Source organism: Arachis ipaensis, chromosome B4 (genome assembly GCF_059453495.1).
Source record: "Arachis ipaensis isolate K30076 ecotype BB chromosome B4, ASM5945349v1, whole genome shotgun sequence".
NCBI lineage: Eukaryota > Viridiplantae > Streptophyta > Magnoliopsida > Fabales > Fabaceae > Arachis > Arachis ipaensis.
The window spans coordinates 66,462,196-66,534,284 of NC_142439.1; the positions used below are offsets into that span (position 1 = coordinate 66,462,196).

The window sequence follows — 72,089 nt, forward strand, 5'->3', positions numbered from 1 at the left end:
AAGGCATCTAATGGTAATAAGAGAGGATTAATAATAAGCAAATATAAGATCAAAGAAGCATGTTTTCAATCAAAACACATAATTAGGAAGGAAATATAAAACCATGCAAATAGTATGAATAAGTGGGTAAAGAGTTAATAAAAACCACTCAATTGAGTACAAGATAAACCATAAAATAGTGGTTTATCATCGATCCCACGAGGATTGTGGTTTGAACCAAGCTATGGTTATCATGCAAGCTATGGTTGAAAAAGGAATTTTGTAGAAGAAGTTATGTGTGTTGGAAGTTTAGGGTTTGAAAATATAATTCTACAACTTTTTAACTTAGTAAAATTTTTGGTAAAACGTACTCCAACGCGCGTGCATGGCCAACGCGCACGCGTCACCCACGATTTTTACTCCCTCACGCGTGCGCCTGGCCGACGCATACGTGCCGATGTATTGATACAAGTGCCCAGTAGTAATTCCATAGAGTTGCGCTGGTATTGTGCTGGTTTTGTGCGAGGAGCACAAAACGCACTCACGCGTACGCGTGACTGACGCGCACGCATCGCCTTACTTTTTTGCTTCTCATCCGTGTGCATGAACGACACTCACGCGTCACTTCCTTTTTGCCCTCCACGCGTGCGCATGAGTGACGTGCACGCGTGACCCCGTTTTCAGCAAAAAGAGATTTTTGAGTCTTTAAAGCCAAATTTCATACTTCTAAGCCTCCACTTTCATCCTTTAAACACTAAATTATGATAGTATGCCTAGTAATGAATAGAAGCTAGGATATGTGATAACTTGTGGATGAAGTAAAGTGAGAACCAATGATGAATGATGAGTGATGATGATTGTATGAGTTGCTAAAGATGAAGGTGAAAGTGCTGTGTACAGTATGAGCCGGATGGCTGTGATAAGAATTGAATTATGGTTGAGTATGTATATATTTATGATTAATGACTAAATGGGGTAAAGGAATAATGATGGAGCATGTTGAATGTGACGTGTGACCCCGGGTAGTAGGCAGTGGCGTTGTCCACTTGCTTCGAGTATGAGATGGAAAAGAGGATTATGATAGATGAGTTTAATTATGGAGTTGAAATGAATGTATGTTTGAGATGCCTGGGTAGTAGCAAGGGTTATGATTCGTCCTACTTGCTCCAGGTCAGAGATTGTGATGCTTGAGTAGTAGCGGTAGTAGTGAATGAGATGACTTGAGCTCCTTGGGAGACGCAGTAAAGTGATTCCACTTGCTCCAAGTAGATAGTGAGATGAGTTGAGCTCCCTGGGTAGACACATTGAAGTGATTTCATATGCTCCAGGTGAGGATATAAGGTAATGATATAGAATTGTTGAGACAGAATGGCTGGGGATGGTTTCGTTTATAATTATGATTATGAATTGTTGGAGAGTTAGAAGGTTGGGAAGCATGAGAAAGAGGAATTAGGTTTAGTATTTCCCTTATGACAGTTGCCTATTTATGGATTTGCGATAACATAGGATGAATATTGGTGAAAGGAAGTTTAGGATACTTAGTGAGTTTTTATTACAATGCATTGTATTTATTTGGCACTTTTATCGTACTAGAAACCCATGGGTCGGGGATTCTCATTCCGTATATATCTCTTGTTTTTCAGATACAGGTCCAGGTGCTCAGAAATGAGCTATGGTTCATCTGAGAGATGGCAAAGATCTTTATATTCTCTACTTTATATTTTGCTTAGAATCTCTCCACCTTTATTTTGAAAAGCTTATAATATGTATTGAACTCTTTTGAACTTGCCTATAGAGCTCTTATGTTTCTTTTGAGAGAGATTAGGAGATATTGTTGTCAACTACTGTTCACACCCTGGGTCGAGCTATCCGACCCGGGATGTTCAATAACAAAGCGACCGACCTCTTCAGGTCAGGCTATCCGACCTCTTCTCAAAGAGCACGGCCAAACTGCCAGGAAAGCCCAAATAAAGGGCCCAAATAAGAGGAGTACAACCCAAATCCAAAGGCGACCCAAGCCTATAGAGATTAGGGCGGTTCCCTTGAAGATAAGCTGACCTCACCCAAAGATAAGATAAGATAAGATAACTAACTTATCTTATCTAAAAAGGTCACTCTACACCATTATAAATACACTGGAGCACCCAGGATAACTCATACTCTGATTCTACTAAAAACCTGTTTAATACCCATGCTAACTTAAGCATCGTAGTCTCTTGCAGGTAGCCCCACCCTCCGGTGACAAAGGATCAGCAGTGCAGCCAGTCCAACAAGTTGGACACGACAGCTCCGGCCGCCACTCACCTACCGGACACGTCAGCCCCGACCAACACAGAAGATCTCATCCGAGATTGACCTATAGTTTCAGGCAACCCTCAGAACATTGGCGCCGTTGCCGGGGAACTTGGAAGTCATCCCATCACCATGGCGGACGACCATGACAACGACCACGATTCAGATCTAGAGGATAGAACACCGTACAAAAATGCGGGCAATACACTGAAAGATACCCCGAAATCTAACGGGGACAAAAACTCATCAAATCCGGGAGTGATAGAAGTGCTTCAAGATCGTTTAAAGCAACTTGAAAAAGAAACCCAGCATCAACAAGAAGTTGGGAAGCATCTACAAAGAGAGGTAAGGCGACGCCGAAAATTAGAAGATAAACTTCTAAAGCTCGAAGCCGATTTCAAAACCAAAGCTACTCGGTCCACCCCTAAGGACAACTTTCGCAAGGATCAAAATCCATTCACTAGGGAAATCATGAAGACCAAAATCCCTAAGGAATTCAAACTTCCGGATATGACTTTGTACGATGGTACTACAGATCCCAACCATCACCTCAGCAATTTCAGAAGTAGAATGTACCTCACCGACGCCTCAGATGTAGTTCGCTGCAAAGCTTTTCCAACAACTCTCACAAAGACAGCAATCAGATGGTTCGACAACTTACCTCTGAAGTCCATCTCAAGCTTTGATGACTTAGCCAAAAAGTTCCTGGCCAGATTCTCCATCCAAAAAGATAAGGCTAAGCACGCCCCCAGCCTATTAGGAATCAAGCAAGGAGATCGGGAAAGTCTTCGCAACTATATGAAAAGATTCAACAAAACATGCCTAGACATACAAAGCCTACCAACAGAGACCGCCATCATGGGCCTCATCAATGGTCTACGAGAGGGACTTTTTAGCCAATCTATATCAAAGAAGTACCCCACATCTCTGGACGAAGTGCAAGAACGAGCGGAGAAATACATCAACATGGAAGAAAATTCTCGACTAGGAGAAACCTCAAAATCCGGATTCACCTACCGAGACAAAGATAAAGAGTCCAAAAAGAAGGAAGATTGGCAAGGGAAAAAAATTAAAAAATATCATAATTACACCCCTCTTCAGGTGTCCCTGGTGGATATTCACAAAGAAGTCTGCCACACAGAAAAAATACCCCCAGCCCGACCACTCAAAGGCAAAAGAGGAGGAGGAAACCGGAACGAATATTGTGAATATCATTGATTCCGAGGGCATTCCACCAACGAATGCTTTGACTTAAAAAATGTCATAGAAAAATTAGTGAGAGAAGGAAAACTAGATCGGTATCTGGCCACCCGGGACGATGAGCAAAGAAAAAGGAGAGAGACGAGGAGGTTGGATGAACCGAGCGGTCACCTCGTACACCAGAAAGACATGTTCATATGATACACAGAGGGTTTGCAGGAGGAGGAATCTCCAAATCATCTCGCAAAAGATTTCTCAAAGAAGTATATCATGTCGAAGGAAAGGAGGAAGCACCCGACATCCCTGCAATTACGTTTACCAAAGAAGATGCATCCGGTATCATCTCAGGACACGATGATCCCATGGTCATCACCATTATACTGGCAAATGCAAATCTCCACTGCACACTGATAGACCAAGGGAGCTCTGCCAATATGTTATTCAAAACTGCCTTTGACAAGCTCAGCTTGGAAGATAAAGAACTTAGAGCATATCCAAACAGCCTGTTCGGACTGGGAGACACTCCAGTGCAACCATTAGGATACGTCCCACTACACACAACCTTCGGAAAAGAAAACCAATCCAGAACACTCAAGATAGACTACATCGTGGTCGACGTGAGTTCAGCCTACAATGCCCTAATAGGTCGGACAACACTAAATCAACTCGGTGCAATAGTCTCAACTCCACATCTATGCATGAAATTCCCAACTGCAGAAGGGATAGCTACGATAAAAGCAGATCAGAAGATGGCACGCCGCTGTTATAACAAAAGTCTAAACCTCAGAGGCAGAGGAGAAGAATTCCACACAATCGAACTTGGTGGAGTTCAGATGCGAGAAGAACTCCGTCCACAACCTGAAGGTGAAGTAGAGAAAGTCCAAATCGGAGACATCCCGAACAAAACAACCAATATTGGCACGATTCCAAAAGGAGACATAAAAGAATCACTCGTACAGTTCTTACGAGAAAACGCTGACCTCTTTGCGTGGAAGGCTGCAGACATGCCAGGCATAGACCCCGAGTTAATGTGTCATAAGCTAGCAGTCTACCCTGGATCTCGGCCAGTACAACAGAGGCATAGAAAGCTCAGACCTGAACGATCCCAAGCTGTGGAAGAGCAGGTACAAACTCTACTGGAGGCAGGATTCATAAGAGAAGTCAAGTACCCACTATGGTTAGCTAACGTCGTCTTGGTGAAAAAATCAAACGGGAAGTGGCGAATGTGTACCGACTATACTGATCTCAACAAAGCCTGCCCAAAAGACCCTTATCCACTCCCAAGTATTGACGCCCTGGTAGATGCCTCCTCCGGATATAAATACCTCTCGTTTATGGATGCATATTCCGGATACAATCAAATCCCAATGTATCCACCCGATCAAGAAAAAACCTTGTTCTTAACACCAAAAGCAAACTACTGCTACATTGTGATGCCTTTTGGTCTCAAAAATGCGAGAGCTACTTATCAAAGGCTAATGAATAAAGTCTTTTCGGACCATATCGGAAAAGTCATGGAAGTCTATGTGGACGACATGTTGATAAAGACACAAAGTGAAGAGACATTATTGTCCGACCTGGTCCAAGTGTTCGACACTATAAGGAAGCATGGCATCCGACTCAATCTTGCAAAATGCACCTTTGCAGTTGAAGCTGGCAAGTTCTTAGGTTTTATGCTCACACAAAGAGGAATTGAGGCAAATCCGGATAAATGCCAGGCCATACTCAACATGAAGAGCCCAACTTGTGTCAAAGAGGTACAACAACTCAACGGGAGATTGGCAGCCTTGTCCAGATTCCTAGCGGGATCAGCAATAAGATTTCTTTCCTTCTATGCTACTCTAAGGAAAGGAAAGAGGTTTGAATGGACAACAGAGTGTGAACAAGCCTTCCAAGATTTCAAAAGATTCCTAGGACAGCCACCTATCCTATCTCGGCCATGAGAAGGAGAACCACTCCTATTGTACCTCGCGGTAGAAAGTCGGGTAGTAGCCTCAGCACTAGTTCGAGAAGACGAGAGAAGGCAACAACCCGTGTACTTCATCAGTAAAGCATTACAAGGATCCAAGCTGAACTACCAAAAAATAGAAAAATTTGCCTATACTCTCATACTAACATCTCGACGACTTCGCCCGTACTTCCAAGCTCACACCATTAAGATTCGGACCAACCAGCCCATAAAAGAGATACTGCAGAAAATAGACCTAGCAGGCAGAATCTTGCAATGGGCAGTCGAGTTGTCCAAATTCGACCATCAATACGAAGCTCGGACGGCCATCAAATTACAATACTTGGCCGACTTCATAGCAGAATTTACAGAAACCCCGGAAACCCCACAGAATGGAATCTCTATGTGGACGGTTCCTCGAATAAGACTGGAAGCGGCGCAGGTGTGATAATTGAAAGCAACCAAGGAACCCAAATCGAACTTTCTCTCAAATTCGGGTTCCCTGCCTCAAATAACCAGGCGGAATATGAGGCACTACTAGCTGGTTTAAAGCTGGCTAAAGAAGTCGGAGCTCAAAGACTCATTATCTTCAGCGACTCACGGGTGATTACTTCACAAATAACGGGGAGCTACCAAGCTAAGGACCCCACTATGAAAAAATACCTGGGTAAAACCAGGGAACAGCTCAGACAACTCCGGGAATATGAGATCCACCACATACCCCATGAACAGAATGCCCGAGCTGACGCACTCTCAAAACTAGCCAGCACCAAACCAGGAGGCAACAATAGAAGCCTCATCCAGGAAATACTACAGAACCCATCAATCTCGGAAGAAGAAAAAGTCCTAGCCATAACAGGTCTAGATCAAGGATGGATGACTCCCATAATCAACTACCTCAAAACAGAAACACTCCCCACAGATGAGAAGGAGGCAAAAAGGTTAAAACTGGAGGCACAATACTACACTATCATAAACAATACTCTATACAAAAGAGGAATTTCAATACCATTGTTAAAATGCGTACCGACTTCCAACACGAAGGAAGTTCTAGAAGAAGTACACAGTGGCATCTGTGGCAATTATCTCGGAGCACAAGCACTCACCAAAAAAGTACTTCGGGTAGGATTTTATTGGCCAACTCTACAAAAGGAGGCCACAGAGTTTGTAAAGACATGTCCACCATGTCAAAAACATGCCAACTTCCACATCGCCCCGCCAGAGGAGCTCATCAGCGTAACCTCACCTTGGCCATTTGCAAAATGGGGACTCGACCTTCTCGGACCCCTTCCTCAGGGATTGGGACAAGTTAAATTCCTCATAGTAGGAGTAGACTATTTCACAAAGTGGATCGAGGCAGAATCCCTAGCTAACACCACTGCTCAAAGAAGTCGAAAGTTCCAATATAGGAATATTGTCACAAGGTTCGGGGTTCCATACTCCATTACCACAGACAATGGCACCCAATTCACAGATACAGGCTTCAGAAAGCTAGTGGCCGACTTGAACATAAAACACTAATTTACTTCCGTAGAACATCCCCAAGCCAACGGACAAGCCGAGGCTGCCAACAAAGTCATATTGGCCGGGTTAAAACGGAGATTACAGGACGCAAAGGGAGCTTGGGCTGAAGAACTCCCACAAGTCCTATGGGCATATCGAACAATGCCACATTCCACCACAAAGGAATCACCCTTCCGATTAGCGTACGGAATGGAGGCAATGATCCCAGTAGAGATTGAAGAAGGGTCGCCTAGAGTAGTCCATTACAATGAAGAAGCCAACTCCCAACTTCAAAGGGAAGAGCTCAATCTACTTCCTGAAATCCAAGAAAGAGCTCGGATCAGGGAAGAAGCACTAAAACGTCGGATGGCTTCTAGATATAATCAAAAGGTAGTGCCACGAGGCTTCGCTGAGAATGATCTCATCTTAATCCGAAATGATATTGGAACAACTCGACCTGGAGAAGGAAAGCTGGCAGAAAACTGGAAAGGACCCTACCGAGTCATAGAAGTACTTGGGAAGGGCTACTACAGACTATCCAAACTCGATGGGCGAGAGCTTCCTAGGTCGTGGCACGCCTGCAACCTAAGAAGGTACTATAGCTAGAGACGGTAAAAGATCTCAGCAAAAGATGCACTCTTTTTCCTGAAAAGGTTTTTTAATGAGGCACCAAGTTGAGATCCAGAAATTATCCGACTCAAAAGGATAAAAACTCTGTATATACATATTTTCATTTTCTTTTAAATAAAATATATTAGACGTTCTACAAGTTTTCAAGACGCATTAATCTGAAACATTCATCGTCCGATTATAAAGCAACAGATTGGCAAAAAGTGAAAAACAAATTCACTGTACGTGATGCCAAGGCATCATAGGCTAGTTTCACTAGCATTTTTCTGTTAGTTTTAGTTGTTTTATGCATTTTCTTGAGCTTAAAGTAACCAAAAATGGTTAAATGAAGAACAAAGTAATGAACCATCCAAACAATATGATTTCGATGCAAATTCCATGAGTTTTAGTTATATTATTTAAATGCTATGAATGAAAGATTTCTCATGAAATTTTGCAAGACTTTGATGCAATTGTTTGGATGATTTCAGGGAAGAAGAGGCTAAGCAAGGAAGCAACAAAATCAATAAAGGAAGCTTGAATATCACATGTGGAGTTTAAGTTCCAGTTTAAGCCTAAACTGGAGCTTAAACGCCAAAATCATGAAGGATAAGAAATGCTGGGATTGAAGTTTAACCTCCAGTTTGACCTCAAACTGGAGGTTAAACGCCAGAATGAAAAGCCTCACTTAAGGAGCATTCCACGTTTAACCTCCAGTTTGACCTCAAACTGGAGGTTAAACGCCAGAATGAGTATGCCACCCAGGGAGGAGTTCCACGTTTAACCTCCAGTTTGACCTCAAACTGGAGGTTAAACGCCAGAACCAGGAAGAGTACCAGGGGCCATTCCACGTTTAAGCTCCAGTTTGACTCAAACTGGAGCTTAAACGTGTTCGATAGTTTTTTCACTCCAGGGTTGCTCTCTCCATCTCCACGTTTAACCTCCAGTTTGACCCCAAACTGGAGGTTAAACGTGTTCGACACCTCCAGGGCCACCATTCCAAGCTTCCACGTTTAACCTCCAGTTTGACCTCAAACTGGAGGTTAAACGTGTTCGACCTCCAGTATGCCTCTACCCTTTTCCACGTTTAACCTCCAGTTTGACCTCAAACTGGAGGTTAAACGTGTTCGACCTCCAGGGCTGCCCTTCCTATCTCCACGTTTAAGCTTCAGTTTAACCTTAAACTGAAGCTTAAACGTGTTCGACTACATGACTCTCCAGGGCTACCTTCTTCCATTTCCACGTTTAAGCTTCAGTTTAACCTTAACTGAAGCTTAAACGTGCTTCTACAAATGGCATCACTGGAAGTGTCTGGCGTTTAAGTTGCAGTTTAAGCTTAAACTACAACTTAAACGCCACTCTTGAAAAAAGGTTTCTGGGCCAAAAATATTGTGATTTAAGTTAGTCTTTGAGCACAATTATTAACTTAAACTTACTTTGGTATGAAACCCAATTGAATATCATGGTTTATGGGATTGGGCCTGAGGGATTGATGAGTTTGAAATCTCATTTATTGAGTCATGTGCCATTATTTGATTATCACTAAGTTGGCTCAATAAATGTTACAGGATTTGGATCAACAACCTCATCAAGATTATGGATCATAAACCCAAGACAAAAGGAAAGCAAGGAGAGGCCTCAAAGCCCAAGAAGCACAACTGAAGCTCAATATAGAAAGTGTATAAATAGGATAGAAGTTAAGTTAGAAGGGGGACTTTTACTTTCACTTTTAGCTAGTTTCTTTTTCTTTGTAATTGAATTGAGAGCTATGATTCACTAAACCCCCTTTCATTGGGTTAGGGAGCTCTATTGTAATTCAATGAATCAATAATAGTTTATCTTCTTCTTCAATCTTTTCTCTTGAATTTTGTTAGAAAGCTTCTCGATCTAATTCCATTGAGTAGTTGTCTTGGGAAAGAGACTACTCATACTTGGAATCCTTCGGAGCCTTGGGAAAGGAATGGAGGATTCATGCTAGAGAAGCTTTCTCACAGTGGATTGGATTGGGGTTTGGATGGATATTGTGACATGTAATCCTACCAAATTGTGGTTCATGAAATTGTGTGGTATAATCAGTGATCAAGCATCATCTCTTCTTATGAACATTTAAACCAAGGGATTGGGAATTTGTTTGTTTTTAGAGAGCATTGGTGAGCCAAGGAATTGGGATCCAATCATATAAGATTGCCAAGCAAAATTCAATGAATGCATTGGTTGAGGAAGAGATTTACATGTTTTGATTCGGAGATTTCAATATCTCCTAAACCCAATGAATTCCCCATTTCTGATTTCCACTTTCTCTTTACATTCTGCAATTCAATTCTTGCAATCATCCCCATTCCCTTTTAATTTCAGCAATCTTTAATTCATGCAATTTAAGATTCAGCCATTTAATTTTCTTGTCATTTACTTTTCCCGCCAATTTTACATTCCGCAATTCTCATCTCAAATCTTGATTCCGCTCAACTAGAACACACTTCTAATCCGAATTGCTCACTCAACCAATCCTTGTGGGATTCGACCTCACTCTATTGTGAGTTTTTACTTGACGACGATAACCGGTGCACTTGCCGGAAGGAATTTTGCCGATCGTGCAATTTCCTAAATCGTAGCATAACACGTTTATGCGCATCAAGTTTATGGCGCCGTTGCCGGGGATTGGTTTTCGATTGACAATTCTCAAATTGGAAGCTAACTAGATTGAGCAATTTTCTCTTGCTTTGTTAATTCTGTTCTAAATACTTGTTGAATTTTAATTTCTGCACTTGGTTACATGCTTTCCTTCTTTATGCCTTTAAATTCATGCAACTAACTCACTGACTCACTAACTGTTTGAATTAATTCCTCAATTGAGCTGACCATACTCTTCCATTAACCAAGAGTATTTTACCTGTTTGTGTTTGAGCTGTGTTCTTGTATGACAGGTAGGAGAGGAGAGACATCAACTCCTCCATATACCGAACCGGAAAGGACCCTTCATAGACTTAGAAGGGAAGCAAGAGGGAAGAGAGTAGTGGGAGAAGAGGAATCTGAAGGAGAATCTGAGGACAATTTTGAGGAAGCTCTAGATCTCAACATGGATAGAGAAGTTCACAACCATGAGAGAGCTGATGGAAACAATGCCATTCCTGAGAGGAGGGTTCTTAGTTCATACATAAACCCAACCTCTGGGAATTGTGGTAGTAGCATCCAGAAACCACCCATTCAGGCCAACAATTTTGAGCTCAAGCCACAGCTAATATCATTGGTGGAAAATCATTGTTCCTTTGGAGGAAGTGCTAATGAAGACCCAAACCAACATCTCACAAAATTCCTGAGAATTTGTGACACTGTGAAGTCTAATGGAGTCCAGGAAGATGCCTATAAACTGCTCTTGTTCCCATTTTCACTTAGGGACAAGGCAGCTAAGTGGCTGGAATCATTCCCAAGGGGGAGTCTAACCACATGGGATGAGGTGGAAGGCAAGTTTCTGGCACGTTTCTACCCTCCACAAAAGGTCAATAGGCTTCGATCTGAGGTCCAGACTTTTAGACAACAAGATGGTGAAACTCTCTACGAGGCATGGGAGAGATTCAAGGACTTGACAAGGAAATGCCCAACAAACATGTTCCATGATTGGGTGCAATTGCACATCTTCTATGATGGGCTCTCTTATGAATCAAGGAAGGCTGTAGACCATTCATCAGGAGGTTCATTGAACAAGAAAAAGACCGTGGAAGAAGCCATTGAAGTGATCGAGACAGTGGCTGAGAATGAGTACTACTATGCATCAGAAAGGCACAACACTAAGGGAGTCATGGAGCTGAACCATGTTGATACAATTCTAGCCCAAAACAAGGTGTTTGCCAAGCAACTAGCAGAGCTTACCAGGCAATTAGAAACAAAGCAAGTGGCTGCAATACACACACAAGATCAAGAGGAAGTAGGCATTGAAGGAGGTGATTGGGATGAGGTTAACTATGTGGGAAACCAACAAAGGCAATCATATGATCCACACTCCAACACTTACAACCCAGGCTGGAGAAACCACCCAAACTTTGGGTGGGGAAACCAACAAACCCAACCACAAAACCACAAACCTTACAACCACAACCAACAAAACAATTCCACATACCAAAACTCCAACCAAAGATCATACCAAGCCACACAAAACACTTACCCCCAATCATCATATCATGGCCAAAATAATCAACATACCCAACCTAATCCGAACCAACAATTTCAAGATCAATTAAACCGGATGGAAGGAATGATGGCAACCATGAGCCAAGACATAATTGAATTGAAGAGCTTCAGGGATGATGTGAGAACTACCTTAAGAAACCATGGTGAAAAACTCAAAAGGTTGGAATCTCAAGTAGGAGAGCTATCTCAACAGGCACCCAAATCAACTGCAGTGTTCCCTAGTGACACAGAAAAGAATCCTAAGGGGGAACAAAAGAGAGTAAGATGGGAAGAGTGCAAGGCCATCACCATATTGAAGGAAGTCTCAGAAGAAGAAGGAATCAGGTCCTCACAGCAGGAACCAGAAATCTTGAAAGAAGATGTGGAAGAAGTTAAGCAGGAAAGTGGAACTGAGCAAGCCAAGGATCTGCAAAAAGGCATGATGGAAGTATACCAACCAAAAGCACCATTTCCTGAGAGGTTAGGAGGAGGTGAAAAAAGGAAAACCTATTCAAGGTTTCTAGAGACATTTAATTCTCTGCATGTCAATATTCCCTTTCTTGAGATTCTTCATCAAATGCCCACACACATCAAGTATTTAAAGGAATTGTTAAGCAAGAAAAGAGTTTTGAAGGGAGGACAAACGGTAACAATGAACAAAGAATGCAGTGCTCTCATCAAGAAGGACACACTCTCTAAGAAAACGGACCCAGGAAGTTTTCATATCCCTTGCATCATAGGGGAAACAAAAATTGACAGAGGATTCTGTGATCTAGGAGCTAGCATAAATGTGATGCCTCTAACTCTTATGAAGAGGCTACAACTGAACGAGGTGAGATCCACTGATGTAATCATACAACTGGCTGACAAAACTCAGAAGCAAGCTGAAGGGGTAGTTGAAAATGTGCTGGTGAAAGTAGGAGATTATTATTTCCCCACAGACTTTGTCATTGTGGACATGGAGGAAAGCTATTTACACCCTATCATTCTGGGCAGACCATTTCTAGCCACTACTAGAGCGCTCATAGATGTAGAACAAGGAGAACTAATTCTGAGAATACATGATGAACAGCTCATTTTCAAAGTCTTCAAACCTGCATCTGAGCCTGAACCAGAATCTGAAAAGCCTAAAGATGAGAGTAGCCATCCGTGTTTGGAGGAAAGTAATCCAGCAGCTGAGACTCTAAAACAGTCATTGGAAGGCAAACAAGAGTTGCAAGAGTTAGAGCCACAAGAATCAGTGGAAACAGATCAGAAGGATCCTCCTGACATAAAGGTCAATGAAGAAATCCTCAAGAGAAAGGGAAGAGTGATAGGGAGATTGCCAAGAGGATGGAGAAACAAGAAAATTCCCACTGAAGGTTTTTCTCCGGGAGATAAAGTGATCTCAAGTCATTATCTGCCAATCCCACCTGGCCTCAAGACCATTCCTTCCCAGCTCCCTCAAGTGTTCACAATCAAGAAAGTTCTTTCTATGGAACATTTAGAGGTCATGAATGAATCAAGAGGGGACGTTTTCATAGTGAGAGGAGAGGACGTCAAGCACTACAATCCACCCTAACAAGGGACAACCGTCAAGCTAGTGACGTTAAAGAAGCGCTTCATGGGAGGCAACCCATTTTTTTTTTTAGTATCCTTAATCTTTAGTGCTTTGCTTTACATCTAATAAAGCATGGTTTCTTATGCATGAACTTGAATCCTCAGGACAACTATTGATTAAGTGCACTAAACCGTGCATGTAAATTACAATTGGTCTCTAAGTTTGGTGTGCCTGATGGCACTCCCAAATCTTACTCAAATTGAATTCCATCTTTCATTCAAGGTGCACAACCAAACATTAAGTTTGGTGTTCTTTTTGAACACAGTTTATGAAAAGCAAGAAGTTCCTCTGGATTTCAAAATTCATGACAAGTATACCATTCACATGTTTTAATGCTTTAGTTTCAATTACTTAGGGTAGTCACTTTGTTTAGAATCAAAGAGCCAAGGTGACTATGATTTATTAGAAATATGCACACTCATTAAGGACAACCAATATGGATTTCATGTCATCAGGAGACTTAACCAAAAACTAAGTTTGGTGTCCAAATAATAAGTGTGCATACATGTAGAAGTCACGGCTATAAGCTCATAAAGACAAGCATTGATTTACATGTGCAAATACTATTCATAATTCACATGGACCGAAAAATGATAGCAAATTTGTTTGTTTGTGCAGGTACAAAAGAAAAGACAAAAATGGAGGAAAAAGACAAAGGAAGCACAAGTGGTCAAAAAGAGGCAGGAAGCAAGAAGAAGCAGGATCCCAAGAATTAAGAAGAACCAAGCAATAAATAAGAGGTGGTCTCGTTCCTTAATAATCAAATGATAATTGGTGAATTGTCTTTATGAACGTGTTTTCATCATAAGTCATTTAAGTGTTAGGTGGAGTCTTTTTTTTTTATGAGTCGTTTTTTTAGTATGTGTGTTTGTTAAGTGCTTTGAATAAAGTGAATGCCTAGATGTTTGGATATAACTTCACCTTCTTAAACAAGTGCGTGCCATGCTTGTTCTGTTTCCAAAAATAAAAGAAAAGTTTGAACAAAAGTAACTTGGCTAAATTAGTGACAAATCAAGTAGAATTAAGTGGTGGTATGCATGCTTGATTATTTAGTCAGATCACTAATATTAGAGTGTAGAATTATCATTTTTATGTAGAAAGTAAAAATTGTCTATGGATCTTGATAAAAAAAAAAAAAAAAATGTCTTTGGCCATGAAAAAGAAAGAAAAAGGAAAAGAAAAAGCCACGGAAAAAGGCAACCAAAAAGCAAAAAATTGAGAAAATAAGCTAGGCACCAATGGTTTGAACTTCTGAGACAAATGCCTGTGGTGTTTATGTATTAAGGATATGCTTGGATGACTAGGTTCTGAGGAGTGTTTCAACACTTGGTAACTTGGGTTAACTAACCCGGGATTATCAACCAAAAGTCCATTATCAAGAGCAACCTCAATACAAAACATTTAGTCACACAAAGAGGTGCTGGGCACCAATGTCTCAAGAAGGAATGTGAACTAAAATGCCTAAAGTGGATATGTGTAGTGCACTGATAAGAAAAAGAAAAGGCCAAAGGCTTGTGCAACACATGACACTAAGCAAACAAGGAGCAAAAGAAGCTCTAAGAAAAAGAAAAGAAAAACAAAAGAAAAGTGCCAAAGACATAAGAATAACAGGAGGCCATAGCAATTTTTGGTGGATGCAATGAAAAAGTGATAATCCTACCTGATAAGTATGAAAAAGTGATGCTGCAACTTTCTGCATAGAACCCTTCTGATGAACTTCAAATGCTTGCTAATATAGCCAATGTAATTACTTTCTGTTCATACTTTCTTCTCAAATAACTCAGGACTTGCTTAGGGACAAGCAAGTATTAAGTTTGGTGTTGTGATGCCAAGGCATCATAGGCTAGTTTCACTAGCATTTTTCTGTTAGTTTTAGTTGTTTTATGCATTTTCTTGAGCTTAAAGTAACCAAAAATGGTTAAATGAAGAACAAAGTAATGAACCATCCAAACAATATGATTTCGATGCAAATTCCATGAGTTTTAGTTATATTATTTAAATGCTATGAATGAAAGATTTCTCATGAAATTTTGCAAGACTTTGATGCAATTGTTTGGATGATTTCAGGGAAGAAGAGGCTAAGCAAGGAAGCAACAAAATCAATAAAGGAAGCTTGAATATCACATGTGGAGTTTAAGTTCCAGTTTAAGCCTAAACTGGAGCTTAAACGCCAAAATCATGAAGGATAAGAAATGCTGGGATTGAAGTTTAACCTCCAGTTTGACCTCAAACTGGAGGTTAAACGCCAGAATGAAAAGCCTCACTTAAGGAGCATTCCACGTTTAACCTCCAGTTTGACCTCAAACTGGAGGTTAAACGCCAGAATGAGTATGCCACCCAGGGAGGAGTTCCACGTTTAACCTCCAGTTTGACCTCAAACTGGAGGTTAAACGCCAGAACCAGGAAGAGTACCAGGGGCCATTCCACGTTTAAGCTCCAGTTTGACTCAAACTGGAGCTTAAACGTGTTCGATAGTTTTTTCACTCCAGGGTTGCTCTCTCCATCTCCACGTTTAACCTCCAGTTTGACCCCAAACTGGAGGTTAAACGTGTTCGACACCTCCAGGGCCACCATTCCAAGCTTCCACGTTTAACCTCCAGTTTGACCTCAAACTGGAGGTTAAACGTGTTCGACCTCCAGTATGCCTCTACCCTTTTCCACGTTTAACCTCCAGTTTGACCTCAAACTGGAGGTTAAACGTGTTCGACCTCCAGGGCTGCCCTTCCTATCTCCACGTTTAAGCTTCAGTTTAACCTTAAACTGAAGCTTAAACGTGTTCGACTACATGACTCTCCAGGGCTACCTTCTTCCATTTCCACGTTTAAGCTTCAGTTTAACCTTAACTGAAGCTTAAACGTGCTTCTACAAATGGCATCACTGGAAGTGTCTGGCGTTTAAGTTGCAGTTTAAGCTTAAACTACAACTTAAACGCCACTCTTGAAAAAAGGTTTCTGGGCCAAAAATATTGTGATTTAAGTTAGTCTTTGAGCACAATTATTAACTTAAACTTACTTTGGTATGAAACCCAATTGAATATCATGGTTTATGGGATTGGGCCTGAGGGATTGATGAGTTTGAAATCTCATTTATTGAGTCATGTGCCATTATTTGATTATCACTAAGTTGGCTCAATAAATGTTACAGGATTTGGATCAACAACCTCATCAAGATTATGGATCATAAACCCAAGACAAAAGGAAAGCAAGGAGAGGCCTCAAAGCCCAAGAAGCATAACTGAAGCTCAATATAGAAAGTGTATAAATAGGATAGAAGTTAAGTTAGAAGGGGGACTTTTACTTTCACTTTTAGCTAGTTTCTTTTTCTTTGTAATTGAATTGAGAGCTATGATTCACTAAACCCCCTTTCATTGGGTTAGGGAGCTCTATTGTAATTCAATGAATCAATAATAGTTTATCTTCTTCTTCAATCTTTTCTCTTGAATTTTGTTAGAAAGCTTCTCGATCTAATTCCATTGAGTAGTTGTCTTGGGAAAGAGACTACTCATACTTGGAATCCTTCGGAGCCTTGGGAAAGGAATGGAGGATTCATGCTAGAGAAGCTTTCTCACAGTGGATTGGATTGGGGTTTGGATGGATATTGTGACATGTAATCCTACCAAATTGTGGTTCATGAAATTGTGTGGTATAATCAGTGATCAAGCATCATCTCTTCTTATGAACATTTAAACCAAGGGATTGGGAATTTGTTTGTTTTTAGAGAGCATTGGTGAGCCAAGGAATTGGGATCCAATCATATAAGATTGCCAAGCAAAATTCAATGAATGCATTGGTTGAGGAAGAGATTTACATGTTTTGATTCGGAGATTTCAATATCTCCTAAACCCAATGAATTCCCCATTTCTGATTTCCACTTTCTCTTTACATTCTGCAATTCAATTCTTGCAATCATCCCCATTCCCTTTTAATTTCAGCAATCTTTAATTCATGCAATTTAAGATTCAGCCATTTAATTTTCTTGTCATTTACTTTTCCCGCCAATTTTACATTCCGCAATTCTCATCTCAAATCTTGATTCCGCTCAACTAGAACACACTTCTAATCCGAATTGCTCACTCAACCAATCCTTGTGGGATTCGACCTCACTCTATTGTGAGTTTTTACTTGACGACGATAACCGGTGCACTTGCCGGAAGGAATTTTGCCGATCGTGCAATTTCCTAAATCGTAGCATAACACGTTTATGCGCATCAGTACGTTCACGATAAAGACCAACAGAGATGAAAACCAAATTCATCTAAAGGTCGAGTAAACGAGAATTTAACCCACCTTCTACAAATCGGCAAAGATGAAAATAGAATAATGCAAGAAGTTATCGAAAGTGATCCAGAGAAATGACCTGACGAGGTCCTAATGGATTGCTAAATAATAACTTAAAGACTGGCCGACGTTAAGAAGTCGGACCAAGTCAACCAAAGTTATAAGTAAACCCTAGAAAGAGGTCTGGCCAACCCTATAAAAGAGGATTACATAAACTTAGAAGGGCTCGACATAACAAAGTCGGCCCAAAAAATAAAAGTTATAAAAGTAATCCCTGAAAGAGACCTGAACAAGGTCCAAGAAAGAGGATTACAAAAATAACTTAGAAGGGCCCAACATAACAAAGTCGGCCCAAAACATAAAAGTTATAAAAGTAATCCCTGAAAGAGACCTGAACAAGGTCCAAGAAAGAGGATTACAAAAATAACTTAGAAGGGCCCGACATAACGAAGTCGGCCCAAAACATAAAAGTTATAAAAGTAATCCCTGAAAGAGACCTGAACAAGGTCCAAGAAAGAGGATTACAAAAATAACTTAGAAGGGCCCGACATAACAAAGTCGGCCCAAAATATAAAAGTTATAAAAGTAATCCCTGAAAGAGACCTAAACAAGGTCCAAGAAAGAGGACTACAAAAATAACTTAGAAGGGCCCGACATAACGAAGTCGGCCCAAAACATAAAAGTTATAAAAGTAATCCCTGAAAGAGACCTGAACAAGGTCCAAGAAAGAGGATTACAAAAATAACTTAGAAGGGCCCGACATAACGAAGTCGGCCCAAAACATAAAAGTTATAAATGTAATCCCTGAAAGAGATCTGAACAAGGTCCAAGAAAGAGGATTACAAAAATAACTTAGAAGAGCCCGACATGACGAAGTCGGCCCGAAACACAAAAGTTATAAATGTAATCCCTGAAAGAGATCTGAACAAGGTCCAAGAAAGAGGATTACAAAAATAACTTAGGAGGATCCAACACGAGGGAGTCAGCCCAAAACGTAAGGTAATCCCTGAAAGAGACCTAAGCAAGGTCCAAAAAAGAGGATTACTAAAAAACATCTTGGACAAAACCGACATGACCAGATCGGCGTCTCGAAAGCTTTAGTGTTATACCAAGTAATTTCAAACGAGGTCCAAACAACACAAATTATTGGAAATAACATCAGGCAAAGGCTCAAGCCAGTCCGAAGAGATCAGACAACGAAAATTCCAATACTCCCAAAGACCTAGAAATGTACCTAGACTAATACAGAAGGACATGTTGCGAAAAAACACAAGTTATGATAATAACAAGCCCAAAAGGTTACCAAAACTAACCCCAAGGGCTTGGAAATTACTTTGTTTTTCAAAATAAGGTTGCTAAACAAGCAACTAGGAGTGCAGCAAAAGTCAGAAACATCATTTACAAAATAAAGAGTTTAAAAAGCCCACAAGTCGGGCTACCTACACAAGCAATTAGAAAATTCACCAAGAATCCTAAGGCTCCTTAGCAGCATCAACACGGGGTGAAGGAGGATGAGTCCGAAGAGGTACGACATCCACAGTCCCATCATCCCGATTCAAGATTCGATAATCAGGTTCTTACTCGGGATGACTGGCCTCAACCGAAGGAATTGAAGAAGTCGGCACCTTAGAGACTTTGGCAGCAGGCATGAAGGGAGGTTCAACATCATCGTCATCAGGGTCGTCAGGAACAATCTTGCATCCCTTACAACATTGTCCAGACTAAAGAGAGTAAGGTCAGACTCAGGTGCAATAACTCAAACTTGCCCACAAGGTGACCTTGGAGCTTGGCATAATCAACCCGGGCCGACTCCAATTCCTCCCTAAGACGCATCACTTCCCTATAAGACGTGACGTAGCTATCCTTGTGCCTTAATGCTGTGTCTTCAGCCAACTTCACGGAAGCCGCCAATGCCATAGAACTAGCCTTTCACCCTCTAATTCTTTCTCCACCTTCGCCAACTTTACCTCCAGCTCCTCCTTCAAACCTTTTATTCTATCAAACTCCGACAAGCCTCCAGCATGAAAGATTTTGTAGCATGAACCGGGATACCCTGAGCAGTTCAAAAAAGAGCCGCACCCATATGAGCCATCTTCACACTACTTCTAGTTATGAACTCCAGGTGATGAAGAATGGACACATCATCCATTGGAAGACCTCCATAGGGGGCAATCTGCTGGTTGACAAACTCGACGGCATCAAAATCAGGGACATCAAGGTTAAAAGGCTCAGATGTTTTTTGCTTTTTCGGAGGAGGAGCGCCAGCGCCAGCAGCTGAAGTTTGTGGAGGGCCAGCCAGACAAACCCGGGGAGTAGGGATCACCCTCCTCGGTCTAGGTGAACTCGACACAGATGGCTTCAGCTGAACCTGAGAATATCCCTCTCCTACTGTTCCGAGGGTCACTTGAAACTAGAGGTCGATCTCGGATGAGATCTTCTGTACTGGTCGGGGATGACGTGTCCGGCTGGCTGGTGATGGTCGGAGCTGTTGTGTCCGACTTGTTGGACTTGCTGCACTACTGATCCTTGGCCACTGGAGGGTGGGGGGGTACCTGCAAGAGACTCCGATGCTTAAGTTAGCATGGGTATTAAGCAGGTTTTTATGTAGAATCAGAATATGAGTTATACCTGGGTGTTCCAGTGTATTTATAGTGGTTGTAGAGTGACCTTTCTAGATAAGATAAGTTAGTTATCTTATCTTATCTTTATCTTTGAGTTGAGGTCAACTTATCTTCAAGGGAACCGCCTTTATCTCTATAGGCTTGGATGGCCTTTGGATTTGGGTCGTGTTCCTCTGTTTAGGCCTTCTTGGGCCTTCCTATCGATTTGACCGAGCTCTTTTTTAGAAGAGGTCGGATAGTCTGACCTGAAGAGGTCAGTCGCTTTGTCGCCGATCATCCCGGGTCGGATAGCTCGACCTAGGGTATGAACAGTGCCCCTGCTTGAGCTCGGTCTTTCTTGATGAGGTCGAATCCTTAGCTTTGGTCCTTTTTAGTGAAGCCGAACTCAAGCATTTTGTCGATTCCTTTCTTTGTAGAGTCTTTTTGAATGTGGAACGTTTCTTCTTTCGCTTCTTCTGAAAGCGCGCGCTTTTGCATTTAATATTTTGACTTTGGGAATATGCGAGGCTTTAAATACCTTCCTTAATTGGTTTTAATTGCCCATTTCCCTTAGTTTTTATTTTGAATCGAAAAACGGTTTCTCTCCTTCATAACTTCTTCCTTCACTCTCTCACTTTCTGTTTTCATCCGCATCGTTCTGCCTTTCCTTACGTGATAGCGTCATTTGGTGATTCTCTGGGTTGATTCCATTTTCCCGTCTTCAGTTTTTTGCAGCTTCTCTTTTGTTCCAGGTTGGTTTTCTCCTTCCCTTTCTTCTACGTCATTTTCTTGTCTGATTTAAAGAAAGTCTGATTTGGAGAAAGTTTGGATTTTTCTGTTTTATTGTGCCTGATTGTTGTGTATTCTAGGATTTTTTCGTCTTTTTGTATGATTTCTTTGACTTTCTCTGCTGCTTGATGCCTTTAGAGTTTTGCATGTTGCCGTCGCTTCCGCTTGTGCTTTTGATGATTGTATTTGAAATGATGATTTTTGTTTCTGAAAAAGGTTGTATCTTTCACGATTTTCCTGCTTTCGGCTTTTTTTTGCTATGCCCTTTTGTTTGGTGAAACTGTAGAAAGATAGTGGCTTTTTGTATTTTTGCTTCCTTTGCGTTTATTTGAGACCTTCGTAAGCTGTAGGAATTTCCTGAAACCTTGCCTTGTTTCTGTCTCCAAAGGATGCCCCAAGACTTTGGTTTTGAGTCTTGGGATTTTCCTTTCCTATGTGTTTGCTTGTGTCATTTTTGTCGAGTTATTTTGCCCCTCCTCCGAGATGTTTTTTAGTAATACAATCTTCTTTTCTTATTTGTAGGATTAGTCTGCGTCATGTCTTCTAGCAATAACATTGTAGAGGTGTCTTCCAAAGTTCTTGAGGGGATGTCTGATTGGCTGGACTCCCTCGTCCTAATGTGTGTCTCTGTCGTGGATGCTGAATTTTGTGTAGAACTGAGGAAGCGTCATAGGATTTGTAGTAGCAGTGCCCGGGAGAGGGATTATGAACTCGTTGCTCCTGATTCTGATGAGAGGGCTTGCTTTTCTACTTTCGTTGAGGGGGAGCGTCCCTTCTTCTATGCTTATGAATACTTCTTCAGCCAGTTAGACGTTACTTTTCCTTTTACTACTTTTGAAACCAACCTGTTGTGGTCATGTAACATTGCTCCATCCAGCTTCATCCGAATTTCTGGGGTTTTATCAAAATATTTCAACTGCTTTGCCAAGAGTTAGGCATAACACCTTCTGAAACTCTTTTCCTTTATCTTTTCGTCTCGGCCAAGCCAAGAGGTTCCTCCAAAAAGAAAGCTTCCTGGGTTTCTTTCAGATTGGCCCAGGGGCATAAAGTTTTTGCCATGTACGATGAGTCTTTTAAAGATTTTAAGAACTATTTCTTCCGCGTCCGTGCTGTTGAAGGGGTCCGCCCCTTTTTTCTTAATGAAAATGATGAGCCTGCTTTTCCTCTAGAGTGGCAAAAGAATGTGAGAGTGCCACGTTATACATGGGAGATGCTTAATGAGGTTGAGTGGGCTTTTGTGGTTGTTCTTGAAGATTTGTGGGGGAAACCATCCCATCTGGATACAAAAAGATTCTTGAATGATCCGTCTTTGGTTCGAACTGCTTTGGGTACTGTCTGATTTGTTTTTATACTTGCTTTCTGAGCTTTTCTTTTCCTGTGTTGTAACTTGTCGTTATGGTTGATTCTGTTCTTTCAGAGATGTCAAAAAATAATGATTCCATGAAGGCCTACAAGAAGGCAAAGAAGGCTGCTGCTGCTTAAAACATCTCGGCTAAGGCGGCCGGGGAGGGATCTTCCCAAGTGCAAGTGAAGCCGCCCGTGCCGAGTTCTTCTGGGCCGAGGAAAGTGATCCCGACTCCTCGGGTTCGTCTAACCGAGCCTCCACAGTCTTCAGCTGCTACTTCTGGTGCTCCTCCCAATAAGAAACAAAAAACAACTGAGGTCTTCAACCTTGACGCCCCTGATTTTAATGCAATCGAATTTGTAGATCAGCAGATCGGTCCCTACGGTACCCTCCCCATGGATGATGTGTCAATCCTTCGCCATCTGGATTTTATGACCCAAAATAGTGTTAAAATGGCATACACGTGGGCTGCCTTGTACCGAACTGCTCAGAATCTTCCTCTCCATGCCACTAAGAAATTTATGGAGGAGGCTAAACAGGAGTTCGACCGGATGAAGGGCTTGAAGGAAGAGCTTGAGGTAAAGGTAACCAAGTTGGAGAAAGATCTGGAGAATGAGAAGGCGAGTTCCCTCTCTCTGGCGGCTTCGGTGAGGCTGGCCAAGGATACGGCTATGAGACATAAGGACAGTTATGTGACATCTTATCGGGAAGTGGTGCGCCTGAGGGAGGATTTGGAGAATGCCCGAGCTGATTACTCTGAGCTCCAAGGTCATCTCGTTGGCAGTGTGACTGCTGCTTATGAGAACCTGAAGGAGCAGGTTCAGATTATTGCTCCCGAGGCTGACCTCACTCTCTTCAGCCTGGAAAATGTCGTCAGGGATGGTAAGGTTGTCCCTGATGATGAGGATGATGATGATGTTGAACCTCTCCCTGTTCCTTCTGCCAAGGTGTCAACTCCTACTGTTCCTCCTGCTGAGGTCGGCCCTCCTGTTTCTGATCCTGACTGCCAGATCTTAAACCGGGATGATGGTACTGTGGATGCTGTTCCTCTCCAGGCTCGCCCTCCTTCTCCTGATGCTATTAAAAAGTCTTCTGATCTGTAGTTTTTTAGATATCTGTGTAGTTGGCCCGGCTTGTGGGCTTTTAACTTTTTATTTCGTGGTTCGTATCTTTTGATGACACTTTTTTTGGTTACTTTTAGCAACCCATTAAAACAAAACACAACGAGTAGCTTCTAAGCTTTTTTGGGTCTGACCCTGAAGCTTGGTATTTTATGTCATGCTTGCTTGCACCTGTCTTAACTTCTTTATCCGCTTTGAGAATGTTGAGGCCTTGTTGCTCAGCCTTTTTGAGCTGTTTTTAAGTAGCAATCCATGACCGGCTTCTCTTATGTTGTCTTTTTCCAAGTTTATTTGTAGTTGACCGATGCTATCATGTCGATCTTTTCTTTGTTTGAGAGGTCTTTTCGACCTTCTTCCGACTTGTCTGTGGTGTGTTGGTGCACGAATCGTGAATCACACTTTTCACAACTCGTACCACTAACCAGCAAGTGCACTGGGTCGTCCAAGTAATACCTCACGTGAGTAAGGGTCGAATCCCATGGAGATTGTTGGTTTGAAGCAATCTATAGTTATCTTGTAAATCTTAGTCAGGAAGTCAATTATGTTTATCAGTTGAATTGCGAATAACCAAGAGAGCATAAATTAAAGGTTACTTGTTATGCAGTAATGGAGAATATGTTGGAGTTTTGGAGATGCTTTGTCTTCTGAATCTCTGCTTTCCTCTGTCTTCTGATTCACGCACGCACGTCCTCCTATGACAAGCTGTATGTAGGGGATCACCGTCGTCAATGGCTACATCCCATCCTCTTAGTGAAGAATATGCTCACATGCTCTGTCACAGCAGGGCTAATCATCTGTCGGTTCCCGATCATACTGGAATAGGATTCTTCATCCTTTTGCGTCTGTCATTAACGCCCAGCACTCGCGAGTTTGAAGCTCGTCACAGTCATTCGATCATTGAATCCTACTCAGAATACCACAGACAAGGTTTAGACTTTCCGGATTCTCATGAATGCCGCCATCAATTCTAGCTTATACCACAAAGATTCTAATTAAGAGATCTCAGAGATACTCATTCAATCGGATATAGAACGGAGGTGGTTGTCAGGCACACGTTCATGGGTTGAGGAAGGTGATGAATGTCACGGATCATCACCTTCATCACAGTTAAGCGCGAATGAACATCTTAGATAGGAACAAGCGTGTTTGAATGGAAAACAGAAATACTTGCATTAATTCATCGAGACACAGCAGAGCTCCTCACCCCCAACAATGGAGTTTAGAGACTCATGCCGTCAAAGAGTACAAAGTTCAGATCTAAAATGTCATGATATACAAAATAAGTCTCTAAAAGTTGTTTAAATACTAAACTAGTAGCCTAGGTTTACAGAAATTGAGTAAACCATAACAGATGGTATAGAGATCCACTTATGGGGCCCACTTGGTGTGTGCTGGGGCTGAGACTTAAGCAATTCACGTGCATAAGGCCATTTTGGGCGTTCAACGCCAGGTTTGGATCCATTTCTGGCGTTGAACTCCAACTTTTAATCCTTTTCTGGCGCTGGACGCCAGAATTGGGCAGAGAACTAGCGTTGAACGCTAGTTTACATCATCTATCCTTGAGCAAAGTATGGACTATTATATATTGCTGGAAAGCCCTGGATGTCTACTTTCCAACGCAATTGGAAGCACGCCATTTCGAGTTCTGTAGCTCCAGAAAATCCACTTTGAGTGCAGGGAGGTCAGAATCCAAAAGCATCAGCAGTCCTTTTTCAGCCTAAATCAGATTTTTGCTCAGCTCCCTCAATTTCAGCCAGAAAAATACCTGAAATTACAGAAAAACACACAACTCATAGTAAAGTCCAGAAATATGAATTTTTCTAAAACTAATGAAAATAAACTAAAAACTAACTAAAACATACTAAAAGCTATATGAAATTAACCCCAAAAAGCGTATAAAATATCCGCTCATCACAACACCAAACTTAAACTGTTGCTTGTCCTCAAGCAACTAGACAAATAAAATAGAAGACTAATGGGTTGAGAAGCAATAATGTCTCAGAGTTTTTGAGTGAAGCTCAGATTCTAATTAGATGAGCGGGACTAGTAGCTTTTTGCTTCTGAATAGTTTTGGCATCTCACTTTATCTATTGAAGCTCAGAGTGATTGGCATCTATAAGAACTTAGAATTCAGATAGTGTTATTGATTCTCCTATTTTAGTATGATGATTCTTGAACACAGCTATTTCATGAGTCTTGGCCGGATTCTCCTATTTTAGTATGATTCTCCTATTTTCCAGTATTACCACCGGATACATAAATGCCACAGACACATAATTGGGTGAACCCTTTGGATTGTGACTCAGCTTTTCTAAAGTCCCCAATTAGAGGTTTCCAGAGTTCTTAAGCACACTCTTCTTTCTGCTTTGGACCTTGACTTTAACCGCTCAGTCTCAAGTTTTCACTTGACACCTTCACGCCACAAGCACATGGTTAGGGACAGCTTGATTTAGCCGCTTAGGCCAGGATTTTATTCCCTTAGGCCCTCCTATCCACTGATGCTCAAAGCCTTGGGATCCTTTTTATTACCCTTGCCTTTTGATTTTAAGGGCTATTGGCTTTTTCTGCTTTTCTCTCTTTTTTTTTTGCTGCTTTTTCTTGCTTCAAGAATCATTTTTATGATTTTTCAGATTATCAATAACATTTCTCATGTTCACCATTCTTTCAAGAGCCAACATATTTAACAGTCTTAAATAACAAATTCAAAAGACATATGCACTGTTCAAGCATTCATTCAGAAGACAGAAAGTATTGCCACCACATATAACTAATGAGAATTTCTCTTATTAAAACTCGAAATTTTATTGCCTCTTATTCAAAAGATCTACTATTTTATTCATGTTTGCTGATGATGAGAAAAATAAACTATAGCTTAATTGGAGATAAAATCAAAATAGATACTAATTACTACTATATGACTTCTAAGGTGAACTTCTATAACGACACTATCACAGAGTTAAAGCAGAAATTGGAATTTAACAACCTTTGTTCTGGGAAATGGGTGTTCCTCTGATTCGTGGGGTGCTTGTTCTTTAAACATATAGGTCAGCATTTGACTGTGTTCCTTCTGTTCTTTTATTATTTGCTCCATAGCTTCCCGTATCTTGGTGACAGATGTCTCAAGATACTCCCAGTATTCAGATTAAGGGATTTCTGGGAGAAATTCCTGTGTTTTCTTCTTGGTGGGATCCTCCTGCGCTTGTTGTTTTTCCATTGATGCTTTGGTGATTGGTTTCTCAACTGAGATATACTCAGTTATTCCCATTCTTACTCCGGCGTCCTTGCAAAGCAGAGAAATCACGCTTGGATAAGCCAACCTGGCCTCTTTAGAATTTTTGTTAGCAATTTTGTAGAATTCAGCTGAGATCAGCTGATGAACCTCCACTTCCTTTCCCATCATGATGCAATGGATCATCACTGCTCTTTTATCTATGACTTCAGAACGGTTGCTAGTAGGCAACAGAGAATGCCCAATGAAGTCCAGCCATCCTCTGGCGACTGGTTTGAGATCCTCTCTCTTGAGTTGATTTGGGACACCCTTTGTGTTGGTGGTCCACCTGGCTCCAGGGATACATATGTCCTCTAGAATCTTATCCAGGCCCTTGTCTGTTCTCATCATTCTCCTGTTGAAGGAGTCTGGATCGTCTTTCAGCTGAGGTAGCTTTAAGATCTCTCTGATCTTATCAGGGATGGTATGAACAATCTTTCCTCTGACCATGGTCCGATATTCATAGAAAGCAGTTCCAGATAGTTTTTGCTTGTCAGTCTGCCACATATTAGCATAGAACTCCTGGACCATATTTCTTCCCACTTTCGTTTCAGGATTAGCTAGGATTTCCCAGTTCCTGATTCGAATTTGCTTCTGGATCTCCGGATATTCATCTTCTTTCAGATCAAATCTAACTTCCGGGATCACTGATCTCAGACCCATTATTTTGTTATAATGGTCTGAATGTTCTTTAGATAAGAACTTCCCTTGATTCTAATGTGGTTTTGGAACGCTCTCTTTCTTGCCTCTTGGAGTGGGTTGTTTTCCTTTGGGAGCCATGATCTTAGTGATCGCGGATAAACACACCAAACTTAGAGGTTTGCTTGTCCTCAAGCAAAAGAAAAGAAAGGAGAGGGATAGAAGGAGAGCTAGGTGTAATTGTTGATGGGAGGGGAGGGAGGCCGAACTCAAATTTATAGGGGGGGAGGGTGGGTTTTCGAAAAAGAAGAGATAAAGATATGATAAAAAGATTTATTTGGAAAAGATAAGATAGAAGATATGATAAGAGAAGATATAGTTTAAAATTGAGAGGATATGAAAAGATTTTTGAAAAAGATAGATTTATATTTTGAAAAAGATAAAGTGGAGGTTTTGAAAAAGATATTGATGAGTTGAAAAGATAGATTTGTAAAAAAAAGTTTTGAAAAGAGTTGGATTGAATTTGCAAAGAGGCCTGGTGCTTATGGATTAAAATACATTTGATATTTTTAGGGTAGGGTTTTTAGAAATTATGGAATTTAGAAATCAAGGTTCTTAACATGTTTATGCAAGAAATCATGTATTGAAGTATGAAAATCAAGATTTAGAATGAAAAAATTTGAATAAAAATGAGTTTTGTCTCCTCCCTGTCATCCTGGCGTTTGAACGCCCAAACACTGCCTGTTTTGGGCGTTCAATGCCCAAATGCTGCTCTCCTGGGCGTTCAACGCCCAGCTGCTGCCATTACTGGCGTTCAACGCCCAGTGGGTGCCCATTTCTGGCGTTGAACGCCCAGATTGCTACCATTACTGGCGTTCAACGCCCAGTGGATGCCCATTTTGGGCGTTGAATGCCCAAAATACACTTTTACTGGTGTTTTCTTGCCAGTGAGCTCTTTTTCTCTGTTTTGTGTGCCGAGTCCTTCTGTAACTCTGTGGACTTATACAAATAATTCCTCACCTTAGTGTCAGTGAACTTTATATAAACAAATAAAAATAAAAATAGGGCAAAATGCTTAGAGGATTATTGCCCCATGGCTGGGTTGCCTCCCAGCAAGCGCTTCTTTATTGTCTTTAGCTGGACCTTGCTGAGCTTTTAATCTAGCTTCAGCCTTGAGCATTCTTGCTCAATGTTGCCTCCAAGATAATGCTTGATTCTCTGTCCATTGAGAATGAACTTCTTATCAGAATCAATATCTTGAAGCTCCACATAACCATATGGTGATACACTTGTAATCACGTATGGTCCCCTCCACCGGGATTTCAGTTTTCCGGGGAATAGCCTGAGTCTAGAGTTAAACAACAGAACCTTCTGTCCTGGTTTAAAGATTCTAGATGACAGCTTTCTGTCATGCCACTTTTTTTATTTCTCTTTATAAAGCTTGGCATTTTCGAAAGCTGTGAATCTGAATTCTTCTAGCTCATTTAGCTGGAACAATCATTTTTCTCCTGCTAATTTGGCATCAAAGTTTAGGAATCTGGTTGCCCAGTAGGCCTTATGTTCCAGTTCCACGGGCAGGTGACATGCCTTACCATACACGAGTTGGTATGGAGAGGTCCCTATAGGGGTCTTGAATGCTGTTCTGTAAGCCCACAGAGCATCATCCAAGCTCCGTGCCCAATCCTTTCTACGGGTATTTACTGTCCGTTCCAGGATTCTCTTTAATTCTCTGTTAGAGACTTCAGCTTGCCCATTAGTTTGTGGATGATATGGAGTGGCCACCTTGTGGCGAATCCCATACCGAACTATGGCAGAGTAAAGCTGTTTATTGCAGAAGTGGGTGCCCCCATCACTGATTAGTACTCTAGGGACACCGAACCTGCTAAAGATATATTTCTGGAGGAACTTCAGCACCGTTTTAGTATCATTGGTGGGTGTGGCCATGGCCTCAACCCATTTTGATACATAATCAACTGCCACCAGAATATAAGTGTTCGAGTATGATGGTGGGAAAGGTCCCATGAAGTCAATTCCCCATACGTCAAACAACTCAATCTCCAAGATTCCTTGTTAAGGCATGGCGTAACCATGAGGCAGATTGCCAGCTCTTTGGCAACTGTCACAGTTACGTACAAACTCTCAGGAATCTTTATAGAGTGTGGGCCAATAGAAGCCACATTGGAGGACCTTGGTGGCTGTTCGCTCACCTCCGAAATGGCCTCCATATTGTGATCCATGGCAATGCCATAGGATCCTCTGTGCTTCTTCTCTAGGCACACACCTACGGATTATTCCGTCTGCACATCTCTTAAAGAGATAGGGTTCATCCCACAAGTAGTACTTTGCATCAGTAATTAATTTCTTCTTTTGTATCCTGTTGTACTCCTTGGGTATGAACCTTGCAGCTTTATAGTTTGCAATATCGGCAAACCATGGTGTTTCCTGAATGGCAAATAAATGCTCATCCGGAAAAGTCTCAGAGATCTCAAGAGAGGGGAGGGGCGTCCCTTCTACTGGCTCTATAGGGGACAGATGATCAGCTACTTGGTTCTCTGTCCCTTTTCTGTCTCTTATTTCTATATCAAACTCTTGCAGAAGCAACACCCATCTGATGAGCCTGGGTTTTGAATCCTGCTTTGTGAGTAGATATTTAAGAGCAGCATGATCAGTATACACAATCACTTTTGATCCTACTAAGTATGATCTGAACTTGTCAATGGCGTAAACCACTGCAAGTAATTCTTTTTCTGTGGTTGTGTAGTTTTTCTGGGCATCATTTAAAACGCGACTAGCATAATAAATGACATGCAGAAGCTTGTCATGCCTCTGTCCCAATACTGCACCAATGGCGTGATCACTGGCATCACACATTAGCTCAAATGGTAACGTCCAGTCTGGTGCAGAAATGACTGGTGCTGTGACCAGCTTAGCTTTCAGCGTTTCAAACGCCTGCAGGCACTCTGTGTCAAACACAAATGGCGTGTCAGCAGCTAGCAGATTGCTTAGAGGTTTTGCGATTTTTGAAAAATCCTTTATAAACCTCCTATAGAATCCTGCATGCCCCAAAAAGCTTTTGATTGCCTTAACATTGGCAGGTGGTGGTAATTTTTCAATTACCTCTATCTTTGCTTGATCTACCTCTATTCCCTTGTTTGAGATTTTATGCCCAAGGACAATCCCCTCAGTCACCATGAAGTGACATTTTTCCCAGTTTAAAACTAGGTTGGTCTCTTGGCATCTTTTCAGAACAAGTTTCAGGTGATCAAGACAGGAGCTGAATGAGTCTCCATATACTGAGAAGTCATCCATGAAGACTTCCAGAAATTTTTCCACCATATCAGAGAAAATAGAGAGCATGCATCTCTGGAAGGTTGTAGGCGCATTACATAGCCCAAATGGCATCCTTCTATAAGGAAACACTCCAGATGGACATGCGAATGCTGTTTTCTCTTGATCCTGGGGATCTACTGCAATCTGGTTATAGCCTGAGTAGCCATCCAAAAAGCAGTAATAATCATGACCTGCTAGTCTTTCTAGCATCTGGTCTATGAATGGTAAAGGAAAATGATCCTTTCTGGTGGCTGTATTGAGCCTTCTGTAGTCAATACACATGCGCCACCCTGTAACTGTTCTTGTAGGAACCAGTTCATTTTTTTCATTATGAATCACTGTCATGCCTCCCTTGTTTGGGACGACTTGGACAGGGCTCACTCAGGGGCTATCAGAAATAGGATAAATAATCCCAGCCTCTAGTAATTTGGTGACCTCTTTCTGCACCACTTCTTTCATGGCTGGATTTAGCCGCCTCTGTGGTTGAACCACTGGTTTGGCATCATCCTCCAATAAGATTTTGTGCATGCATCTAGCTGGGCTTATGCCCTTAAGGTCACCTATGGACCACCCAAGAGCTGTCTTGTGTGTCCTTAGCACTTGAATAAGTGCCTCCTCTTCCTGTGAATTTAAAGCAGAGCTTATGATCACTGGAAAAGTGTCACCTTCTCCCAGAAATGCATATTTCAAGGATGGTGGTAATGGCTTGAGCTCGGGTTTAGGAGGTTTTTCCTCTTCCAGAAGAAATTTCAGAGGCTCTTTCATGTCCTCTGAATCCTCTAAATCAGGCTGAACATCTTTAAAGATGTTTTCCAACTCTGATTCAAGACTCTCAGCCATGTTGATCTCTTCTACCAAAGAGTCAATAAGATCAACTTTCATGCAGTCTTTTGATGTGTCTGGATGCTGCATGACTTTGACAGCGTTCAACTTAAACTCATCATCATTGACTCTCAGGGTTATTTCCCCCTGTTGGACGTCAATGAGGGATCGTTCAGTTGCTAGGAAGGGTCTTCCTAGAATGAGAGTAGCACTCTTGTGCTCCTCCATTTCCAACACAACAAAGTCAGTGGGAAAGGCGAATGGCCCAACTCTGACAATCATGTCTTCAATCACGCCTGATGGGTATTTAGTGGAGCCATCAGCAAGTTGGAGACATATCCTGGTTGGTTTAACTTCTTCAGTTAAGCCAAGCTTTCTGATAGTGGATGCAGGTATTAGGTTGATGCTTGCCCCAAGATCGCATAAAGCTGTCTTGGTGCATTGACCATCTAATATGCATGGTATCAGAAAACTCCCAGGATCTTTGAGCTTCTCAGGAAAGTTTTTCAGAATGACTGCACTGCATTCTTCAGTGAGGAGAACTCTTTCTGTTTCTCTCCAATCCTTTTTATGACTCAAGATCTCTTTCATGAACTTGGCATAAGAAGGTATTTGCTCAAGTGCTTCTGCAAATGGAATCTTTATTTCAAGAGTCCTGAGGTAATCTGCAAAGCGAGCAAATTGCTTATCCTGCTCCTCTTTCCGGAGTTTTTGAGGATAAGGTATCTTGGCTTTATATTCTTCAACCTTAGTTGTTGTAGGTTTATTGCCTACAGAAGTGGTTGAAGAAGCCTTTTTAGAGGGGTTGTCATCAGCACATGTGTGTGTCTGATCCCTCACTAGCAATTGAGTGCCAGAGTTAGAAGCTGGAGTGACGTGAGATGCCAACTCATTGTCTGTTTTTGGCGTCTGAACGCCAGAACTGTGCCCATTTTGGGCGTTCAGCGCCAGGTCTTCCCCATTTTGGGTGTTCAACGCCAGATTCTTGCCTATTTCTGGCATTGAACGCCAGTCCTGCCTTGTTTCTGGCGTTGAATGCCAGTCCTGAGCATGGTCTGGGTGTTCAGCGCCAGCTTTCCACCAAATTTCTGGTGTTTTAATTCCAGAATTACTTTCCCCTGGGCTCTTACTGTCCTCAAGTGAATTTTGGGTGGTTTGCTCATTTCTTAGCTTTTTGCTACCTTGAGGTGGGGTATTTAATGTTTTCCCACTTCTTAGTTGAACTGCTTGGCATTCTTCTATTATTTTCCTTGACAGCTGCTGCTTTGTTTGCTTAAACTGTTCGTCCATATGTATATTAGCCATCCTTGTCTCTTGTAGTCTATCCTTGAATTCGGCCAACTGCTTTGTTAGAAAGTCCAATTGCTGATTGAATTCAGCAGCTTGTTTTACCGGACTGAGTTCAGCAGTTGCTGTTTTAACCTCTTCTTTCATGGAAGGGTCACTGCTTAGGTACAGATGCTGATTCCTGGCAACTGTATCAATGAGCTCTTGAGCCTCTTCAATTGTCTTTCTCATGTGGATACATCCACTAGCTGAGTAATCTAGAGACATCTGAGCTCCTTCAGCAAGCCCATAATAGAAGATGTCTAACTGAACCCACTCTGAAAACATTTCAGAGGGGCATTTTCGTAGCATCTCTCTATATCTCTCCCAGGCATCATAAAGAGATTCATTATCTCCTTGTTTAAAGCCTTGGATGTCCAGCCTTAGCTGTGTCATCCTTTTTGGAGGAAAGTATTGATTCAGGAATTTTTCTGTTAGCTATTTCCATGTCCTTATGCTGGCTTTAGGTTGGTTATTCAACCACCTCTTAGCTTGATCTTTTACAGCAAATGGAAACAGTAATAATCTGTAGACATCCTGATCTACCTCCTTATCATGTACTGTGTCAGCAATCTGTAGAAACTGTGCCAGAAACTCTGTAGGTTCTTCCTGTGGAAGACCGGAATACTGGCAACTTTGCTGCACCATGATAATGAGCTGAGGATTCAACTCAAAGCTACTGACTCCAATGGAGGGTATGCAGATACTACTCTCATATGAAGCAGTAGAGGGGTTAGAATATGACCCCAGAGTCCTCCTGGACTGTTCATTTCCGCTTAGGTCCATGATGGAGAAAGGGAGATGATGTAAAATAGAAAACATATTTTTTTTTATTTATTTATTTCGGAAACAAAATAAATCAAAATAAAATAAATAAAAATGAGTGAAAGATTTTCGAAAAAGTGAGGAGAGAGAAAGTGGTTAGGAGATTTTGAAAAGGATATGATGAATTTTGAAAAAGGTTTTAAATTTTTAAATAAAAATCTGAATTTTAGAAATAGATTTCGAAAAAGATGCTTTAAAATAGAGAGAAAAGATATTTTTGAATTTTAAGAAGAGAGAGAAAAACAATAAGATAGCACAAGATTTAAAATTTTTAGATCTAATGCTCCTTGTTTTCGAAAATTTTTGGAGGAAAAACACCAAGGAACACCAAACTTAAAAATTTTAAGATCAAGACACAAGGAAAACTCAAGAACACTTTGAAGATTCACAAGACACAAAAACACAAAGGAAGAACACCAAACTTAAAATTTTTAGAAAACCAGAATAAATTTTCGAAAATTTTAAGGAAAATCAACAAGAAAACACCAAACTTAAAGTTTGGCACAGGATTTAATAGAGAAATTATTTTTGAAAACTATTTTAAAAAGAAAATAAGGATTCTAAAATTTTAACACGACAATAATAAGAGACTCTAAACAAAAAAAAAAAGAAAATTTTCCTAATCTAAGCAACAAAATAAACCGTCAGTTGTTCAAACATGAACAATCCCTGGCAACGTCGCCAAAAACTTGGTGCACGAATCGTGAATCACACTTTTCACAACTCGTACCACTAACCAGCAAGTGCACTGGGTCGTCCAAGTAATACCTCACGTGAGTAAGGGTCGAATCCCACGGAGATTGTTTGTTTGAAGCAATCTATGGTTATCTTGTAAATCTTAGTCAGGAAGTCAATTATGTTTATCAGTTGAATTGCAAATAACCAAGAGAGCATAAATTAAAGGTTACTTGTTATGCAGTAATGGAGAATATGTTGGAGTTTTGGAGATGCTTTGTCTTCTGAATCTCTGCTTTCCTCTGTCTTCTGATTCACACACGCACGTCTTCCTATGGCAAGCTGTATGTAGGGGATCACCGTCATCAATGGCTACATCCCATCCTCTCAGTGAAGAATATGCTCACATGCTCTGTCACAGCACGGCTAATCATCTGTCGGTTCTCGATCATACTGGAATAGGATTCTTCATCCTTTTGCGTCTGTCACTAACGCCCAGCACTCGCGAGTTTGAAGCTCGTCACAGTCATTCGATCATTGAATCCTACTCGGAATACCACAGACAAGGTTTAGACTTTCCGGATTCTCATGAATGCCGCCATCAATTCTAGCTTATACCACAAAGATTCTAATTAAGAGATCTCAGAGATACTCATTCAATCGGATATAGAACGGAGGTGGTTGTCAGGCACACGTTCATGGGTTGAGGAAGGTGATGAATGTCACGGATCATCACCTTCATCACAGTTAAGCGCGAATGAACATCTTAGATAGGAACAAGCGTGTTTGAATGGAAAACAGAAATACTTGCATTAATTCATCGAGACACAGCAGAGCTCCTCACCCCCAACAATGGAGTTTAGAGACTCATGCCGTCAAAGAGTACAAAGTTCAGATCTAAAATGTCATGATATACAAAATAAGTCTCTAAAAGTTGTTTAAATACTAAACTAGTAGCCTAGGTTTACAGAAATTGAGTAAACCATAACAGATGGTATAGAGATCCACTTATGGGGCCCACTTGGTGTGTGCTGGGGCTGAGACTTAAGCAATTCACGTGCATAAGGCCATTTTGGGCGTTCAACGCCAGGTTTGGATCCATTTCTGGCATTGAACTCCAACTTTTAATCCTTTTATGGCGCTGGACGCCAGAATTGGGTAGAGAACTGCGTTGAACGCCAGGTTACGTCATCTATCCTTGAGCAAAGTATGGACTATTATATATTGCTGGAAAGCCCTGGATATCTACTTTCCAACGCAATTGGAAGCACGCCATTTCGAGTTCTGTAGCTCCAGAAAATCCACTTTGAGTGCAGGGAGGTCAGAATCCAACAGCATCAGCAGTCCTTTTTCAGCCTGAATCAGATTTTTGCTCAGCTCCCTCAATTTCAGCCAGAAAAATACCTGAAATTATAGAAAAATACACAACTCATAGTAAAGTCCAGAAATATGAATTTTTCCTAAAAGCTAATGAAAATAAACTAAAAACTAACTAAAACATACTAAAAGCTATATGAAGTTAACCCCAAAAGCGTATAAAATATCCGCTCATCATGTCTCCTGTTTGGTTGAGGTAGGACGACTTTCGGGGCTAACTCGTCCGACAACTTTTAGTGTTCTTGGTGGAACCTTTTTATTTAGTCTTGAACAATTTCGATAGCCTTGTCGTGTGGCTTTTTGGGTAAAGCTATGTCCCTTTTAGCGCTTGTTTCTTTTTGGTCCGACTTTTCTTGCCGGTCCTTCTTTAGCTTTCTTTGGTCCGACTTCTCTTGTCGGTCCAAGTTGTAGTTTTTGTTGGTCTGACTTCTCTTGTTGGTCCAAACTGTAGTTTTCGTTGGTCTGACTTCTCTTGTCGGTCCAAGCTGTAGTTTTCGTTGGTCCGACTTCTCTTGCCGGTCCTTCTTTAGCTTTCTTTGGTCCGACTTCTCTTGTCGGTCCAAGTTGTAGTTTTTGTTTTAAGTTATTTCTAGTAATCCTCTTTTTTGGACCTTTGCCAGGTCTCTTTCAGGGATTACTTTTATAACTTTCTTTTGTAGGAGATCGACTTTGTTAGGTCGATCTCTTCTAAGTTATTTTGTAATCCTCTTTTTTGGACCTTTGTCAGGTCTCTTTCAGGGATTACTTTTATAACTTGTTTGTAGGTCGACTTCTTTGCGTCGTCCTCTTTCTAAGTTATTTTTGTAGTCCTCTTTTTTGGACCTTTGTCAGGTCTCTTTCAGGGACTCCTTTTATAACTTTTTCATTTTGGGCTGACTTTATCATGTCGGGCCCTTCTAAGTTAAAGTAATCCTCTTTAATAGGGTTGGCTAGACCTCTTTCCAGGGTTTACTTATAACTTGGGTTGACTTGGTCCGACTTCTTAACGTCGGCCAGTCTTTAAGTTATTATTTTAGCAATCCGTAAGACCTCGTCAGGTTCTTTTTTGGATCACTTTCGATAACTTTTTACATTATTCTGTGTTCATCTTTGCCGATTTGTAGAAAGTGGTTGTCATCTCTAGATCGTCTTTTGGGTGAATCGCGTTTTCACCTTTATCGGACGGTTTATCTTTATCGTGATCGTGCAGTGAAATTATTTTTCACTTTCCGCCGATCTGTTGCTTTATAATCGGACGATGAATGCTTCAAATTAATGCGTCTTGAGATCTTGTAGAATATCTAAAAAATATATTTTATTCAAAGGAAAGTGCAAATATATACATGTGGGAATTTTTCATCCCTTTAAGTCGGATAGTATCTGAGTCTCAACTTGGTGCCTCGTTAAAAAACCTTTTCAGGAAAAAGAGTGCATCCAATAATGAGATCTTTTACCTTTTCTAACTGTAGTACCTTCTTAGGTTGCAGGCGTGCCATGATCTGGGAAGCTCTCGTCCATCGAGTTCGGACAGTCTGTAGTAGCCCTTCCCAAGTACTTCTACAACTTGGTAGGGTCCTTTCCAGTTTGCTGCCAGCTTTCCTTCTCCTGGTCGAGTTGTTCCGATATTATTTCAGATTAGGATGAGATCATTCTCTGTGAAATTTCTCGGCACTACCCTTTGATTATATCTGGAAGCCATTCGATGCTTTAGTGCTTCTTCCCTGATCCGAGCTCTTTCTTGGATTTCAGGTAGTAGGTCAAGCTCTTCCCTCTGAAGTTGGGAGTTTGCTCCCTCATTGTAATGAACCACTCTAGGCAATCCTTCCTCGATCTCTACTGGGATCATTGCTTCTATTCCATATGCTAATCGGAAGGGGGATTCCTTTGTGGTGGAATATGGCATCGTTCGATATGCCCATAGGACCTGTGGAAGCTCCTCTGCCCAAGCTCCCTTTGCATCTTGTAATCTCCGTTTTAACCCGGCCAATATGACTTTGTTGGCGGCTTCTGCCTGTCTATTGGCTTGAGGGTGTTCAACGGAGGTGAACTGGTGCTTTATATTCAAGTCGGCTACTAGTCTCCTGAAGCCTGCGTCTGTGAATTGAGTGCCATTGTCTGTGGTGATGGAGTATGGAACCCCAAACCTCGTGACAATATTCCTGTATAGGAATTTCCGGCTTCTTTGAGCGGTGGCATTGGCTAGGGGCTCTGCCTCAATCCATTTTGTAAAATAGTCTACTCCGACTATGAAGAATTTTACTTGTCCTGATCCCTGGGGAAAGGGTCCGAGAAGATCAAGTCCCCATTTTGCAAATGGCCAAGGCGAGGTTACACTGATGAGCTCTTCTGGCGGGGTGATGTGGAAGTTGGCATGTTTCTGATATGGTGGACATGTCTTTACAAATTCTATAGCCTCTTTCTGTAGGGTTGGCCAGTAGAATCCCGCCCGCAGTACCTTTTTGGTGAGAGTTTGTGCCCTGAGATGATTGCCACAAATACCACTGTGTACTTCTTCTAAAACTTTCCTTGTGTTGGAGGTCGGCACACATTTTAGTAGTGGTATTAAGATCACTCTTTTATATAGGGTGTTGTTTATGATGGTGTAGTACTGAGCCTCCCGTTTTAACCTCTTCGCCTCTTTTTCGTCCGTGGGGAGTGTTCCTGCTTTGAGGTAGTTGATTATGGGGGTCATCCATCCTTGGTCCTGGCTTGTTATGGCTAGGACTTTTCCTTCTTCCGAGATTGACAGGTTCTGTAACATTTCCTGGATGAGGCTTCTATTGTTGCCCCCTGGTTTGGTGCTGGCTAGTTTCGAGAGTGCGTCAGCTCGGGCATTTTGCTCGCGGGGTATGTGGCAGATCTTATATTCCTCGAGTTGTCCGAGCTGTTCCTTGGTTTTATCCAAATACTTTTTCATTGTGGGATCTTTAGCTTGATAGCTCCCCGTTATCTGTGAGGTGACTACTTGTGAATCACTATAGATGTTGAGTTTTTGAGCTCCAACCTCTTTAGCCAGCTTCAAACCAGCTAATAACGCTTCATATTCCGCCTGGTTGTTTGAAGCTGGGAACCCGAACTTGAGGGAGAGCTCAACTTGGGTTCCTTGGTTGCTTTCTATTATTACACCTGCGCCGCTTCCAGTCTTATTTGAAGAACCGTCCACATAGAGATTCCATTCTGTGGGAATTTCGAGGGCATCTGTGAATTCTGCGATGAAGTCGGCCAGATACTGTGATTTGATGGCCGTTCGAGCTTCATATTGGAGGTCAAACTCGGATAGCTCGACTGCCCATTGTAAAATTCTGCCTGCCAGATCTGTTTTCTGTAATATTCCTTTTATGGGCTGGTTGGTTCGAACCCTAATGGTGTGAGCCTAGAAGTACGGGCGAAGTCGTCGAGACGTTAGAATGAGGGTGTAGGCAAATTTTTCTATTTTCTGGTAGTTCAACTCGGATCCCTGTAGCGCTTTACTAATGAAGTAGACGGGTTGTTGCCCACTTTCGTCTTCTCTGACTAGTGCTGAGGCTATTTCCTGGCTTCCTACTACGAGATATAATATGAGCGGTTCTCCTTCTCGTGGTCGAGATAAGATAGGCGGCCGTCCTAAGAATTCCTTGAAGTCTTGGAAGGCTTGTTCACATTTCGTCGTCCATTCGAACTACTTTCCCTTCTTTAAAGTAGCATAGAAGGGGAGAGATCTTATCGCTGCTCCTGCTAAGAATCTGGATAAGGTGGCCAACCTCCCGTTGAGTTGCTGTACTTCTTTGACACAGGTGTGGCTCTTCATGTTGAGTATGTCTTGGCATTTATCCGGGTTTGCTTCAATTCCTCTTTATGTGAGCATGAAACCTAGAAATCTACCTGCTTCTACCGCAAAGGTGCATTTTGCAGGATTGAGTCGCATGTCGTGCTTCCTTATAGTGTCGAACACTTGAGCCAGGTCGGACAATAATGTATCTTCGCTCTGTGTCTTTATCAACATGTCGTCCACATAGACTTCCATGATTTTTCCAATGTGGTCTGAAAAGACTTTGTTCATCAGCCTTTGATAAGTAGCTCCCGCGTTCTTGAGACCGAAGGACATCACGATGTAGCAGTAATTTGCTTTCGGTGTTAAAAACGAGGTCTTTTCTTGATCTAGTGGATACATGGGGATTTGGTTGTATCCTGAGTATGCGTCCATAAATGAGAGGTATCTATATCCGGAGGAAGCATCTACCAGAGCGTCGATACTTGGGAGTGGGTAAGGATCTTTTGGGCAGGCTTTGTTGAGATCGGTGTAATCGGTACACATCCGCCACTTCCCATTTGATTTTTTCACCAAGACGACATTGGCTAGCCATAGTGGGTACTTGACTTCTCTTATGAATCCTGCCTCCAGTAGAGCCTGTACCTGCTCTTCCACAGCTTGGGATCGCTCTGGCCCAAGTTTTCTTCGTCTCTGCTGCACCGGCCGAGATCCTGGATAGACCGCCAACTTGTGGCACATTAGCTTGGGGTCTATGCCTGGCATGTCTGCGGCTTTCCATGCAAAGAGATCAACATTATCGCGTAAGAATTGTATCAGTAATTCTTTTGAGTCTCCTCTTAGGATCGTCCCGATATTAGTTGTTTTGTCCGAGGTGTCTCCGATCTGAACCTTCTCTATATCGCCTTCTGGCTGTGGACGGAGTTCTTCTCGTCGCTCTCCACCAAGCTCAATTGTATGAAACTCTTCTCCTCTGCCTCTGAGGTTTAGACTTTTGTTATAACAGCGGCGTGCCATCTTTTGATCTGCTTTTATCATGGCTATCCCCTCTGTAGTTGGGAATTTTATGCATAGATGTGGAGTCGAGACTATTGCACTGAGTTGATTGAGTGTTGTCCGACCTATGAGAGCATTGTAGGCTGAACTTACATTGACCACGATGTAGTCTATTTTGAGGGTCCTGGATTGGTTCCCTTTTCCGAAGGTTGTATGCAGTGATACGTATCCCAGTGGTTGAACCGGGGTATCTCCTAGTCCAAACAGACTGTTCGGATATGCTTTAAGTTCCTTTTCTTCAAAGCCGAGTTTGTCGAAGGCTGTTTTGAATAAGATGTCGGCAGAACTCCCTTAGTCTATTTATGTGCAGTGTAAATTGGCATTTGCCAATATGATAGTGATGACCATGGGATCATCGTGTCCTGAGATGATGCCGGATGCGTCTTCTTTAGTGAACGTTATTGCGGGGATGTCGGGTGCTTCCTCCTTTCCCTCGACATGATATACTTCTTTGAGATATCTCTTGCGAGATGATTTGGAGATCCCACCTCCTGCGAATCCGTCGTGTATCATGTGGACGTGTCTTTCTGGTGTCCGAGGTGATCGTTCAGTTTGTTCGGCATCTTCATCCCTTCGTCTCTTTCTTTGATCATCATCTCGGGTGGCCAGAAATCGATCTAATTTTCCTTCTCTTACCAATTTTTCTATGATATTTTTTAAGTCGAAGTATTCGTTGGTGGAGTGCCCTCGGACTCGATGGTATTCACAATATTCCTTCCGGTTTCCTCCTCCCCTTTTGCCTTTGAGTGGCCGTGCTGGGGGGATTTTCTCTGTGTGATAGATTTCTTTGTATACGTCAACCAGGGATGTCCTGAGAGGAGTGTAATTATGGTATTTTTTTATTTTCTTCCCTTGTCGATCTTCTTTCCTTTTGGATTCTTTGTCTTTATCTCGGTAGGGGGTCCTATATTTTGAGGTTTCTCCCAATCGAGCGTTTTCTTCCATGTTGATATATTTTTCTGCTCGCTCTTGGACTTCGTCTAATGAGGTAGGGTACTTCTTTGATATAGATTGGCTAAAAGGTCCCTCTCGTAGGCCGTTGATGAGTCCCATGATGGCGGCCTCTGTTGGTAAGCTTTGTATGTCCATGCATGTTTTGTTGAATCTTTCCATGTAGTTGCGGAGGCTCTCCCGATCTCCTTGCTTGATCCCTAGTAAACTGGGAGCGTGCTTGGCCTTATCTTTCTAGATGGAAAATCTGGCTAGGAACTTTTTGGCCAGGTCGTCAAAGTTTGAGATGGACTTGGGAGGTAGGTTGTCGAACCATCTGATTGCTGTCTTCGTGAGAGTTGTTGGAAAGGCTTTACAGCGAACGGCATCTGAGGCATCGGTGCGGTACATTCTGCTTCTGAAATTGCTGAGATGATGGTTGGGATCTGTGGTGCCATCATACAAAATCATATCCGGGAGTTTGAAGTCCTTTGGAATTTTGGTCTTCATGATTTCCCTGGTGAATGGATCTTGTTCTTTGCGTGAATTTTCCTCAGGAACGGTCCGAGGAGCTTTTGATTTGAGATCGGCTTCTAGTTGCAGTAGTTTATTTTCCAATTCTCGACACCGCCGTACCTCTCTTTGTAGATCCTTCCCGACCTCTCGTTGTTGTTGGGTTTCTTTTTCGAGTTGCTTTAAACGATCTTAAAGTGCTTCTATTACCCCAGGATTTGATGAGTTTTTGTCCCCGTTGGATTCCGGAGCATCCTTCAGTGTAGTGTCCATATTCTTGTGCGGCGTTCTGTTTTCTAGATCTGAATCGTGGTCGTTGTCATGGCCGTCCGCCATGGTATTGGGATAACTTCCAGGTTCCCCAGCAACGGTGCCAATGTTCCGAGGGTCACCTAAAACTGGAGGTCGATCTCGGATGAGATCTTCTGTACTGGTCAGAGATGACATGTCTGGCTGGCTGGTGATGGTCGGAACTGTTGTGTCCGACTTGTTGGACTTGCTGCACTGCTGATCCTTGGCCACCGGAGGGTGGGGGGTACCTTCAAGAGACTCCGATGCTTAAGTTAGCACGGGTATTAAGCAGGTTTTTATGTAGAATCAGAGTATGAGTTATACCTAGGTGCTCTAGTATATTTATAGTGGTTGTAGAGTGACCTTTCTAGATAAGATAAGTTAGTTCTCTTATCTTATCTTTATCTTTGAGTTGAGGTCAGCTTATCTTCAAGGGAACCGCCCTTATCTCTATAGGCTTGGACGGCCTTTGGATTTGGGTCGTGTTCCTCTGTTTGGGCCTTCTTGGGCCTTCCTGTCGATTTGACCGAGCTCTTTTTGAGAAGAGGTCGGATAGTTTGACCTGAAGAGGTCGGTCGCTTTGTCGCCGATCATCCCGGGTCGGATAGCTCGACCCAGGGTATGAACACCTTCCACCTTGACCGACATGTTTTTAGCGGCAGCAGCCTTCCTGGCCTTCATGGAGTCATTATTTTTAGACATCTCTGAAAAACAGAATCAACCATAGTAAGGGGTTACAATCGCAAAGAAAAGAAGGCGAAGCTAGAAAACAAGGACAAAAACAAGTCAGATAATACCCAACGCAATTTGGACCAGGGACGGGTCCCCAGAAACTTTTTGGTATCAAGGTGGGGAGGTTCCCCCCATATATCTTCAAGAACAATAACAAAAGCCCGCTCAACCTCGTCAAGCATCTCCCAAGTATAACGAGACACTGTCACATTCTTTTGCCATTCTAGAGGAAAAGCAGGCTCATCATTCTCATCAAGGAAAAAGGGGCGGGCCCCCTCAACAGCTCAAACTTTAAAGAAATAGTTCTTAAAGTCTTTAAAGGACTCATCGTACATGGCAAAAACTTTATGTCCCTGGGCAGATCTAAAAGAAACCCAAGAAGCTTTCTTTTTAGAAGAAGCCCCGGGCTTGGCCGAAACAAAAAGATAGAGGAAAAGAGTCTGAGAAGGTGTAACACCTAACTCCTAACAAAGCAGCTGAAAGATCTTAACAAAGCCCCAGGAATTTGGATGAAGCTGGGACGGGGCGACGTTACACGACCACAACAAATCAATCTCAAAAGCAGTAAAGGGAAATGTAATATCCAACTGGCTGAAGAAATATTCATATGCATAGAAGAAGGGACGCTCCCCCTCGACCGAGGTTGGAAAACAAACCCTCTTGTCAGAGTCAGGCACTACAAGCTCGTAATCCCTCTCCTTGGCACCGCTACCACAAAACCTATGATGTTTTCTAAGCTCTACAATAAATTCAGCATCCACCACAGAAACACACATTAAGGCAAGGGAGTCCAGCCAATCGGACATCCCCTCAGGAACTTTAGAAGACATCTCTATAATATTTTTGCGAGAAGACATGGCCAACTAGTCCTACAAACAAGAAAAGAAGATTGGATTACTAAAAAACATCTCAGACGAAATCAAAACAACTCGGCCAACATAATCCAACGCAGTACAAGCATCAAAAGGAAACCCTAGGACCCACACCAAGAAGATCCAGGGGCATCCTTTGGAGGCAGTTAGCAGGACAGGGACTCAGGAAACCTACAAGCCTACATCTCGATACGTCCTAACAAGAAAACAATAAACCTTTTTTTTCTTTTCTTTCAACTAAAGCGACACTTTGAGAAGAAAGCTATGAGCCACAGATCATTAAGATAAACTACCTCCCAGATTCACTATCTCAGTTTTGATCAACGAATGAAGCTACTAAACAACAAAATATCATCAAAGATGCAACCTTTTTAGAGAAATAAAGTCCCCCTCCGAACAAACAAAGTAAAACAAAGCATCGATCATCTCTTACAAAAGGGCGAAAAGGGGCAATCTTTGTAGAAGTAAACAAACACAGTTTTTCAAAGGCTCAAAAAAACAACCAGAAGCAACAGCAGAACATGTAAAGTGGAAGAAAGCCTCAACAGAAATACCAGGAATATGCATAAAGACGAAAAAGAAACTAGAAAAAATACATCACAGTAACAAGCAAACAGAATACTACCAAAAGGTTCTAGCTTTCCCAAACGCACATTCAGTCAGAATCAAAGCCTTATTAGATAAAAGGATGAAAAGAAGAACCAACCTGAACAAAGGAAGAAGTTTTGTAGAAGATCGAAGACGAAGGGACAGAATCACCTTCCGAGCAAAGAGAGACACCAAGAAATCACCAAATGACGTTGCAAAGAAGAAAGATGAAAACCACAAACTTTAGGAAACAGAAAGGGAGAAAGAAAAGGGAAGTTACAAGTAAAAACGGAGAAGAGAAACCGTTTCTGTGTGTAAGGTTCAAAATAAAAAGCCAAGGGAAATGGGGCAATTAAAACCAATTAATGAAGGTACTAAACCCTCGCACGTTCCCAAGAACAGAGCGCTAATATAAAAGAGCGCGCTTTCAGAAGAAAACGTTCCACATTCAAAAAAGGAAAATTCTACAAAGAAAGAAATCGACAAATGCTCGAGTTCGGCTTCATCAAAGAAGGATCAAAGTCTTAAAGAACTAGGACTCGACCTCAAAAAGAAAGACCGAGCTCGAGCAGGGGCACTGTTCACACCCTGGGTCGAGCTATCCGACCCGGGATGTTCAATAATAAAGCGACCGACCTCTTCAGGTCAGGCTATCCGACCTCTTCTCAAAGAGCTTGGCCAAACTGCCAGGAAAGCCCAAATAAAGGGCCCAAATAAGAGGAGCACGACCCAAATCCAAAGGCGACCCAAGCCTATAGAGATTAGAGTGGTTCCCTTGAAGATAAGCTGACCTCACCCAAAGATAAGATAAGATAACCAACTTATCTTATCTAAAAAGGTCACTCTACACCATTATAAATACACTGGAGCACCCAGGTATAACTCATACTCTGATTCAACTAAAAACCTGTTTAATACCCATGCTAACTTAAGCATCGGAGTCTCTTGCAGGTACCCCCACCCTCCGGTGACAAAGGATCAGCAGTGCAGCCAGTCCAATAAGTCGGACACGACAGCTCCGGCCGCCACTCACTAGCCGGACACGTCAGCCCCGACCAGCACAGAAGATCTCGTCCGAGATCGACCTACAGTTTTAGGCAACCCTCGGAACAACTACTTTCATATTGTATCCTAGCCGGCCTAAACTTCGCGGGTCGTGACTAGTGACTATTTACTTATGTTATATATCCATATACTGTCCTTCTCTTATTCTCCTTAATGCCGTTATCTGTATATCACTTTCGACTTCACATTTTTTTATTTTCACTTTTTTCAGGCTTCTCGATTAATACTCCTTTTAATTTTATTTATAATTATGTATTAAAAATCTACCTTGAGAGTCGTACCACCTTATTATCATTTACTTATGACTCGAGCATAAGGATTTGAATATTAGGGTGTTACACGGTGAACTGTGTACCATTATTTGTGGAAATGGAGTGAGAAACTCTGAATCGAATAATGATATTCTTGTATGGGAATTTCCAATTTCTTTGAGCTGTGGTAGTAGGTACTAGTTTCGCTTCTATCCACTTGGTGAAGTAATCCACTCCCACAATGAGGTACTTAACCTGTCCAGGGCTTGGGGAAAAGATCTTAGTAGGTCCAAGCTCCATTTCGTAAAAGGCCATGGAGAGGTTACGCTAATGAGCTCTTCGTGGGTAGCGATGTGGAAGTTGGCATGCATCTGGCAAGGCAGACAAAGTTGGTCGCGTCCTTTTGCAAGGTTCACCAGAAGAATCCAGCTCGGACTACCTTCCTAGCTAGAGATCATGCTCCAAGATGGTTTTCACAGATGCCATTATGCACTTCCTCCAAGACTTCTTCAGTTTTGCAAGTCGGAACACATTTTAACAAAGGTGTGGATACTCCTCTTCTGTAAAGGACATTTTGTACCAATGTGTAGTTCTGTGCTTCCTTCTGAATTCTCTTGGCTTCCTTTTGTTCCTTGGGAAGGATGTCAAATTTTAGATATTCGATAAAGGGAGTCATCTATCCGAGGTTTAAGCCGGAGATAGGTAGAATGTCCAACTTGTTATCCAACTTGATAATTGAGAGCTCCTTGAGAGTTTCTTGTATCAAACATCTGTTATTTCATCCTGGTTTGGTAGTCGCCAATTTAGAAAGGGCATCTCCTCTGCTATTACGTTCCCGAGTTATATGTCGGACCTCGGTATCAAGAAATTGCTTAAGATGCTCAAGTGTTTTCTCAAGTATCTCTTCATATTGGGATCTTTTACCTGGTACTCTCCATTGGTTTGAGAAGTTACTATCTGAGAATCACTGAAGACTACCACTTTGGTTGACCCAACTTCTTTGGCGAGTTTCAGGCCTGTGATCAGGGCTTCATACTCAGCTCGATTGTTGGAAGTAGGGAATTCAAACTTTAGGGAAAGCTCTATTGAAGTCCCCTTTTCATTGACCAGTATGATGTCCGCACCACTCCCGACTTTATCGGAGGATCCATCTACATAAAGATTCTAAGCAGTGGAGTTTTCATTCTTGTCACTTGAGTATTCTGCTATGAAGTCGGTGAGGCATTGAGCTTTGATGGCTGTCCGAGTTTTATACCTTTAGTCAAACTCAGATAGTTCTATGGCCCATTGTACCATTCGACTTGCTATGTCCGTTTTCTAAAGAATTTGTTTCATGGGGTGGTTTGTTTAGACTCTTATTATGTGCCCCTGGAAGTAAGGTCGGAGCCTCCTAGATGCTAGAATATCTTAACTCTAGCCCTTGTAAGACTTTACTAGTGAAATAAATAGGATGCTATCGGACTTCATCTTTTCGTACCAGTTCTGAGGCTACTGCCTTATCAACGACAACTAAGTACAAGATGAGCTCTTCTCCCGTTTCTGACCGGGTAAGGATAGGTGGTTAACTTTTGGTATGCGAAATTGTTACTCTGAGGTTGTAAAATTTGTTGTTCGTTCTCTCCCTGGCAATGGCGCCAATAACTGGTGCACATTACCATGGTCCAAACATAACTTCACAACTTCGCACAACTAACCAGCAAGTGCACTGGGTCATCCAAGTAATAAAACCTTACGTGAGTAAGGATCGATCCCACGGAGATTGTCGGTATGAAGCAAGCTATGGTCATCTTGTTAATCTCAGTCAGGCGGATATCAAATGGTTATGGAGTTTTCGAATAATAATAATAAATAAACAGAAAATAAAGATAGAAATACTGATGTAATAAATTGGTGAGAATTTTAGATAAGAGTATAGAGATGCTTTCGTTCCTCTGAATCTCTGTTTTCCCGCTGTCTTCATCCAATCAGTCTTACTCCTTTCCATGGCAAGCTTTCTGTAAGGGCATCACCATTGTCAATGGCTACATCCCATCCTCTCTGTGAAAATGGTCCAAATGATCTGTCATGGCATGGCTAATCATCTGGAGGTTCTCGATCATACTGGAATAGGATTTACTATCCTTTTGCATCTGTCACTATGCCCAGCACTCGCGAGTTTGAAGTTCGTCACAGTCAACCCTTCCCAGATCCTACTCGGAATACCACAGACAAGGTTTAGACTTTCCGGATCTCAGGAATGGCCATCCATGGGTTCTAACTTATACCACGAAGATACTAATAACTCGGACTCAGTCCCCTGTATTAGATATCTAAGAGATACTCATTCTAGCTTGGTTGCATGTAGAACAGAAGTGTTTGTCAGGCACGCGTTCATAAGTGAGAATGATGATGAGCGTCACATAATCATCACATTCATCATGTTCTTGGGTGCGAATGGATATCTTAGAAGCGGAATAAGTTGAATTGAATAGAAAATAGTAGTACTTTGCATTAAATCATGAGGAACAGGAGAGCTGCACACCTTAATCTATGGAGTGCAGAAGTAAGTAATTGATGCATAAATCCACTTCTGGGGCCCACTGATGCACATAAACTAGTTATGCTACGATTTAGGAAATTGCACGATCGGCAAAATTCCTTCCGGCAAGTGCACCGGTTATCGTCAAGTAAAAACTCACAATAGAGTGAGGTCGAATCCCACAAGGATTGGTTGAATGAGCAATTCGGATTAGAAGTGTGTTCTAGTTGAGCGGAATCAAGATTGAGATGAGTATTGCGGAATGTAAAATTGGCGGGAAAAGTAAATGACAAGAAATTGAAATGGCGGAATCTTAAATTGCATGAATTAAAGAGCAGAAACTAAATTGCTGAAATTAAAAGGGAATGGGGGTGATTGCATGAATTGAGTAGCAGAATGTAAAGAGAAAGTGGAAATCAGAAATGGGGAATTCATTGGGTTATAGGAGATATTGAGATCTCCGAATCAAAACATGTTTATCTCTTCCTCAACCAATGCGTTCATTGAATTTTGCTTGGCAATCTTATATGATTGGATCCCAATCCCTTGGCTCACCAATTCTCTCTAAAAACAAACAAATTCCCAATCCCTTGGTTTAAATGTTCATAAGAAGAGATGACGCTTGATCACTGATTATACCACACAATTTCATGAACCACAATTTGGTAGGATTACATGTCACAATATCCATCCAAACCCCAATCCAATTCACTGTGAGAAAGCTTCTCTAGCATGAATCCTCCATTCCTTTCCCAAGGCTCCGAAGGATTCCAAGTATGGGTAGTTTCTTTCCCAAGACAACTACTCAATGGAATTAGATCGAGAAGCTTTCTAACAAAATTCAAGAGAAAAGATTGAAGAAGAAGATAAACTATTATTGATTCATTGAATTACAATAGAGCTCCCTAACCCAATGAAAGGGGTTTAGTGAATCATAGCTCTGAATTCAATTACAAAGAAAAGGAAAACTAGCTACCAGTGAAAGTAAAAGTCCCCTCTAACTTAACTTCTATCCTATTTATACACTTTCTATATTGAGCTTCAGTTGTGCTTCTTGGGCTTTGAGGCCTCTCCTTGCTTTCCTTTTGCCTTGGGTTTATGATCCATAATCTTGATGAGGTTGTTGATCCAATTCCTGTAACTTTTATTGAGCCAACTTAGTGATAAGCAAATAATGACACATGACTCAATAAATTGAGATTTCAAACTCATCAATCCTTCAGGCCCAATCCCATAAACCATGATATTCAATTGGGTTTCATACCAAAGTAAGTTTAAGTTAATATTTGTGCTCAAAGACTAACTTAAATCACAATATTTTTGGCCCAGAAACCTTTTCCAAGAGTGGCGTTTAAGTTGTAGTTTAAGCTTAAACTGCAGCTTAAACGCCAGACACTTCCAGTGAGGCTTTTTGTAGAAGCACGTTTAAGCTTCAGTTTAAGGTTAAACTGAAGCTTAAACGTGGAAATGGAAGAAGGTAGCCCTGGAGAGTCATGTAGTCGAACACGTTTAAGCTTCAGTTTAAGGTTAAACTGAAGCTTAAACGTGGAAATAGGAAGGGCAGCCCTGGAGGTCGAACACGTTTAACCTCCAGTTTGAGGTCAAACTGGAGGTTAAACGTGGAAAAGGGTGGAGGCATACTGGAGGTCGAACACGTTTAACCTCCAGTTTGAGGTCAAACTGGAGGTTAAACGTGGAAGCTTAGAATGGTAGCCCTGGAGGTGTCGAACACGTTTAACCTCCAGTTTGGGGTCAAACTGGAGGTTAAACGTGGAAATGGAGAGAGCACCCCTGGAGGAGAAAAGCTGTCGAACACGTTTAAGCTCCAGTTTGAGGTCAAACTGGAGCTTAAATGTGGAATGGCTCCCTGGTACTCTTCCTGGTTCTGGCGTTTAACCTCCAGTTTGAGGTCAAACTGGAGGTTAAACGTGGAACTCCTCCCTGAGTGGTATCATCATTCTGGCGTTTAACCTCCAGTTTGAGGTCAAACTGGAGGTTAAACGTGGAATGCTTCTTTAGTGAGGCTTTTCATTCTGGCGTTTAACCTCCAGTTTAAGGTCAAACTGGAGGTTAAACTTCAATTCCAGCATTTCTTATCCTTCATGATTTTGACGTTTAAGCTCTAGTTTAGGCTTAAACTGGAACTTAAACTCCACATGTGATATTCAAGCTTCCTTCATTGATTTTGTTGCTTCCTTGCTTAGCCTCTTCTTCCCTGAAATCATCCAAACAATTGCATCAAAGTCTTGCAAAATTTCATGAGAAATCTTCCATTCATAGTATTTAAGTATTATAACTAAAACTCATGGAATATGCATCAAAATCATGTTGTTTGGATGGTTCATTGCTTTGTTCTTCATTTAACCATTTTTGGTTACTTTAAGCTCAAGAAAATGCATAAAACAACTGAAACTAACAGAAAAATGCTAGTGAAACTAGCCTATGATGCCTTGGCATCACCCACTTGGTGTGTGCTTGGGCTGAGCTTGAAGTTTACACGTGGAGAGGTCATTCTTGGAGTTGAACGCCACTTTGTAACGTGTTTCTGGCATTCAACTCTGGGTTGTGACGTGTTTCTGGCGTTTAACTCCAGACTGTAGCATAGAACTGGCGTTCAACGCCCTTTTGCGTCGTCTAAACGCGGCCAAAGTATGAACTATTATATATTGCTGGAAATCCCTGGATGTCTACTTTCCAACGCAATTAAAAGCACACCATTTTGAGTTCTGTAGCTCCAAAAAATCCACTTTGAGTGCAGGGAGGTCAGAATCCAACAGCATCAGCAGTCCTTCTTCTACCTCTGAATCTGATTTTTGCTCAAGTCCCTCAATTTCAGCCAGAAAATACCTGAAATCATAGAAAAACACACAAACTCATAGTAAAGTCCAGAAATGTGAATTTAACATAAAAACTAATGAAAACATCCCTAAAAGTAACTAGATTCTACTAAAAACATACTAAAAACAATGCTAAAAAGCGTATAAATTATCCGCTCATCACAACACCAAACTTAAATTGTTGCTTGTCCCCAAGCAACTGAAAATCAAATAGGATAAAAAGAAGAGAATATACTATAAATTTCAAAATATCAATGAAACATAGCTCCAATCAGATGAGCGGGACTTGTAGCTTTTTGCTTCTTGAATAGTTTTGGCATCTCACTTTATCCATTGAGGTTCAGAATGATTGGCATCTATAGGAACTCAGAGTTCAGATAGTGTTATTGATTCTCCTAGTTCAGTATGTTGATTCTTGAACACAGCTACTTTATGAGTCTTGGCCGTGGCCCTAAGCACTTTGTTTTCCAGTATTACCACCGGATACATAAATGCCACAGACACATAACTGGGTGAACCTTTTCAGATTGTGACTCAGCTTTGCTATAGTCCCCAATTAGAGGCGTCCAAGGTTTTTAAGCACACTCTGCTTTTGCTTTGGACCTTGAATTTAACCACTCAGTCTCAAGTTTTCACTTGACACCTTCACGCCACAAGCACATGGTTAGGGACAGCTTGGTTTAGCCACTTAGGCCAGGATTTTATTCCTTTAGGCCCTCCTATCCACTGATGCTCAAAGCCTTGGATCCTTTTTTATTACCCTTGCCTTTTGGTTTTAAGGTTTACTGGCTTTTTGCTCTTGCCTTTTGGTTTTAAGAGCTTTTGGCTTTTTCTGCTTGCTTTTTCTTTTTCTTTCTATTTTTTTTCGCCATTGTTTTTCATTTTTTTTTCTGCAAGCTTTTGTATTCACTGCTTTTTCTTGCTTCAAGAATCATTTTTATGATTTTTCAGATTATCAAATAACATGTCTCCTTGTCATCATTCTTTCAAGAGCCAACATATTTAACATTCATGAACAACAACTTCAAAAGACATATGCAGTGTTCAAGCATTCATTCAAAAAACAAAAAGTATTGTCACCACATCAATATAATTTAACTAAGTTCAAGGATAAATTCAAAACTCATGTACTTCTTGTTCTTTTGAATTAAAACATTTTTTAAATTAAGAGAGGTGATGGATTCATAGGACATTCATAACTTTAAGACATAGTTACTAATAGGGGTGGGCAAAAAAATCCATATTTTGGATTTTAAACCAAATCCAAACCAAACCATTTTAAAAAAACCAGTTTTAAACCAAAAAAAATCCAAACCAAATTACATTTATTTTATAATTTGGTTTTTGATCCAATCCATTTAAATGGTTTTAAATCCGGATCCAGATCCAGATCCAAATTAAGATCCGGATCTAAAAAAACCCTAATTGAGTCTTCTCCTCTTCGACAAATCCATTCAACAAAACCAAATCCACTCTTCGCCACCGTCAACATTTCTTCCTCTCTGCCTCTCGTCGGAGCTCGCCGGTGGTTCCCAAATCCACTATTCGCCACCGTCAACATTTCTTCCTCTCTGCCTCTCGTCGGAGCTCGCCGGTGGTTCGTCGGCCTCTACCTCTTCGAGTCTATAGTCTTCACTTTGATTCGAGACTCTGTCTCTCTGCCTCAACCTCCCATTCGCGACTCTGTCTTCTCTCTTTTTTGGTTCTCTTCTTCTTTCGTTGGTGGCTCGCCGGAGCTCATGCTCATCAATTGAGGTAAGCCTCCTCCTTGCCCTTGGTTCTGAGTTCTGAGTTTTATTTGGGTTTTTTCTATTTTGTTGATTTGTTCTGTTTTGTTCCTTCATGAGTATACTGATTTGTTCTGTTTTGTTGAATCCTTGATGAACTGATTGCCATGCTCATTTATTAATTTTTTGGTTCATGCATGTACCATAATATATACAGTATATATGTAGCGCTAGTTGTTTATATACGGTGTATGAATTTTCAAATTGAACCCCCCTAAAACTTGATTTCATAAAAAATCTACTTGCTGATTTAAGCCAATAGGTAAGTGTTCTATATGTATTGTGCTACTTGGTTATATAACCAACAACCAATCTCCTAATCTCTTATAGGAATTAGAATTAGATAGACTAGTAGTTGAAGTTGCAGGGATGAATGATGAATTTGAACAATGCTACATAAGAAATAGACTAGTAGTTGAAGTTGCAGGGATGAATGATGAATTTGAAAAATGCTGCATAAGAGGGATAGTAAGAACACTTCAAATGGTGACATTGATTCAAGAACTTTAGTAAGAAGTGTATTAACTGTGGTTCAATTAGCAATCATATGAAAAATCATTATTTAGTTGAAGAAAACTAACTTATCTTATACATGTTTCTGGCTTTGTTGTTCTGATTTTTGTTGTAAATAGAATTTTGTTCTGAAAAATCATTAACTGTGTTCTGCCTTGGCCTTCTTTTTCTTATCATTATTTACTGCCTTGAATATCTCGCTCTAGCAAGTAGCAACTATAATATAGGCAATGGAAACAACTCAAGATCTTAGGACTTAGGAGTGCTTGCTTTCACTAGTCCCCACCTTAATTTTGTTGATATGAAACACTGCTGCTGTCTTGTTCTGCTGCTATCTTGTTCTGCTGCTATCTTGTTCTGCTCCTAATTGTTTAGCAGCTGCCACACTAAAAGGTCTAATTTTGAAACTATCTGTATTTATAGTCATTGAAACTATCCTAATTGGGCTTGACCAATATTTTTACTCGTAACACTTAACTAAATTATTTAGTTCATACAGTAATAGCTAGTATTGTTATAGAGATAGATGGAGGTGGCATGCATAGTACTAGTATTTGTTTTAATTTGGGGATGGGGATTGGGGAGAGTTATGAAAAACTAGAACATTTGAAAGTCCAAATATAGCTTCCTCTAGTTGAATCCAATCTATTATATTAAATGCTTTATCTTTATTCAATATTTCCTTGGTTGCATTATCATGTCTACACAGAATATCAAACATTAATATGAGATTTAACATGTAAACAAATTGTTAACTTATCAATTCAGTTTGCTCTTTAGTAGTATGAATTTCATTATTCTGCTTGTTGAAATTTGAGATATTTGTATTTGCCACTTGAATTATTCATTGTTCATAGAGCATGTGCTTGCAGGGCTTCCTATCATGATAGGTTAATTGAACCCCGTTAAGTTTTCTATTTTAACCTTATCTGTTGTTGTATCTGGTAATGAAACCTTGTAGCATGTTGATATAATCGTTATAGTGGTGTAAATTTTACATTTTATGTATGCCTTTCAACATTATTTTATTAGGTACTTTATAGTTTTAGGATTAGCTTTTAGATATATTTTTATTAAATGCAATTATGAACTTTTAAGCTGAGGTGTGGAATATGATAGCAAATGAAGACTTAAATATAGGATAGCAAATGAAGACTTAACTTGCTAGCTTCCATTTTCTTTAAACCCCTTTCTGAATGTGTAACAGAAGATGGAAGCTATTGCACTCTAAAATTAATAGGTTAAAAAAAAAGGGATGGCTGAGATTCATGAGCAGAACTAGATATAAAATAAAATCCAGGAAATCAGGGGCTGCCGTGCTGGTTTGGAAAGGTTTCGGAGGGTTGTTTTTTAATTTTTAATTTTTGGTTTCAGTGTGTGTTGATCAGAATTAAGAATAATTGTCTAATTTAGTTTACTAAACATATTCTGATGCTTGAGTGACTACTTTTTATAGGGATAAGGTAGAGTTAATGTTGAAGTTTTATTGGCTGCTGTTTTTTTTGGATTAGTTTGTGTTAATTTTAGCATGTTTGGCACCAAATTTTGAGTTATGTACACCTTGCTTTATATGCAGAGCAAGATGACTGAAAATAGTAATATTGAAGCAACAGGGATGTCCGCTAGCATTCAACCATCTTCTCCACCGTCAGGTGTTCGTAAGAATCGGTCAGCTGTCTGGGATCATTTTGATGTAGAGAATGCTACCGAGAAGAAGGCTAAATGCAAATATTGTGGTAGCTTAATACAATATGGGAATGGAACCAGCTCAATGGGTGGTCATTTGAGAAGATGCAAGAAAAATCCTAATAATGATTCGAACAAAAGAAGAAAAACAACGACCACACCGACTATAGATGAGCGTGGTGTTTTAAATTCACCCAGTGCTTCCAAATTTGACCAAGAGGAGGCTCGAAGGGCACTTGTGGAAATATTTATTGGGGAAGAGCTACCATTTCGCTTCGTTGAAAGCCCGAAATTCCGAAAATTTGTGCATGCCCTACAAGCAAGATTCAAAGTTCCTTCACGGACTACGTTAGCACGTGACATTGGAGCTCTTTATGTTGAAGAGAAGATGAAGTTGCAAGATTTTCTTTCGGCAAATTGTGGTAGAGTATGTCTAACCACTGACACTTGGACTTCAATTCAAAATTTTACTTATATGAGTTTGACAGCACACTTTGTTGATTTGGATTGGAAATTACATAAAAAAATACTTAATTTTTGTCATGTGACAAGTCATTCAGGAGAGGTTATAGGAGCAACAATTGAATCTTGTTTAAATAATTGGAATTTGAATCGGGTCTTTAGTGTGACAGTTGATAATGCCTCCTCTAACGATGTTGCAATTAAATATCTGAAGCAGCGATTGAATTCTTGGAATAGCATTATTTTGAATGGTGAATTTATTCATATGAGGTGTTGTGCACATATTATAAACTTAATTGTAAAAGAGGGGTTGAAAGAGATTGATGAATCAGTCTTGAGGATTCGTAGTGCAGTAAAGTATGTTAGATCTTCTCCATCTAGAGCTAGTAGATTTCAAAAGTGTGTTGAACTAGAAAAAATCCAATATAAAGGCTTGCCTTGCATGGATGTTGAGACTAGGTGGAATTCTACCTATCAAATGTTAGAGGTAGCTTTGAAGCATCGCAAAGCATTTGAGTTGCTTGCTTTGAAAGATAATAACTATATAGGAGAGATGAATGGAGGAAAAGGGAGAGGTGTTCCTTCTGATTCAGACTGGGAGTATGCTGAGTCCATTGTACCATTTTTGCGAGTGTTCAGTGATGCCACTATACGTGTTTTTGGTACCTTATATGTTACCAGTGATATGTATATGAAGGAAGTATTTGCAATTGGACGATTTATTCGTCATTCTTGTGATTCTGTTGATTTTAGTACTATGTCAATGGCAGAAAGGATGAGGGTTAAGTATGAGAAGTATTGGGGCAATCCTGATTCGGTGAATATGTTGTTATTGATTGCTATCGTACTTAATCCAATGCAAAAGATTGAGTATGTCAACTATTTCTTGGATTACTTCTTTGGAGAAGAAAAAGGAGGCGAATTGAAGTCAAAGTTGTCCAAGTGCATAAAGTTACTCTATCAGCAATACCAAAGTTCTGGGGAAGCAAGTGAAGCTGATACGCAAGAAGTTCAAGCCAACAACATTAATACCGATCTTCATGGCATGGGCTTTTTTCTGCAAGCAACCGGTCGCAGAACAAATACAAGATCTGAACTTGATAGATATTTACAAGAAGAATGCGAGCCATACTCCCATAAGTTCGATATACTAAACTGGTGGAAGGTCAACTAAACCCGATTTCCAATTCTTGGAAATATGGCTCGTGAGGTATTGGCTATACCTGTTTCTACGGTAGCTTCGGAGTCTGCATTTAGTACTGGAGGAAGAGTCCTCGATCCATACCGCAGTTCCTTAACACCTAGAATGGTAGAAGCCTTAGTCTGCACAGGAGATTGCTTTAGATGATGATGGTGAAGTTCTTCAACAAGTTGATCAAGGTATAAAATTTATTTCATATTTCTTGTCATTTTATTTTATTTTTGTTTTTGTTATCTTTCTATTTTAGAATTTAGGTATTAGTTACCAATTAAAAGTTGTTGAATATAGACTTGATAATTAATTTGATTCCCTTGGCAGATATATTTTCCTCTAATGATGGTGCTTGTTCTATGGCGACATCAATTGATAATCTTGATGATGACTAGGTATGCTTAATATTCTCATTTAGTTTAATACTTTCATTCAAAGATTTGTTTTAAAATGACAAAGGTATATTTTGTTATTTGCAGATATATTTTCCTCAAAGATTGTGGTTGTTTGATGATTTTGTTGGCAACTTGGCATCTTGTGATATTTTGTTAGAGAGATATTTTGGTGGTATTCTTTTGATGTCTTGAGAATGATTAAATGTTATATAGATTAGCTATTATCATTAGATTTATAAAGAACCAAATTCTAGTTGTAATGAACCTATACACTTTAAAATGACTTTAGTATTAATTTTACTTTTTAAAAAAAATATGGTTTAAAAATTGAATTTCTAAAAACTGGTTTTAAAAATGGATTTTTTGTTAAAATATCTAGTTTAAAAATTGAATTTTTAAAAACTAGTTTTAAAATTGGATTTTTGGTAGAAGAAACTGGTTTTAAAACTGGATTTTCAAAAACTGGTTTTAAAATTGGATTTTTGGTTACCAAAAATCTGGTTTTAAAACTGGATTTTATAAAAAAAACCGGATTTTAGATTTGGATTTAAAAAAACCGGATTTAAAACCGGTTTTGCAAGTAAAATCGGATTTAAAACCGGTTTGTAAATAAAACCGGATTTAAATTTTAAAACCGGTTTAGAACCGGTTTTTATTTTTTCAAACCGGTTTAGAACCGGTTTTGCTCTTCAATCCAGTTCTGGTTTGGTTTCCTAAACCATAAAACTGGTTCTGGAGTGGATCCAGTTTGGATTTTTAAAATCCAAACCATGCCCACCCCTAGTTACTAAATACTAATGATCATTTAGTAAGACACAAACATAGAAAAGCATTTAACATAAAGAAAATGAAAAACAGAAAATTTAAGAACAAGGAGTGAGTCCACCTTAGTAATGATGGCGTTTCCTTCTTGAGGAACCAATGATGTCCTTGAGCTCTTCTATGTCTCTTCCTTGTCTTTGTTGCTCCTCCCTCATAGCTCTTTGATCTTCTCTAATTTCATGAAGGATGATGGAGTGCTCTTGATATTCCACCCTTAGTTGCTCCCAATAATTGTGTGGAGGAAAATGTCTCCCCTGAGGTATCTCAGGGATCTCTTGATTTGCAGTCAAATGTTCTACCACTGAGCTATAGACCCTTGATGGAAGCTTTTGTCTTCCCTTTCCTCTTTCTAGAGGTTTCTCTGGCTTTAGGTGCCATCAATGGTTATGGAAAAATAAAAAAAAGCAATGCTTTTACCACACCAAACTTAGAATGTTGCTCGCCCTCGAGCAAAAGAAGAAAGAATAGAAGAAGAAGAAGAAGATATGGAGGAGATGGAGGGATATGTGTATGGTTCGGCCTCTGGGGGTTTAAGGTGGTTATGGTGTGTGAAAAGGATTTTGAATTTTGAAGGTAGGTGGGGTGTATGGATGTGAGTGGTGAATGGAAAACAGAAGGAAAGACTGTGAATGGAGAGAGAGAGGGTGATATAGGATTATGTGGGGATTCTGTGGGGTCCACAGATTCTGAGATGATCCTGTGAGGTCCACAGATCTTGAGGTGTCAAGGATTTACATCCCTGCACCCATTAGGCATGTAAAATGCCTTTGCATGCAATTCTGGCGTTTAAACGCCGAACTGATGCTTGTTCTGGGCGTTCAACGCCCAGATGCAACATATTTCTGGCATTGAACGCCAGTTCTATGCTTGTTTCTGGCGTTCAGCGCCAGATCCATGCTCTATTCTGGCGTTGAACGCCAGCCAGATGCTCCTTACTGGCGTTTAAACGCCAGTAAGCCCTTCCTCCAGGGTGTGATTTTTCTTCTGTTGTTTTGATTCTGTTTTTGATTTTTCTATTTATTTTGTGACTCTACATGATCATGAACCTAAAAAAACATGAAAAAACAACAAAAATAAAAATAAAATTAGATAAATAAAAATTGGGTTGCCTCCCAACAAGCACTTCTTTAATGTCAATAGCTTGACAGTGGGCTCTCATGGAGCGTCACAGATGTTCAGAGCATTGTTGAGACTCCCCAACACCAAACTTAGAGTTTGGATATGGGAGTTCAACACCAAACTTAGAGTTTGGTTGTGGCCTCCCAACACCAAACTTAGAGTTTGACTGTGGGGGCTCTGGTTGACTCTGTTTTGAGAGAAGCTTACTGTGCCTCTTTTCCATGTTTACAGAAGGATGTCATTGAGTTTTAAACTCAAGAGAGTCCTCATTCAATTGAAGGACTAGTTCACCTCTGTTAACATCAATCACAGCTCTTGCTGTGGCTAGGAAGGGTCTTCCAAGGATGATGGATTCATCCTCATCCTTCCCAGTATCTAGGATTATGAAATCAGCAGGGATGTAAAGGCCTTCAACCTTTACTAATATGTCCTCTACTTGTCCATAAGCCTGTTTTCTGGAATTGTCTGCCATCTCTAATGAGATTTTAGCAGCTTGTACCTCAAAGATTCCTAGTTTCTCCATTACAGAGAGTGGCATGAGGTTTATTCCTGACCCAAGGTCACATAGAGCCTTCTCAAAGGTCATGGTGCCTATGGTACAAGATATTAGGAACTTTCCAGGATCCTGTTTCTTCTGAGGCAATCTCAGTTGATCCAATGCATTTAGCTCATTGGTGAATAGGGGAGGTTCATCTCCCCAAGTCTCTTTACCAAATAAATTGGCATTCAGCTTCATGATTGCACCAAGGAACTTGGCAACTTGCTCTTCAGTAACATCCTCATTCTCTTCTGAAGAGGAATACTCATCAGAGCTCATGAAGGGCGTAAGGAGGTTTAATGGAATCTCTATGGTCTCTAGATGAGCCTCAAAGTCCTTTGGTTTCTCAGAGGAAAACTCCTTATTGATCTCTGGACGTCCCAGGAGGTCTTCCTCTTTGGGATTCACGTCCTCCCCTTCCTCCTTGGATCCGGCCATGATGGTTATATCAATGGCCTTGCACTCTCCTTTTGGATTTTCTTCTGTATTGCTTGGGAGAGTACTAGGAGGGATTTCAGTGATCCTTTTACTCAGCTGGCCCACTTGTGCCTCCAAATTTCTAATGGAGGACCTTGTTTCATTCATGAAACTCAGAGTGGCCTTAGATAGATCAGAGACTAAATTTGCTAAATTAGAGGTATTTTGTTCAGAGTTCTCTGTCTGTTGCTGAGTGGATGATGGAAAAGGCTTACTATTGCTAAACCTGTTTCTTCCACCATTATTAAAGCCTTATTGAGGCTTTTGTTGATCCTTCCATGAGAAATTTGGGTGATTTCTCCATGAGGGGTTATAGGTGTTTCCATAAGGTTCACCCATATAATTTACCTCTGCTATTGCAGGGTTCTCAGGATCATAAGCTTCTTCTTCAGAAGATGCCTCTTGAGTACTGTTGGATGCAGCTTGCATTCCATTCAGACTCTGAGAAATTATATTGACTTGCTGAGTCAATATTTTATTCTGAGCCAATATGGCATTCAGAGTATCAATTTTAAGAACTCTCTTCTTCTGAGGCGTCCCATTACTCACAGGATTCCTCTCAGAAGTGTACATGAACTGGTTGTTAGTAACCATGTCAATGAGTTCTTGAGCTTCTGCAGGCATTTTCTTTAGGTGAATGGATCCACCTGCAGAAGTATCCAATGACATCTTAGCTAATTCAGACAGACCATCATAGAATATATCCAGGATGGTCCATTCTTAAAGCATGTCAGAAGGACACTTTTTGGTCAGTTCCTTGTATCTCTCCCAAGCTTTATAGAGGGATTCACCTTCTTTCTGTCTGAAGGTTTGAACATCCACTCTAAGCTTACTCAGCTTTTGAGGAGGAAAGAACTTGGCTAAGAAAGCCTTGACCAGCTTATCCCAAGAGTTCAAGCTATCTTTAGGTTGAGAATCCAACCATATTCTAGCTCTGTCTCTCACAGCAAAAGGGAAAAGCATGAGCCTGTAGACTTCAGGATCTACTCCATTAGTCTTAACAGTGTCACATATCTGCAAGAATTCAGTTAAGAACTGAAAGGGATCTTCAGATGGAAGTCCATGAAACTTGCAGTTCTGCTGCATCAGAGAAACTAATTGAGGTTTAAGCTCAAAATTGTTTGCTCCAATGGTAGGGATGGAGATGCTTCTTCCATGTAAATTGGAATTAGGTGCAGTAAAGTCACCAAGCATCCTCCTTGCATTATTATTATTTTCGGCTGCCATATCCTCTTCCTGTTCGAAAATTCCTGTAAGGTTGTCTCTGGAGTGTTGTATTTTAGCTTCTCTTAGTTTCCTCTTCAAAGTCCTTTTAGGTTCAGGGTCTGCTTCAACAAGAATATTCTTGTCCTTGCTCCTGCTCATTTGAAAGAGAAGGGAACAGAAAAATAATAATAGGGATCCTTTTTACCACAGTATAGAGGTTCCCTTGTTGTGAGTAGAAAAAAAGAAGAGTAGAAGAGAAAAGAAAGGAGAATCCAAACAGAAGGGTGAGGAGAGCAGAGATATGAGATGAAGAGAAGTGTTAGTAGATGAATAAATAAATAGAAGAAGATGAGAGGTGAGGGGATTTTCAAAAATTAAAAATTAAAATTTAAAGTTAAATTTTGAAAATAGTTTTTGAAAAAAAGTTAGTAGTTTTCGAAAAATAGGAATGAAATAAAATTAAAATCGAAGATTGAAATAATTAGTTAATTAAAAAGAAATTTTGAAAAAAAGGGAAGGGATTTTCGAAAATTAAAGGTAAAAAGTTAGTTGGGCAGTTTTAAAAGAGATAAGAAACAAACAAAAAGTTAATTAGTTAGTTGAAACAAATTTAAAAATAAATTTTTGAAAAGATAAGAAGATAAGAAGTTAGAAAAGATATTTTAAAATCAAATTTTTGAAAAAGATATGTTTTAAAAAGATATGATTAAAAAGATGTGAAAAAAAAGATAAGATAAAAAGATGTTTTTTGAAAAGATATGATTGAAATTAGTTCTGAAAAAGATTTGATTTTTAAATTCACAATTAATGACTTGATTCACAAGAAATCACAAGATATGATTCTAGAACTTAAAGTTTGAATCTTTCTTAACAAGCAAGTAACAAACTTGGAATTTTTGAATCAAAACATTAATTGTTGATAATATTTTCGAAAATTATGAGATAAAATTAAGAAAAATATTTTTGAAAAATATTTTTAAAATGATTTTTGAAATTTTTGAAAATAATAAAAAAATAGAAAAGATATGATTTTTGAAAAAGATTTTAAAAAGATAAGATATTTTTTTTTTGATTTTTGAATTTTTAATGAAGAAAGAGAAAAACATGAAAAAGACTCAATGCATGAAAGTTATGAATCAAAACATATGATGCATGCAAGAATGCTATGAATGTCAAGATGAACACCAAGAACACTTTGAAGATCATGATGAACATCAAGAACAATTTTTTTGAAAATTTTTATATGCAAAGAAAATATGCAAGACACCAAACTTAGAAATCTTTAATGCTTGGACTCTAACAAACAAAAAATGCATATGAAAAACAAGAAAAGACACAAAACAAGAAAATTTAAAGATCAAACAAGAAGACTTACCAAGAACAACTTGAAGATCATGAAGAACACTATGAATGCATGAATTTTTCGAAAATTTTATGCAAACTTTAAAACATGCAATTGACACCAAACTTAAAATCTGACTCAAGACTTAAACAAGAAACACAAAAATATTTTTGATTTTTATGATTTTCTAATTTTTTTGGTATTTTTCAAAAATTATTTGAAAGAGAAAAATAAGGATTCCAAAATTTCTAATATGAATTCCAGGAATCTTGCACTCTGAGTCTAAAGCTTCAGTCCAGGAATTAGACATGGCTCACTAGCCAGCCAAGCTTTCAATGAAAGCTCCGGTCCAAAACACTAGACATGGCCAATGGCCAGCCAAGCTTCAGCATGTAAATCAGACATACTGCTCCTAAGTCATCAAATTAACTTGCCTCTATGCTGATGGTTTGGAAGCCTCAGTCCAAAAGAATTTAGACATGGCTTTACAGCCAGCCAGGCTTCAACATGCTTCATGAAACTCTAGAATTCATTCTTAAAAATTCTGAAGAAAAATATACTTTTGAAAACATTTTTTTTTCGAAATTAATAATAATAAAAACAAAAAGCTTAAAATTAAAACAAATTTACCCAATCTGAGCAACAAGATGAACCGTCAGTTGTCCAAACTCAAACAATCCCCGGCAACGGCGCCAAAAACTTGGTATGCGAAATTGTTACTCTGAGGTTGTAAAATTTGTTGTTCGTTCTCTCCCTGGCAATGGCGCCAATAACTGGTGCACATTACCATGGTCCAAACATAACTTCACAACTTCGCACAACTAACCAGCAAGTGCACTGGGTCGTCTAAGTAATAAAACCTTACGTGAGTAAGGGTCGATCCCACGGAGATTGTTGGTATGAAGCAAGCTATGGTCATCTTGTTAATCTCAGTCAGGCGGATATCAAATGGTTATGGAGTTTTCGAATAATAATAATAAATAAACAGAAAATAAAGATAGAAATACTTATGTAATTCATTGGTGAGAATTTCAGATAAGCGTATAGAGATGCTTTCGTTCCTCTGAATCTTTGCTTTCCCGCTGTCTTCATCCAATCAGTCTTACTCCTTTCCATGGCAAGCTTTCTGTAAGGGCATCACTGTTGTCAATGGCTACATCCCATCCTCTCTGTGAAAATGGTCCAAATGCTCTGTCATGGCATGGCTAATCATCTGGAGGTTCTCGATCATACTGGAATAGGATTTACTATCCTTTTGCGTCTGTCACTATGCCCAGCACTCGCGAGTTTGAAGTTCGTCACAGCCATCCCTTCTCAGATCCTACTCAGAATACCACAGACAAGGTTTAGACTTTCCGAATCTCAGGAATGGCCATCCATGGGTTCTAACTTATACCACGAAGATACTAATAACTCGAACTCGGTCCCCTGTATTAGATATCTAAGAGATACTCATTCTAACTTGGTTGCATGTAGAACGGAAGTGTTTATCAGGCCCGCGTTCATAAGTGAGAATGATGATGAGCGTCACATAATCATCACATTCATCATGTTCTTGGGTGCGAATGGATATCTTAGAAGCGGAATAAGTTGAATTGAATAGAAAATAGTAGTACTTTGCATTAAATCATGAGGAACAGCAGAGCTCCACACCTTAATCTATGGAGTGCAGAAACTCTACCGTTTGAAAATACATAAGTGATAATGGTCTAGGCATGGCCGAATGGCCAGCCCCAATGAAAGTCTAAGATAGCATAAAACTGATCAAAGGTCTCCAATACAATAGTAAAAAGTCCTATTTATACTAAACTAGTTACTAGGGTTTACAGAAGTAAGTAATTGATGCATAAATCCACTTCCGGGATCCATTTGGTGTGTGCTTGGGCTGAGATTGAAGTTTACACGTGGAGAGGTCATTCTTGGAGTTGAACGCCAGTTTAAAACGTGTTTCTGGCATTCAACTCTGGTTTGTGACGTGTTTCTGGCGTTTAACTCGAGACTGCAGCATAGAACTGGCGTTCAACGCCCTTTTGCGTCGTCTAAACTCGGCAAAAGTATGAACTACTATATATTTCTGGAAAGCACTGGATATCTACTTTCCAACACAATTGGAAGCGCGCCATTTTGAGTTCTGTAACTCCAGAAAATCCACTTTGATTGTAGGGAGGTCAGAATCCAACAGCATCAGCAGTCCTTCTTCTACCTCTGAATCTGATTTTTGCTCAAGTCCCTCAATTTCAGCCAGAAAATACCTGAAATCACAGAAAAACACACAAACTCATAGTAAAGTTCAGAAATGTGAATTTAACATAAAAACTAATGAAAACATCCCTAAAAGTAACTAGATTCTACTAAAAACAATGCCAAAAAGCATATAAATTATCCGCTCATCAACTTTACAATTTCTTGAATTCTTGAAAGGTTTCTTCACATTTAGGAGTCCACTCAAATTGGCATCCTTTTCTAAATAGTGAAAAAAATGGCAAGGATCTCAAGGCCAGTCCTGCTAGAAGTCTGGACAAGGCTGCAAGTCGCCCATTCAACTGTTGAACTTCTTTCAAACAAGTCGTACTCCTCATATCTAAGATTGCTCTACTCTTGTCAGGGTTAGCCTCAATTTCCCTCTGTGTGAGCATAAATCTCAAAAATTTCCCTGCTACTACTGCAAAAGTGCATTTGGTAGGATTTAGTCTCATCCCATGTCTTCATATGGTGTTGAAGACTTGTGAGAGGTCGGATAGGAAATTTGCCTCATCCTTGATTTTTACCAACATGTCGTCTACATACACTTCCATTAAGTTTCTGAGGTGAGGTGCGAACATCTTGTTCATCAACCTTTGATATGTGATTCCTGCATTTTTTAATCCAAATGGCATGACCACGTAGCAGTAATTCGCTCTGGGTGTGATGAACAACGTCTTCTCCTGGTCCGTCTTGTACATCGAGATTTGATTGTATCCCGAGTACGCATCCATGAAGGATAGGTATTGATATCCTGAAGAGGAATCTACCAAAGCATCAATATTGGGAAGGGAATTAGGATCCTTTGGGTAGGCTTTGTTGAGGTCGATATAATCGATACACATCCTCCATTTCTCATTTTGCTTTTATCCCAGCACCACATTTGCGAACCATGTCAGATACTTGTCCTCCCTGATGAATCTGGCCTCTAGTAGGGCTTGAACTTGTTCTTCGACCACTTGATCTCGTTCTAGTCCGAACATACACCGTCTTTATTAGACAGGTCGGGACCCAGGGTAGACCGCCAGCTTATGCGTCATGAGTCCGAGGTCTATGCCGGGCATGTCGGCAGCCTTCCAAGCAAAGAGGTCAGAATTTTTCTGTAGGAGTTCTATGAGCTCTTTCTTCAAATCTATCCTTATATTGACTCCTATGTTAGTGTTTTTTCCGACTTCTTCTCCGATTTGGACTTCTTTGGTCTTCCCTTCAGGTTGTGGTCGTAGTTCATCTCTTCCTCGGACTCCTCCGAGCATGATCGAATTGACTTCTTTACCTTTACCTTGTAGATTCAAACATTATTGTAAAACTTTTTTGCCAGCATCTAATCTCTATTAATGGTAACAATTCCGTCATGTGTTGGGAATTTCATGCAAAGGTGGAGAGTCCTAGTCGTTTTAGAGTTGTCTTGCTAATTAGGGCATTGTAGGTTGAAGTTACATCCACGAAAATGTAATCGATGCTTAGGATTTTTGACTTCAATCCCTTTCCAAAGGTAGTATGTAAAGAGATGAACATTAGTGGTCTAATTGGTGTATCCCCTAGCCGGAAAAAGGTATCGGGGTAGGATTTCAATTCCTTTTCTTCCAATCTTAACTTGTCGAATGCAGGCTTAAACAGTATGTCGTCTGAGCTTCCTTGGTCCACTAAGGTCCTATATAAGTTTGCATTAGCAAGTATCATAGTAGTTACAACGGGGTCATCATGCTTGGGTGCAATTCCCTGTGTGTCCTCTTTTGTGAAAAAGATGGTTGGGAGGTCGGAGGTCTCTTCTCTGACGTAACAGACCTCTTCCAGATATCTCTTTCGAGCCGACATTGTTACTCCTCCTCCGGCGAAGCCTCCTACTATCATGTGGACATATCGCTCGGGAGTTGGTGGAGGCTGCACTCTTTGGTCGACTTCTTCATCGTCTCTTTTCCTCTTTCCATGATAGTCCGACCTTTCCATGAGATATCTATCCAACCAACCTTCTCTAGCCAGTTTTTCTATTTTTTAGGTCATAATAGTCATTTGTAGAATGTCCATATAGCTTGTGGTATTCATAATACTCATTGCGGCTTTCCCCCTTTTATTTTTGATCGGACGTGGGGGGGAGCTTCTCGGTATGACAAATTTCCTGGTAGACATCCACGAGAGAAACTCGTAGTGGGGTGTAGTTGTGATACCTCCAAGATTTCTCCGAGCCATATTCTTCTTTCTTCTTAGGCTCTTTTTCCTTTTCCCATGCTTGATGAGGATGTCTTAGTCGCCAATTTGGTTTTCGTAGTCTGGAATTTTTTTTCATATTGATGTACTTTTCATCTCGTTCTTGTACATCACTCAATGAGGTCGGGTGTCTTTTTGAGATAGAGCGGGAAAAGGGGCTTCTCGGAGACCATTGACCAGTCCCATTATTACTGCTTCAGTGGGTAAGTCTTGGATTTTCAAACATGCCTTGTTGAATCTCGTCAACTTCCTATTTGACTCCAAGTAGACTGGGCACATGCTTGACCTTGTCCTTTTGAATTGAAAACCTGCAAGGAATTTCCACGCAAGGTCGTTGAAACTAGTGACCGACCTAGGTGGCAGGCTGTCAAACTTTTTCATGGTCGACTTTGTTAAGGTTGTAGGGAAGTCCTTGCAGCGAGTAGCATCTGAGGCATCAGCCAAGTACATCCAACTTTTGAAGTTACTTAGGTGATGTCTCGGGTCGGTTGTCCCGTCATACAGATTCAAGTCTGGGCTTTTGATGTTTTTAGGAACTCTCGCTTGCATGATATCTTTTGTGAAAAGATCTTCTCCTCCCAGCGTGGTGTTTTGATGAGTTGTACGCGAATTCCTGCCTCGGAGGTTGGATTCTAACTTCGAGAGCTTTTCTTCCAACTCTCTTCACCGTTTAATTTCTCTTCTTAGGTTTCTCTCTGCCTCCCGCTATCGCTCTAGCTCTTGCTCAAGCTGTTCGAGTTGGCCATGATGTCCATATAATAGTCTCATGAGGTCGGTGGAATGAGGTTGGTTTTCTCCTTCTGGGAGGTGAATCTCAGAAGGGATTGTCCTGTGATGATCGCCTGACATGCCTTCACCATGTGGTTCCTCAATCCTTGGAAGAGGTACCTGACGTGAGGAACTTTTGCGTGGTCTAGAAATTTGCGAATAAATCCTCGCTGAAAGTATAGTTTCTAAACCTTCAAAAGTCCTTTCATACAAACATTTTGGTTGTCACAAGTAACAAACCCCTAAATAAATTGATAACCGAAGTATTCAAACCTCGGGTCGTCTTCTCAAGGAACTGCAGGGAAGTATGTTCTTATTATTGGCTATGGGGATTGTAAATTGGGGTTTTGAGAATGAGGAGCAAGTAATTTAAGTGGCAATTAAAGTAAATGAAGAACAAGTAATTTAAATAGCAAGTGAAATAAATAAATGACTGTAAATAAACTTTTGGCAAGGTATGAGAAATTAGAGGTCCTATCCTGGCTATCCTTATCAATGATGATAATAATTCAATCTTAATTCCACTTTGTTAACCTTTACTAAGATAAAAGAAGGTCAAGGGATTAATTGGATTGATCTTCGGATCCTATTTTATTTTCTAAGAAAAGATTGGGATTCTTGAAGCTCAATTCAATTAACAAAGATAACAATTATCAAGCATGTTTGAGTTTGATAACTCCTGAGTTACTGATTTCTTAACCAAAACCAAAAGGAGAAAAGTAAATCTACTGGAATAAGAATGTCTTCAGATTGGGAATAATTGTAACTAATAAATAAAAGAAAGCAATATTAACTGAAATACCTCAAATAACATTAATCCAAAATAATAATCTGTAACATGGAAGAATTCATAAATTAAATTGCAAAAGTAAATAATCAACTAAAGTAATGAATAAAAGTAAAAGAGAAGCTTAAAGTAAAGGAACATTAAACCTGGGATCGAGAGTCACTCCCAAATTAAGAGAAATCCTAAATCCTAATCCTAAAAGAGAGAGAGAATCTCTCTCTAAACTAAATCTAAATCATGAAAACTAAAACTAATGTCGTCTCTCTATGAGTGGATGCATTCCCTCACTTCATAACCTCTGGTCTATACCCTCTGGACTTGGATTTAGGCAAAAAAGGGCTTCAGAAATCGCTGGGACCGTTTTCTGCAATTTCTGGTGCGTGGCCTCTGTCACGCGTCCGCATGGGTCACACGGTCGCGTCATTCAGAGCTTTTCTTGTCATGCGGTCGCGTCAGTTATGCGGCCGCATCGCTGTTGATTCGCGCTTCGCATACGTCCGCGTCGCCCATGCGATCGCGTGGATGCCAGTTTCTTTAGAAACTCCGTTTTGTGCTTTCCTTCCATTTTTGTATGTTTCCTTTCCATCCTTTAAGTCATTCCTGCCTTAGAAGATCTGAAACTACTCAACACACTAGTCACGGCATCGAATGGAATTAAAGGTAATTAAAATAATTAGTTTTAAAGCATAGGAAACATGTTTTTCACATACATCACATAATGAGGAAGGGAAAGTAAAACTATGCAATTAATATGAATACGTGGGTGAAGGATTGAATAAATCACTCAAGCTAAGCACAAAATATATCATAAAATATGGGTTTATCAACCTCCCCACACTTAAACAATAGCATGTCCTCATGCTAAATCCAAGGTGAAAAGTAAGGTTAAAGTGATGGAATGTCATGTAATGCAATCTAATCTAAATGCAACTACCTAAATGAATGATGCATCATGCAATTCTAATTTTTATTCACTTGTATATAAAGCTTGCATGTAGTTGAATTAACTCACATTCTCAAGGAATCATATATATATATAGCCAAGCCTTAGATAGTGATAAAGTGCCTTTACAATTGAAATGGGAGAGAAAAGCATTTTATAAACTTGCAAGACAATTAATAATTTAAACAGAGATAAATGTTAATGAGCTATTGAACCCTCACTGGATTTTGTGTTTACTCTCTAATCAGTCAGTGTTTATTGGGTTAATCACTCTATTCTTCTTTTTATTCTTACTTTCTATAACTTTGTTCTTCATCTAACCAATCAACAATCATAGAATACAGTCATACCAAAAATCATGAGGTCTTTAAGTAAGGTTGTAATGGGGCCAAGGTAAAGGTAAGGGTATATGTATAAGGCTAAGTGAGCTAATAAGTGAATCCTTAATTAGACTAAGATCTCACCTAACATACATACTTTCTAAATCAAAGCTTCTTTACCTATTTTCCATATTTTCTCACTTTTGATGTCACATGCTCATATCTCAATATTTATTTTTATCCCATGTGCATTGCTTTATTTTACAATTGGGGAATTCTTTTTGTGTCCCCTTTATTCATAACACTTTTTTTTAATGCACATGGTAATTCAATTATTTTGATTTTACATGAGCATGCTTCCCAAAACTTTTATTTTGAGTTATTTTATTCTTTTCAACTTTTCTATCTTTTGTTTTTATCATCCATGTTCCCAATAGGTTTTTCCACATTTAAACCATACATACTTCCTATCTTAAGCTAACCAAGGATTTAACTTGGGATTTTTATTTTGTCTTTCTGCTTAAGGCTAGTAATGTGGCTGATAGAAAAAAAAGGGGATTTAAAGGCTCAAGGGGGCTAACAAGGGTGATGTAAAGGGTAGGCTATTTTGGGATAAGTGAGATAAAATCAAATAATGGTCTCAATCACTCTCTTGGTATGTATTTCTATTCTATAATCGGACATATAGATTAAAACAAAGTAAAGAACACCAGAATAAACAAGAAGGGCAGAACACACAGGAATAAAATATTTTGGTTTGAATGTAACCATACAATTAAGCTCAAAACTCACAGGCTGTGTGTTCTTTAGCTCAAAAATCATTTAGTTAGGTATGTCATGCAGGTTTAGTTAAAAATTCCCATTATTCTCAATGTAAAACTTATATTGAATGGCTTTAAAGTTCTAGTGTTTCTCGATGAAATATTGTTAACTAACTAACATGTAATGCTATATATACAAGGTGTGTGGACTGTTTCTATTGTGTTCAAGTTCCTAGTTTACTTCCTTTTTATATTTTTTAATTTAAACTAAGCTATCTTATACTAAAAAGGGTAAACTATACTAATTAATCCACAATTTCTATAACTAATAAGTTAGAATTGAAACTAAAACTAAATGGCTAAAATATGACTAAAATGCAATATAGAATAAATACATAAAAATGTCAATATATATAAGTACTGAGAAAAATAAAAATAAAAATGAAAAGAAAAAAATACAGAAAAGTAGCAAAATAAATAAAAAGAGTATGTAGTGGTTCACCAAAAAAAGAACGCCAGAGATGGCGACCTCCCCACACTTAAAATGTAGCATCGTCCCCGATGCTCACTCAAGCAGGGTGTGAAGAGGTGTCATCACTGGAAGGGTGGGTAGCTGGGGTCTCTGTGGTGGTGGTCTGAGGATCAGCCTGCTGCAGAGGAGGTGCTGACTGGATAGGGATCTCGGGGTCTACAGCCTGAATCTGAGGCAGAGCCTCCTGATGTGATGCTGCCTGCTGGGTGCCTGCCTGTTCTGCCTCGCTCTGTGGATGGGTCTCTACCTCGGGATCATCTGCCTCCTCCTCAGATGCCTCGGATGGTGTGTCAGGCTCGGAGGGGATGTCGCCAGAGCGTATCATCAGCTTCAGGTGCTCATAGCGTCGCTTGTTGCGACGCTCCATCTGGTCAAGCCGTCGAAACAGGCGGTGCACTAGATGATATATGGGCTCTGGGGAAGGTGAAGGTGAAGTGGTGGTGGCAGGGGTAGCTGTGGAAGAAGAGGGGCCGGCAGATGATGTGGCTGTGTCAGCAGTAGCAGTGAGGAAAGGAGGTATGTAGCCCAAAGCCAGAAAGTTCCTGCTGTGAGGGATAATCTTGTATTCTGCAGCAGGTGGCTTTTCATCAGCATCCTCCCATGGCACGTCAGCTCGACGGCCTAGTTGTGTAACCAGATAAGGAAAGGGAAGAGTGCCTCGGACGTGGACCCTGGCCATATAGTACCGGATAAAGCGTGGCAAGTACAGGTCCTTACCCTCCATCACACACCATAGGAGGGTGATCATAGCGGCTGGTATTTCAGTCTCGTGAGTACTCGGCATAATGAAGTTGCTAAGTATCTGATGCCATAGCCGAGCCTCATCATTCAGGTAAATCCGCTTGATTCCCTTTGGCATGGTGGTGTTCTAACCCATAATCCAAGGAACGGTTGCGTCAAGGGCTATCCGGGCCTTTACTGCAT

The 72,089-nt window shown here is 40.4% G+C and overlaps 1 protein-coding gene, 2 non-coding genes and 1 pseudogene across 3 annotated transcripts; 3 read left to right on the plus strand and 1 right to left on the minus strand.

Moving 5' to 3' along the window:
• Nucleotides 1–11,033: 11,033 nt before the first annotated feature.
• LOC148567758 (small nucleolar RNA R71) lies at nt 11,034–11,137 on the minus strand. The gene has a single exon (XR_015883067.1). It is a non-coding gene; the product is annotated as a small nucleolar RNA R71 (small nucleolar RNA).
• Nucleotides 11,138–54,951: 43,814 nt separating this feature from the next.
• Nucleotides 54,952–55,970, plus strand: LOC107614337 (zinc finger BED domain-containing protein RICESLEEPER 2-like). Its single transcript, XM_088484616.1, has 2 exons — nt 54,952–55,874; nt 55,949–55,970. Exons 1-2 carry the CDS (start codon nt 54,952–54,954, stop codon nt 55,968–55,970), a joined length of 945 nt encoding a protein of 314 aa, XP_088340742.1.
• A 25-nt stretch (nt 55,971–55,995) lies between these two features.
• Nucleotides 55,996–56,865, plus strand: LOC148567759 (zinc finger BED domain-containing protein RICESLEEPER 2-like; annotated as a pseudogene).
• A 3,918-nt stretch (nt 56,866–60,783) lies between these two features.
• LOC148567760 (small nucleolar RNA R71) lies at nt 60,784–60,891 on the plus strand. Its single transcript, XR_015881455.1, has one exon. It is a non-coding gene; the product is annotated as a small nucleolar RNA R71 (small nucleolar RNA).
• Nucleotides 60,892–72,089: the final 11,198 nt, after the last annotated feature.

Coding starts and splice junctions, on each gene's coding strand:
- LOC107614337 (XM_088484616.1), top strand. CDS start 54,952: ATGACTGAAAATAGTAATATTGAAGCAACAGGGATGTCCGCTAGCATT. Junction 55,875..55,948: donor AGGATTCGTAGTGCAGTAAA/GTATGTTAGATC, acceptor TCCAATATAAAG/GCTTGCCTTGCATGGATGTT.